This window comes from Lactuca serriola, chromosome 4, assembly GCF_051521515.1.
Source record: "Lactuca serriola cultivar US96UC23 chromosome 4, Lser_US96UC23_V15, whole genome shotgun sequence".
Lineage (NCBI taxonomy): Eukaryota > Viridiplantae > Streptophyta > Magnoliopsida > Asterales > Asteraceae > Lactuca > Lactuca serriola.
The window spans coordinates 384,956,507-385,028,595 of record NC_136411.1 but is presented as its reverse complement, the minus strand read 5'-3'; the positions used below and the strand labels follow the sequence as shown (position 1 = coordinate 385,028,595).

General features: G+C 33.1%; 3 protein-coding genes and 1 long non-coding RNA gene across 5 annotated transcripts; 1 reads left to right on the top strand and 3 right to left on the bottom strand.

The window, feature by feature from the left end:
* Positions 1-705: 705 nt before the first annotated feature.
* On the bottom strand, positions 706-3,022 carry LOC145097795 (Pentatricopeptide repeat (PPR) superfamily protein). The gene has a single exon (XM_079035436.1). It carries the CDS (start codon positions 2,149-2,151, stop codon positions 718-720), a length of 1,434 nt encoding a protein of 477 aa, XP_078891562.1. The 5' UTR covers positions 2,152-3,022; the 3' UTR covers positions 706-717.
* A 5,159-nt stretch (positions 3,023-8,181) lies between these two features.
* PDR2 (phosphate deficiency response 2) lies at positions 8,182-15,318 on the bottom strand. Of its 2 annotated transcripts, none has more exons than XM_079035434.1 (22): positions 15,113-15,318; positions 14,483-14,800; positions 14,293-14,382; positions 14,009-14,199; positions 13,849-13,921; positions 13,588-13,760; positions 13,304-13,475; positions 13,092-13,196; positions 12,898-13,008; positions 12,733-12,819; positions 12,468-12,650; positions 11,776-11,826; positions 11,577-11,702; positions 11,402-11,481; positions 11,198-11,306; positions 10,993-11,121; positions 10,843-10,908; positions 10,689-10,760; positions 10,466-10,617; positions 10,236-10,347; positions 9,847-9,963; positions 8,182-9,412 (listed from the first exon to the last, which is right to left on the bottom strand). In XM_079035434.1, exons 2-22 carry the CDS (start codon positions 14,729-14,731, stop codon positions 8,366-8,368), a joined length of 3,495 nt encoding a protein of 1,164 aa, XP_078891560.1. In that variant the 5' UTR covers positions 14,732-14,800; positions 15,113-15,318; the 3' UTR covers positions 8,182-8,365. The 2 variants fall into 2 exon arrangements, with proteins under 2 accessions (XP_078891560.1, XP_078891561.1); XM_079035435.1 differs by having other exon boundaries at positions 14,483-14,795.
* Positions 15,319-33,210: 17,892 nt separating this feature from the next.
* Positions 33,211-37,740, bottom strand: LOC145100796 (pescadillo homolog). Its single transcript, XM_079037926.1, has 13 exons — positions 37,566-37,740; positions 37,396-37,481; positions 36,671-36,919; positions 36,314-36,439; positions 36,149-36,233; positions 35,959-36,069; positions 35,769-35,862; positions 35,574-35,689; positions 35,380-35,487; positions 35,173-35,294; positions 34,142-34,328; positions 33,553-33,780; positions 33,211-33,459 (listed from the first exon to the last, which is right to left on the bottom strand). The coding sequence occupies exons 1-13, from the start codon at positions 37,587-37,589 to the stop codon at positions 33,370-33,372; spliced, it is 1,626 nt and encodes a 541-aa protein (XP_078894052.1). The 5' UTR covers positions 37,590-37,740; the 3' UTR covers positions 33,211-33,369.
* A 13,559-nt stretch (positions 37,741-51,299) lies between these two features.
* LOC145100795 (uncharacterized) lies at positions 51,300-52,891 on the top strand. Its single transcript, XR_013705254.1, has 3 exons — positions 51,300-51,466; positions 51,555-51,625; positions 52,542-52,891. It is a non-coding gene; the product is annotated as an uncharacterized LOC145100795 (long non-coding RNA).
* The last annotated feature ends 19,198 nt before the right edge of the window (positions 52,892-72,089 follow it).

Genomic DNA, 72,089 nt, shown 5'->3' with positions numbered 1-72,089 from the left:
TGGATATGAGATTCAATAAAAAACGTGAATAACATTGATATAAAAGACAATGTAGATGCTGAATGGGCCCCACCCAATATATGATTTATGAATATAGTACATGATCATTTTATCCTTATATTCCAACAAAACAATTTGCTGATATTCATCAATTATAAACATTGTGAACAAATAAAAACGTGAATTCACATTAGTTTCTAAAAAGTTTTTGGGCTTGAACCAAGTCATTATGTCCCGGTTAAGTAAAAAAGAAACAGTCGCATATAAGGTTCTGTTTGATAGTTTTTGTCTGGTAAAGTGCTGTCCGGGAAAATTTTCTGACTGTTAAAGAAACAATGTTGTTTGATTATACATCTGATTGACTTGATTGACTATGCTGAATGATGAAAAAAAGTAATAATTCAATAAAAAATAAATTTAAAAAAAGTTATTTGAAAAAAAATAGTAATGCAATAAAGAAAGAAAGAGGCAGAGTTCGGTGTATAATTGTCTTTCCAGCCCATTCAGCCAGAAAGATATGATTTTGGGGCTTTCTGGGAAAGACATATCTTACCGGGAAAAACCCACTTTTTTGCAAATCAAACAGTCTTTCCGATCCATTCAGCCAGAAAGATCTGTTTGGACCTGGAAAGATGTGTATCAAACAGGGCCTAACTGTCCATATTAAGTCCTAAATCTATTAAGCTCGTTGAATCAAAAAGGCACTAATGGAGCAAATTATGGATCATTAATCTTCATGTTCAAATTCAAACCATATAATAACAAGTAAATATTTACACAAGAAGCTTTAGAAACGTATCCCGATAAGAATCTAAAGGTGGAACCTTTTACTTCAATACAACTCTCTCCAACCATCTTTTTAACCTTCATACTCTTCCTCACTTTTTCTACCTCCTCCCATTTGCATACATTCGCATATCTATTTGCAATAATTACCAAATTGCCACTCCACTTTGGCTCCAATTCAAGTAATCTTTTTTCAACCTTCTCACCAACTCCATCAAAGTCATTTCCACCATGAATATTGCATGCACTCAACAAAGTTCTCCACACAGTTGCATCAGGCTTAATTGGCATTTTCAAAATGAAATCATATGCTTCTTTGAGGCAACCAGATCTTCCTAAAACATCCACCATTGCACCATAGTGTGTCATCCGAGGGTTAATTTCATAAACGCCCTTCATTTCTTTAAAGAATCGATACCCATCTTTCACTAATCCACCATGGCTACAAGCAGAAAGAACTCCAAGAAATGTCACATGGTTAGGTTGGATTTTAGTGAGTTCCATTTTCTTGAAAAGTGTTAGAGCATGTGTAGCGAATCCATGTTGGGCTAATCCTTGAATCATTGCACTCCATGTCCACACATTTCGATGGTGCATTTTGTCGAACACTAAATGTGCATGATTCAAAGCCCCACATTTGGCATACATGTTAACCAGTGATGTTCCTAATTGACAATTAAGTTCTAATCCTTTTGCAATTGTTTGAGTATGAACGCATTTCCCCATTGTCAAGTTCCCCAGCTCAGCACAAACAGAGAGCATCACCACCATTGTAGTTCCATCTGGCTCGATTCCAATGTTTCTCATCTTTGTATAATACACTATTGATTCATAGAACCACGAGACATGAAAGAAAGCAGAAATGATAGTGTTCCAAGAAACAACACTTCTGTACGACATTTCATCGAACAGTTGTCGTGCGTTAATGATCTTCTTGCAAGACGCATAGAAATGAATCATGGTGTTCCGCACATAGACATCGAAATCCAAACCACGTTTCAGGCAGTCGACTTGGATCTGCCGGCCTTCTTCAAAGGCCAACAACGAGGCACAAGCTTTAAATACAGAAGCGTATGTAAGCTCAAAGGGTCTAATACGTGAAGAATGCATCTGTTTGAAGTTCAACATGGTTTCTTTTTCTCTATACAAATCCCCATTGTTTCCTTTCCTGGTGGTGCAAACCCTGATGACATTGTTCGATGACGAAGGCTTAGAATTTTTGGAGTGTTGAATCACAAGCCTTGCATAACTTGAGCTGCTAAAGTGGTTTGAAGTGCAAAATCGGGTGATTTCACGAATCACATGTCTGTGGGAATGCAATCCAGATGTTAGGATTTGGGCATGAATCCGCAAGAGATCTTTCATAGAAAGTACAAGATTTTACGATGGAAAGCAATCATTGGTGTTTCATGTCGTCTGTTATGTGTATCAGTTTCGAGTTGCAGGTAGATTTCCTTCGGATTCACATATCTTCTTTTGTGATTATACGGGGTATAATCTCATTCCCATCGAAAATTGTGTCATTCATCAATTCTAAAACTAAAAATTCGTATGCATCTTAAAACTCAAAACAAATGAACAATTCCAATTGTTTGTATTTTTATTATGCTAAAGTTTATACCCAAAATGAAAATTACCCTACGACCAAACACAATTAAAATTTATCATCGGTTATCATACAACTAGAAAAAGAAAAATAATAATTTGATTCCATGACATATACTTTTAGGGATCTTGATTCAAAATGAAGGTTACAAACTAAAGAAATACAAAAAGATAAAATACAACTGTTCTAGATCCGGATATCGGGACACATGTCCCTTTTTTCTTGGATCCTCCACAGATACAACGATTTCTATGAAGGATCAAAAACAGTCTTTCTAGTGAACGACAAAAAAGGGTAAATTAGACCGGAAGGATACCTTCCCCGACAAAAAGTCCTACAATTAGTATAACAAGGCCGGTGCCGATACACTGAGTTGGAGTCATGTATGTTTGTGAATAAGCAGAAAGTGTGATTCCTGCACCTACAACTCCAATCATCAAAGCTTTCATCTTGTCATTCATCATCTTCTTGTTCTTCAATTCTATAAATCAAAGAGAAAGTCAACTCAAGTTTCTCGCAGAAATTAAATGAAGATATAAAATGGCTCAAATTTGGAAACATTTAAAACAATAAAGTCAACTCTTGGAAGTCAGAGAGAAGTTTCATTTGAGGGTTGTGGTGTGCATGTGCCCCTCAATAGCCAAAGACTATATATATATATATATATATATATATATATATATATATATATATATATATATATATATATATATATATATATATATATATATATATATATATATTAAAACTATCCACCTAAAGTTTCTAACAGGTTGGCATAAATGGTCCCTTGATTATAGCTTATATTGCAGTTTGTGATTGTTTTTGGTATACAGGTCTTTTATGGAAATAAGTGTATTCTCTCTACATGTGTTGGTAATCGTCGTTGGTCTGTCACTGTATATTACGTCGTATGTGAAGCACAAGATTAGTAACTATCAAATATCTATTGTAGAAGCTTTTTAAAAGAACATACTTTATTCTCTTTTCAAAGAATTTACTACTTTTTCCATAATAAACTCTTAAAATTTTATTATCATTTAAGTTTTAGTTCTAAATTAATTTTTATTTAAAAAAAGTCTTAAAAACCGACAAAAGTTTGTATTTTGACATTTCATTATAGGTTGGAACCGGTAACAAATTAATTTGAGACTACTTTGTAAACTAGCCAGAAATAGTGGAACTTTTCAGCAAACAAAAACTTCATTATTATTATTATTATTATTATAAGGTTTTTGTTTGCAGAAAAGTCTCAATATTTTGTCAGGTTACAAATAGTCCTAAATTAATTTGTTAACGGTTCCAACCTATAAAAAGAGTCAAAATGCAAGATTTTGCCGGTTTTTTAGAATTTTTTTCATAAATAAAAATTAATTTATGACTAACGTAAATTGTGTCAAAGTTTTAGAACTTTATTGGAGGTTTCCCCGTGTTATATTATAAAAGAATTTATAATACAAGTTTTCTAAAATTGTATGTACACACAAAAGTTATATAAAAAAAGAGAAAATACCATCAATAGTAAAAAAATGGGGGGTATTTTCAAAATGTAGACATGAAAATGGACATTTCCAGGTATAAACATGCATTCCGCGGAGGTAGCTTCGCAGAATGGCAAAATCGTAAATAAATTAGTGTATTTAAAAAATAAAAAAATAAAATAAAATAAAATAAAATAAAATAAAAACCCTCAATATCCATTCCACGGAGCTACAGTGGATTCCATGGAGCTCCGCGGAGGTAGCTCCGAGGAATGGATCTTCATTTTTTTTTTTCAAATCAATTCTTCGGGATTTATATTCATTCCTCCAACTAATTATTTTCAAAAAAATATTATGATAGTATGAATTTTTCTTGACAATTTTTGGAATGAATGTGAGGTGAAAAAAAATGGTTTTTTAATTAGAAATCATTACATAAAAGAATCATTGGAGGAGATTTTTTTTTTCTTTTTTCTGAAGATCCATTCCTCGGAGCTACCTCCGCGGAGCTCCGCGGAATGGATCTTGAGTTTTTTTTAATACACTAATTTATTTACGATTTTGACATTCCGCGGAATTACAGTAGATTCCACGGAGCTACGTCCGCGGAATGCATGTCTATACCCGAAAATGATTATTTTCGTATCTAAATTTTAAAAATACCCTCCATTTTTTTACTATTGCCGGTATTTTCCCTACTCGTACCCCGTATGTGTGGCCACTCAAGTACCATGAGAGGCTCAGGCCCACCCTCACATTTTCAGTTTTTTTTTTAAATAAGATATCATTTAGCTATTTAAGATGTATGTTAATTTTTTCCTCGTATTAAACTTGTTATATTCTTCTTTATTTGGCTAGCTTTTAATTAGTTATATATATATATATATATATATATATATATATATATATATATATATATATATATATATATATATTGTATCAAGTGGCGATTCAAAAATGAAGACTGTGATGACAAATATTTACAGCAGGATTGAAAAAACAAAATGTGGAGATTTTATTTTATTTATCGTCAATATCTCGCAAGATAATATGGCATTTTTGTAATTATGTGTGAGATTTTGACATTTTCCCGCAAAGGTTAATTCTTTGGAGGTTAAATGAGTAAAAGGAAGGAGGAAAAAAAAACCCCCCCGTTTCTTATTTAAAATTTTATAATTTTTAAACAATAAAAACTCAAACAAATATATAGTTTAAAAAATCAAAAAATAAATCTAACAATAAAAACAAAAAAAATACACTAATATCTTCAAATATGAAGTAAAGATATTTAAAAATAAAAATTTTAAAAAATATAAAAACGTTTAAACCGAGCATATATGTTTAAAAAAAATAATGTTTTTAACGAAAAATTAAAAATAAAAAATAAAAAAAATAAACAAATTAAATAATAAAACTCATTTAAATGAGGTTTTAAAGACGTTCGTCGCACGTGATTTAAATCTTCGAATCCATATTAGTTACCACATACATGGATCGCATGCTAACGCACCACAACTAAGTATTTAGGTTTGACGTTTGTGCCTTTGACAAAATTGGTGGTGGACAATTGTCTTCGCAGTCTTCACCATTTTTTGTTTCCTAATCGGAACAGAACCCTATATATATATATATATATATATATATATATATATATATATATATATATATATATATATATATATATATATACTCTTTTTAAAATTGTAAATTGTAATAACATTTAACAAAAAAATACTTAAAAATATATATTACAGTAACATTTATCACATTCAAATATTTATATATTTACGTGAAGGGAAGAAAAATGGTTTTTTAGCATATTAATGAATACCTTTTGGAAGTGAATGGGATCGACAAATTCATTTGCAAGCCTTTCAAGTTATAAAAGGCCTGAGATGACATGACAACTTTTAATGCTTATATAGCATTGCAAAACCAATTTGTAAAGGTCTTGAGATATGATAATACATAAATACTTGAGATGACATAACAACTTTTAATGTTTAATGGCATTGCAAAATCAATTTGCAAGAACCGGTGTGGAAGATCTTGTTGTAGTTATTTGTTAAGTATTTTGTGTTGGTGATGTGATAATACGTGACACCAAAAGAACTCCTTTTATGTTGTGGATGCTCTAGTCTATATGTGTTCATCTTCAATTAGCAAGTAAAAACTTTTTTACTAAACTCAATTATGGGAGGGGGACGGTGCAACTAATTTCAAAAGTGCAGATATCCTTTTAAGAGATTTTTTAAGTTGGTAGATTTATGTCGTCAAACTTAAAAGGACTATAACTATTTTCAAATTTTAATTGCTTATAATATTTTATATAAAAATAAACCGAAAAAAAGACCCACACACATGCCACCCGGACCCTTGCTCTCCTCTCCTCCCTCCCTTTGTCGACCACACCATCATCCGCCCTTGAACTTAGGTGGACCCACCAACCACCACCACCAAATTGAAATCCCTAACCCCTAACATCAGAACCCTAAGGCTAAGGGGCTGTTTGTTTGGCCTCTTAATGATCCCATAAAGAGGCTGGCTCTGAATCGTTCAGATTCAGAGCGTTTGGTTGGAGTTTTTTTAATATCTTAATCGGTCATATATAAAAGAAATGGGTCTTGATCGGTCAGAGTTATTGAGAAGTCTGGATGAAAAAATTTCCAAATAATACCCTTAGCCTTAAAAAAACATCCGCCTCTCTTTTTTTCTTCCCCTTGTTCTCCCATCGTGCAACATTCTCTCTTTTCCAACCGATTCTCACCTTGCCATCGGACCTCCGGCAGCCCCACTCCACCTCCGCCTTCGCCGCCTCCCTCCTCGTCGCCTCCCCCTTCGCTGGTAAGTTTTCTAATCTATCTTGTTATGGTCGGTTTTTTAGGCATCCTTCTGGTCGATTTTTCTGTGTTCTTGTGTTTAGATGATCATTTTTGTGAAATCGATTTTCTCAATCCCTAAAACCTGTTCTTGTGTTTGGCTGATCAATTTTGTGAAATCGATTTTTTCTTGTGTTTGGTTGATCAATTTTTGTGAAATCCATTATTGTGAAATCATTTTTTATGCTGCTCAATATTGTATGAAATTGGTTTGATGTTCATCAAATAACAATGAACTGATCGAATAAGTTAATAGGTATACATGGATCGATGCTTGGATCCATATCTCTCCTTCAAATTTAAGAGTTTATTGTCAAAATGTATGTTAAAGATTTGATGATTGAAGTTAATTACTGATGATTTTTACCCATAATCAAATTGTGAACCATTTCCTATTTAATCAGTTTATTGTCTTTTACTTGTTGAATCAACTGGATTCATATGTGATTTGTATACTAGTAATCTTTAGGTTTGGTTTCTTGTGTTTGGTTCACAATCTGAAAATATACGTTTGCTTTTCTTCTGACAACACTTTTTTTATTACTTTTGATTCTCAACTTTTGTAGGGAGCAATGTAATTGGAAGTAAACAATAGCAACCAAGATCGTGATGAGTTATCTTAGAATCGCAATCAACTTGTTTCAATTAAAACCCAACAATCAAATTTGTTTCAACCGATTTATTGCAAGATATTTTTATAAAATCTATTATACTATGATCTAAGGATCTATATATGACATATTTGGATGTTGTATCATATCTAATTTGAATGTTGTATGGAGTTTATTTTGTATGCAAAAATTAGTTTATAGGGTTAAAATGGTCATTTTTCTTGTTAAGAGACAGCCGTTTAGATGCCTAACCAAACATCAGTTTATCATTAAAATACATGTTCATAAAGAGCCTCTGCATTCAGATATGAATCTTCCATATGCTACCAAACAGCCCCTAAATCTAAACAAGTATAGGAAGAACGTATGAGGGAGGGCATAGCTGGCAACCTCAATTGATCTCAGGGGTGTGATTCTATACTAGTGTGGTTGTCAAAAAAATAAAAATAAAAAAAAAATGATGGGGAGGAAGGCAGCAAAGAACAAATAGCTAGACTACTAATCAGGAGTTATATGTTTCAAAAAAATAATAGGAGTTATATGTTTCAAAAAAATAATATTTGAGATTAAACCGTTAACTTTATTAGAAATTTCCAAAAATAAAATTATTGGACTCTTAACACAAAACAATAAAAAAAATAAAACAGCGTATCAACTTTTCAAGAAGCTGTAGACAAATGACAACCAAAAGGACCAAAACTGTAATTTACCCTAATTCTCATTACCTCACCCAAAGATACGAAGCAAAATCATTAGTTTTACACAAAAGCTAGTTGAGACTTTTATTTCCAAAATACAAAGAAACTATAATCAACTCGTCAATAAACTACTTTTTGTCTTGATAAAACGAAAACGCTAGAAATAATGTTAAAATACTCTCATCATCTAAAAATACATCGATAACAAATGATAACTTCGTATCAATCCAAATTACCCAACCAAAACTCCAAAATGTTAAAAGAAAACCTGTGTAAAAGTAAAAAAAAACTGGATAACTTTAACTCACTGCGACTTTTTCTGACCATCAATTAACTTTAGCTTTTTAACCACAGGCATTTTCCCCGGAAACGCCCAGCGTAAAAACCTCTCCCAGCTATAACACCCAACAAACATCAAAACCGCCCAAATCAAAAGCTTATCCCTCAACTCCCTTGGCAACGGCACCAACTTCAACCAATCATTCAAATCCCGAAACAAATCTGAAGCAATCACTGTAAAAAACACAACCGCTCCCAAAAGCGCAATCTTAAACGGTTTATTCTCGCTAATACTCTGATTAAACGGATGCCCCATGTAATTCACTGCAAACGTCGCCACCTGTATCATCATACTCACCATGTAAGAAACCGTATTCACTAAATTGCTTTCGAATTCTGAATCCGGTTCTATGCATTCCTCGGGCATGTGTTTTTCGGCTTCGGATACGGATGAGATTAGGAAGAGGATGTGGAAGGTGAATTGGCCGAGGAGAGAGAGGAAGACGTAGTAGCAGAAGATGTTGGGGTGGGGGCGTTCCGCGGAGAGTGTCGGGAGTGGGCGCGCGTGGGAGATGAAGAGGAAGAACGCGGCGGTGAACACGCCGGAGATGGTGGCTTGGATGTCGCCGAGTTTGACTCCGTCGAGATACATGACACTTAGGACGTAGGCGGTTGCGAGGCAGTTGAGGCCGAGGATTTTGAACATTTGGAGGGTGGTGACGAGGGTGCTCCGGCCTTGGCGGATGATGTCGGTGGTGGGGGAGACGGAGGCGTGCTTGGCAGTGAATGGTGAGGCCATGGAGGCGTCGCCTAGTTTGACTATCGGAGCCGAACGGCCGTCGTCTCCTTCGTTTAGTTCGTCCATTAGCTTCTTTAGCTTCTGTCTTTGGACTTCTGCGGGTGTTAGATGGCGGTTGGAGGCGGCTGGAGTGGCGGTGATGGTGGTGCTGGAGCTTGGTTCGGTGGTGGGTTTTGGTTTTTTTGATTTGGTGGTGGGTTTTGTTTCGGGTGTTGGTTTGTTGTCGGGATTTGGTGGAGGTATTGCGTTTAGTAGTGCTACTCCTACATGTGCCTGAAAACCACAAATAAACAAAGTGAATTACAAATTTGGTCCCTGAATTTGAATGTTTTCTTCAAATTTGGTCCCAAAAGAAACCGGTTTGTAATTTTGATCCTTAAATCAGTTCAATTTTTAATGGCATAGTTTTAAAATCATTACGCTAGACTTTTGTTATTAAATTTAAGAAAAATTTACAAACTTTGTTTTTGGTCCAAGGGCAAAATGGTCATTTTGGAAGAAAAAAACATTTAACAGCTGAATAAACTTTTGTTATTACATTTAAGAAAAATCTACAAACTTTGTTTTTGGTCCAAGGGCAAAATGGTCATTTTGGAAGAAAAAAAACATTTAACAGCTGAGTAATTAGAATTTCACAATTCAGGGGCCAATATGAAAGAAACATCAAAAGAAGGATCAATATTGTAAATTGCTATTTCTCGCATTACCTGTTTCAAAGCTCCAACATCATTAGTGCCATCACCACACATCAAAGTTACTCTCCCGGATGATTTAAAAGTCGTCATTATCAACTCTTTTTGCTCCGGAGCCACCCTGGCAAATACCTGATAATTGAAGTTGGTTTTTTAGCTAAACAGCTTCATATAAAAAGTTTTTAAAAAAAAATTACAAATTTGGTCCCTGTATTATATTATTTTTCCAGGTTTTGTCCATGAGCAAAATGGTCATTGTAAAAAAAGCTAAACCGAGTAGTTAAATTCAACAACCATGGGTCTATATCTGATACAAAAAACAGAACATGGACCAAAACCGAAAAATACAGTAAACCAGAGGGACCAAAGTTGTAATTTAGTAAAAAAAAAAAAAGGTTCACAACCTTCACATATGGAATGACTTTAACTACAGCAGAAGTCTGCAGCAACATTTCAAAGCAATCGCCTCCAATACAGAGGTCATGATCCTCTGCTAAAGCCTCAACTTCTTCCTCACTGTGTAAACAGAAAGTGAATAATGTGTTTTCTTATTAAAGCATTGTACTTTGAAAAAAATAAAAGTAGGATGCTATAATAAGCAAATGAACGAAAGTATATTGCTATTTCTTGTTACCTGTAGCTCACAACTTCAGTTTCATCTGGTGAAACCCATTCATATCGTTCCTTGTTCTTTGTTGGAGCAAGAATCAAAGCTGGCTTTGAGATTATATTAACTTCACGTGCAACATGACATGCAGTCAATGCTTGATCACCCGTAATCATAACCTAATGCAAAATTCATAAAGTGAGAGTAAATGACCATTTTACCCTTGTATTCTAACAAATAATTTACTTACCAAGTCATGTGATGATTTTTTCAATTCAGCCAAGACAGTAGCAGAATCTGCTCTGATAGGGCAATTAAATACCTGATGTCAAAAAAAAATCATTTATCATAGAAAAATGAAATTTTTTTTTTTTAAAAGAAGTCAAATAATATAATATTTATACCGCAAAACCAGCAAAAGTGAGTCCAGTTTCAACTACTTCTCTATCCAAGTTTCTAGCTTCACTCACCTATAACAAAGAAGCCGAATGTTGTGTAAGTGAAAACTAGGGATTCTCAGAAGGGCAAAATGGTAAATAAGAAAGAATATTTACCGTCATATCAGGAAGGGGTTTATATGCTAAAGCAAGGACACGGGAGCCTTGACGTGTGTACCTCTTGTAGGTGTTTATATAAAACGAGGGTATATCATTTAATCTTTCTTGAATGGTCTCTGGTGCACCCTAAAATAAACACCATCTAAAATTTTAATAAAACTGAATACACCATAATATATTACGTATTTAACATTTTAAATACCTTCACAAACGCAAAAAATTGTTCTTCTGTACGAATAACAACTGCCATTCTTTTCAAGTGGGATGCAAAGTGATGCCTTTGAACTATTTGAACTGCACTACCACCTCCCCTGTAAAAAAAAAAGATTATTAATTAATTTCAACCATTTATATATTTTTAAAAAAAAATGTTAATTAGGGTTTCATTTCATTGATAACAGCTTACTTCTTAGGCATGGCCTTCTCATCAGATTTATAACTCCATTCTATCCCTTTGATTGCAGCCTTCTCAAGAGGATCACCGACCTAAAAGCAATGGTATAAATATAAATATATAGGCCACAACTAGAAAGTGAAAAAGATATAATTTGAGATTATAATTATTATAATATTTTATATACCAGTTTGTTGTCCACAAAAACAAGCGCATGACAAGAAGCAAGAATTTCCAAAGTTCGAGTTGGGATTTTTTTAGTGTCTGTTTCGAGATCTAAATCAGCACTCAGTCCACCAACTCCAGAGAATTCCTGAAAAAAGAAAAAAACATGAATAGGGGACTGGAAACGAAAATTTTACCATGAATGGCAGAATTGTAAATACCATGTCATCAGATGTCAATGTTCCCGTCTTGTCGAAACAACATATATCAACCTGCAAAAGATTTACTATATGATCATAATAGCAAAGAAATGAAGGGCAAATTGGTCATTTTACATCCATCAGTTAACAGTGTCAAAGTCGGACTAAAAGCGTGACTAAATTGCGTTTTAGGGACTAAAAATCGAAATATTGGACCATATCTGTAAAAACCGACAAAACACATGGACTAAAAATGTCATTTGCTTAAAAATAAATGTAGTATAAGCTAAAAGACTTAATCCCAGATATATGATCAAACTACCAAAGAAACTGGGGCAAAATGGTCATTTTACACGCACTTAACATCCAGCTATTGACGGTGTCAAAGTCAGGGACCAGAAGTTAAAAATCAACAAACACACAAGTTAGAAAACTGTAATTTATTTACCCAAATATACATGTATTAGAAGCTAAAAGACATGCTAAAACATAAAGCAATGGGGGACAAAATGGTCATTTTTACAAGCATTTAACATTCATTATCCATCTATTAAAAGTGTCTAAGTCAAGGACTTCAAGTGTGAAGAAACTATGATTTGGGGAACCAGAAGTTAAATATCAAACAACTGGACCAAACCCGTAAAAATAAAGAAACCACAGGGACTAAATATACAATTTCAATTTTTACCACAAAAATAAATGTTAATGCTCACCTTCCCAGCAAATGGTATACGAAAAGGCTCTGTACAAAATATACCACGTCTTGCTAATGCAATCAATGAGGTATTAACAGCTATTGACAACTCCATTGGCAATTCAGGGGGAATCACAGATGTTATAATTAAAGAACAGCTCAGAAGAAGCTTGTATCTACTCCTGTTTGGGTCCTCAAGTCCCTAAATCATGAAAAAATTACGGTTATAACCTTCACCAAACCTTTAAAACACTAATAGATGTCAACTGTTGAAAGCTTTATACCTTTTTTAGTACATATCCAGCTGCTATAATTGCAAAAACAACTAAAAACAAAATGAAGAACCCACTCTCCCAGCTGTTAGCAGTAACCTACATTAAAAGATATATATACAATTATATAATTATCAAACAAACGGTGATAAAAATGTACCAAAATTACGGAAATACCCTCTCGGTTGAAAACAAAATCGTCCGCATGAGTTTCCCTTGAGTTGTCTCAAATCCAGTTCTTAAAACAATTGCTAAACAGCCACCATCGGGAGTTTTCATATGAAAGGTCTGAAATAAATTACAAAAGAGTAAAACTTTAGACTGAAAATTAAAATAAAATTGGATTTTATTTAGTGTAATGTGTAAAAAACCTTATCAGGCGTATGCTGCAGTATCTTTGTGCCACCAAAAAGAACATGGTTTTTATCTCGTTTAGATGACAAACACTCTTCAGGTCCTCTTCCCATTATTGAAACCTGAAAAAACATGTAATTTGTATACATAAAGTAGAGAAATATTATAAAGTATAAAGTATAAACCCTTTTCTTGAAATAAAGAAGTAAATTTCAAGAAAGAGAGGCACCTTCCATTGAGGGGTGGATTCGCCAGTTAGGATTGCTTCATTTACAATAGCAGTGCCAGCTAGGATAAGCATGTCAGCAGGGACAGACTTTTCTTCTCCATCTTGACCTGCAGCACGACCAATGGACACAACATCACCAGGCAAAAGCTCTGTTCCTGCTACCTTTGTCCACCTGTCATGACAAAAGTCAACATAAGTCATCAAAGAAAGTGTCAAGAAAACTAAAACTTGTAAGTTGTAAGTTGTAAGTTGTGATTTGTAAAGATGAATAGATGATAACTTACTTCCCACAACGATACACCATTAGCACCTGAGAATCTACTCTCACACGTCTAAGTTCTGATAAAGTCTTCAATCGACTTTTGGCCATTGTTGACTCAAACATAAACAGCATAAAGAGGGTGAAAAGACTATAATACCAATACTCATCTAGACACCAAAGTCCCACACAGAAAACCTGCAGTTTAAAGGGAATAGCTTTATTGAGAAAAAAGTTACACAAAAGCACATGTTAAAGGTGTATTTGGTAGAAGTGTAGAACAAACCTGAAAAACAAAGAAGGGCTCCATGCAGTGTTCTTTCATTAATTTCTGGAATGTTGGCTGTGGATATTCAAATCTATAAAAAGATTTTGATAAGATAATAAGAAATGTGAGTTGATATCACTAGTGACATGTGAAAAAGCATAAAATTGAAGAAACTTACACATTGCGTCCCCATTTCTCAGCAGCAACTTGAACTTTAGCTTCAGTACCATGTCCAGTACTTTTGAGATAATACCCAAAAGATTCTTTGGAAGGGTAAGGAAGCTTACAGAAAGTGTTTTTCTCATTTGAATAGATGAAACACTGCTTTCTGAAATCAAAATATATCTCCTCTGTTGAAGAGCCTGCCAACTGATATAAACAAAAACATATTGATGTCAATGTTGATACAGATGATAAAAAGATAATGATTATTTAATAAGTAAAATAAGTTGAGCTTATAACCTTCCGGAAATTTAGTGGTACTACTTCTTTAGCACCACAAAATTTGGCTGGAGTAATTTTGCATGCATTTGCAAGATGAATATCATTAACCTGACAAAGGAGCATTATAGTTTCTTTAAGAATGTGATGTTAAGTGAACTGAACTATAGAAAGAAATTACATTGAAAAAATAGTTTAGAAAGACACAAACCTTTGAATACTGAACGAAACATTTAAAATCCACAGACCATACTGTAAAGAGGATCACCAATATGTGGAGAACAACCAAACCTCCAAAAATTATGAAGGCATCAAGGAAATCTAAACTGGGTACGATAACAATCATCCATGTAGCATAAAGTACGGCAAATGGCCATGAATCAAATCGCCATGGCCAGTGTCGCTTCCTCAGCAAATCAACAGTATCAACAACTTTTCCATTGACATGAAACCTTGTCATCTCTCTTGTAAATTAACAACTCAAGTTCCAATCTAGTTAGCAGCCAATCACCCCCCTTTGATGTCTGAACTGCAATGAAGACCGTAAACTAAACATAAGTAGATTAAATAACCTAGCACAATCAGAACTCGATATAGCACAATCAGAACTCGATGGTAATCTTATGAAGAACTTTACGTAATTATACTAATAAAAAAATTTCCCTTTGTTTCTTTTGAGCTTTTTTCTTCACTAGTTTTCACTATAGGCTACATATGTTCTGAACCATACGAAATCGGACTAACACGATTGAATATATTATATAAACAACTAGCGTCATTCTCACTAAAAACAATCAACCTTAAATCATGAGAACTGAAACTTGAACATAAACTGGCTTACTTGTGACTAGGTTTAAAACGCTTCGACGGAGATCAAGGCGAAGGTGATGGAGATACCTTGTCCGCCTCTCTCTCTCTCTCTCTCTAGATCGTTAGGGTTTATATAGTGGTGGCGACTCCAATTGAGGGTTTTGATTGTTGGTAAAATGGGGCGGAGATCTGGCGGAAGGCGCGATCGGAGGGAACACCAAGAAAGAAGCGCAAGAAGTGAACCAAAAGACTCGACACCATATAACTTTGAGATAAGTTACAGAAACAGTCCTTAAACTATTTCATAACCTCCATATTTTGCCCGGTGGTTGTGTTGACAATTTGATTGGTATCAAATGTTGATGCTGCATGTGGTTTTACAAATGCTCTTTGTTGAATGAATACCTATGATATATGATATTTAAAACTCGATTGATCTATTGACTATTGAGTTTGAGTAACACATCTTATTTATATAGATTGAGTGTATCCAAATAGTTTTTAAATCATGATTATAATTTTATTCATTATATTATTACATTGATGCATAGTGTATACCTTGATAGCAACTTGAAATTTTATGAGATACAAACATCAGGGACCTAACAATGCAAACATCAAAATATCAAAAAGTATCGATTGTAACAAAAAAAAAAATATGATAACCCCCTTTATTGATAAGATTACAAACAGAAATATATTTCTAACATGTTTTTGGCTGTTTTTAAGAAATATAACCTTTTTTTTAGCAAAATGACCATTTAGTTCCGAATGCGGAATTTCGGACCACATTTCAAATCCTGTTAAATGGGTAGATAATTCCAAAATGCTAATATGATTCTCTTATAAATATCATTTAATCGGTTTTGGACTATACTTTGATATCCCTTGTTTCGGATTACCCTACATCTCATTATGGGCACATTTACAGCTGAAAATGTATTTTGATAGCAGTGAAGAAATGCAATTTTTATACGTTAAAAATGTTTAGTTTGCGCAATTATATATGTATCATAGGGTTTTTTGTAAATTTTAATCGTGTTAAGGCAATAATAGGATTACATGGACTTATACCTTTATACTACATGATACATTGTTATCAAAAACCCTAATTTTTGCTAGTCGGGAACATATCTGGAATCCGAAAACCATGTCCAGAATCTGATAATCATGTCCAGAATATAATGAACTACGTCTGGAATTTTGGTCTGAAATACCGTAGCCGGTTTTCGGATTCCGGAACATACATACAAAAATCCTAATTCCGGAATACAATCAAAAACACTAATTCCGGAATACAATTAAAACCCTATTTCCGCCCAGGAACATACATACAATATCCCTAATTAATAATTCTTTTGATTGCAGCACGATATAACATACGAAGCAGTTGTTACTACAACCTGCATACCTGAACTTGGGCGCGAAATCATGGCGCGCTTACAAAGTCGACTAGTTTGTGGGGCGATGTTTAAGCAATCATGTTTTGTTGATTACGTGAACATGTTGATGGGTGTTTAATGTCACCCTTTACTATGTCACTATCTTATGTGCAACGAAGTTACTACTTTTGATCTAGTTGACCTAGAAAAGCTTCTATTTTTGGTTGGCGGGTATTGGGTTTGCTTTGACAGAAAAGCATTCTACTTGGTTACCGGCTTGCGGTTCGGGGATTATTTTCGTCCCACTTCTGGTTTTGCAGAATTCAAAGAACATATGTTTCCATTTGTGCCACTTTCACATTTGGTGAGTGTGGTTGGCCTTACGCACGTGTTCAATAACTTACTTCTTCAATTAAGTAATGAAGATGTGGTGAGAGTCTCCCTGCTATATATGTTAGAGTAAGGATTTTTGGAGAAATACCTTTGATAGCCAGTTGCTAATGAACGTATGACACACATCTCTAATTTATAGGAGTTTTTAATAGGTATACAATTTTTTTACCCACATTATATTAAAATGATACGTATACTTATTAAGTGTAATTTTTTGACATATGTACCCATGGGGCAGATTGACATGGGGTTCACTTACAAATAGATGTGTGTTGTGTTTGATAAGATTGAGGACTATTTGAACCCAAATGCACCAAGAATCGGCAGTAGACACACATATACTCTATAGGAATTTGTTTGTGCATTTAAGATATGTACACTATGTTTAATAAGAGTTTTTAAACAAGTATTGTAATCTTGTTAACTTGGTAAGTTGTTTGTCATCTTAATTTTGTAGATTTGGATCTTGGTGACATTTCCCAACAGTAGTATTGTTGGTTCCTATGACAACCCGAAAATTTCTATCTTACATTCTTCATTTGTTAAAACTCGTTTTTACTATTTTCTAGCACTGTTTGGAGTCAAATAGAGTGTTTAAAGCTTAGTATAAACAGGGTAGGAGTCGTGGGATAAGTCTTGTGGGTGTATCGCCTTGAAATTGAGCCAATCACACCAACACAAGGTATGTGCGGCCGCACACAAGGGTGTGCGGCCACACACCCATCCCAACCGCACACACTCCCCCTATATATTCAAGACTTAGGCATTTTTGAACACATTCTACACTTCTTCAAAGATAGGACCCAAAATCCTCTCAAGTATCATCCAAATCTCCTTGAGGATCTTCATAAAAGGTAGCATCTTTAACCAAGAACACTAGGTGTACGGCCGCACACACCCGGTATGGCCGTACACCCAGTCGCACACGCCATGTAGAGCCGCACACCTGGCCGCACACACACACATATAGTGTGTATTTTGGACCTAAACTCCTTTGTTAAGCCATATACCCCCTTCATACAATCATATATGGTTGTAACACTTCAATATAAGTGTTTACTAGTCCCTAAGGTGGTCCCAATTCGATAGTTAGTTGTTTTAAACACTAATTGGATTCATATATGTGATATTATATGTTAACTAGGATCCGCGTGTGTGTTCAAGTCTCAGCTTGACACCTAGCAATCCTACATCTTCAGCTCATCCGTACCACTCACTACAGGTGAGTTCATACCCCCTTAATCAATGTTTTAAATGTTTTGAAATGTTTTATGGGGGGGTACAAGTAGAATCATGCTAGTTATTATATCAATTACATGTGATTAATAAGCGACATTTAAATGATTTACTACTCATTAACTGTTTTACCAAACAGTTTTCTTCACATGATTTTCATAAACGTTTTAGATGTTTAAAACTCCTTATTAAACTGTTCATTTTACACTGTATGTTTCATTTCAAACTCATTTACAATTGTGTTTCCACCAAATGTTTATTTATACTTGAATTGTTTTATCAAACACATGTTTTCAACCTGTTTTATAGATTGACATCAAGTCAATCTTTTCTTAGATAATAATTATGTTCAAAGGTTTTACAAAACTTATTTTATGCTTTTATATTATCAGTTGGATGCCTATATATGTATAGTTATATAAGAAATGTTTAAAAGACTTAGGAAGGCTATCCACCCTATTTCCTTTTCACGCTTGAGATGTGGTCTGGTGGGATATCGGGTACCCGTCTGAAGGTCGTTTAAATATTAGTTATATATCATGTGTACATATATAGTCATAAAGGTTCTCCCAGTTCATTCAATACCCTTGGGTAGCAAGGGTATACTTCCATGTTCATACGTACCAGTTATATTACTAGTAAACTACAATAGGCGTAGTTTAGGGTTTTACTAATGCTAATACTAGAACAATAAATCACACAAAGAGTCAGTTCATACATGAGTCATAATACATAGTGATGAGAAACAAAACATAATACATAGTGATGAGAAACAAACATAATGCATAGTGATGAGAAACAAACATTATACATAGTAATGAGAAACAAACATAATACATAGTGATGAGAAACAAACATTATACATAGTAATGAGAAACAAACATAATATATAGTGATGAGAAACAAACATTATACATAGTAATGAGAAACAAACATAATACATAGTGATGAGAAACAAACATAATACATAGTAATGAGAAACAAACATAATACATAGTGATGAGAAACAAACATAATACATAGTGATGAGAAACAAACATACAGGCTAGACAGAGGAAGAACACACAATACAACTAGCACATACATTACATATACATTACATTCAGTTATGTGAGCTATTAAACGAGTCATGGCACTACCTGCCATGATCATTTTTGTATCCAAAATCTCCTTAATTGGGGAGCGTATGAGTTTGCGTATATATCTATACTGGATTGACTATCCTACACCTTGCTGCTCGCTACAGTGGGACTTGCGAGTCTACGGGTGCCAAATGTCATTTCTTACGGCGTCTTACATCGTCGTTTTACTATTGAGTCGGTAGCAGGATACAGGCCGATCACATGTTACTTTAAATTTCATTTGGTTTAAGGTAGTTAGTACGGCAGTAGTCACTTATTATAAAACTACAGTACTTTATTATTTCCCCATTACATTCACTTCGTGAACGTTCACATGATGCACGGTAATGTAAATACTATATTTTTGGTTAATGATAGTTAGATTTGGGAAAATACACACTCGTACAATAGACACAGATAGATACTAGATGCCTTGGTAGAAGGATACTTTAGTAGGAAACATATGGTTTTCTAGGATATTCAAAATGTTTTCATACTTACATTACAAATACATACAAATACTTACATTTCAAATACATACAAGTACTTACATTTCAAATACATACAAATGCTTACATACAAATTAAGACACTAAAATACTTATGATCTCACCAGCTTTAAAGCTAATACTCTCTTTCAAAATAACTTGTATCCTCAGGTCAACAGTAGACAGGTACCGATGCAAGGTTTAGAGAAGATAGAGCTCGTTCAAGACTCGTCTTTCATTTTGAATTATACTTCAGTGTTTATCATAATTTGACAGAGCACACTTGTATTAAAATTATATTATTAATGCAGTGGATGATGTTGTTGCTTGTTTACTACTTTTCATTGTTGTGATACTGAACATGACGTCCTCCGCCCCAGAACGTTTCCGCCTTTCATGGTTTTGGGGTGTGACAGTTCCTCTAATTAAAAAAATGGCATATTGAATGAATATAGGGCTTATTGAGACCGCTAATAACACCATAGATAACACCAACCTTTTTACTTGGTCGATCATTGGAGTATGAATCGAGGTTTCCTAATTAAAAAAACACCAAGGTTCTAAAAGGCATGAGGCGTGGTGTGGCAGCAATGTCAAACCTCAAGCCATGGAGAGCCTTGGCGAGCCATGACGTTTTTTTAAGGTGTGATAAGTTTTTATACATTAAAAAGGATTAATCATATAATTATAGAATTATATCAAATATAACAAGTTTTTATAAGTGTTATATCAACACTTCACATGAAAATTTTAACACAACTCAATTCATTTCATGCTCGATCTGAAAAAAAAATCAAAAAAAGTTGCGCCTTGGAAAAAACTCGCGTCATAATGCATTAAGGCGCACCTAGCCACGTTATTTGGGCGTCACGCCACACAAAGAAGTGTTGCATGTTTTCGTAACGACTTCTTCACGCCTCGTGCCATGGCACGCCTTGGCGCCGCCATGGCACGTTATTTAGAACACACAGACACATAAAAAAAGGTTTACTTTGAAGGGTGACAAAAATATGGAAACACCAATTCAAAACATGAAGGCATAATTAAATAAAAAAGGATTGAATTGAATTGAAATAATTGTTTTGATGTTGTCAAACATGAGTGACAAATCGATTACGATACATGGTGTAGAGCGGCGTTTATCTGATTTCATAAATTTAATATATATATCTTTATACCTTAATAAGCATTTAGCCACAAATGCTGAATTTTAAGAGGTACAATCCTTAATGCATCATATACAACAACTTTATGCATTCCAGAAAAATAAGATCCATTGAAAAAGGGATAAGATTTTGAATGAGTCAAATTTTTGATCAAGTGATAAGATTTAGAATAAGTCAAAGTGATAAGATTTTGAATGAGTCAAAGTTTATGCATTCTAGAAAAAATAAGATCCATTGAAAAGGTGATAAGATTTTGGATGAGTCAAAGTTTTGATCAAGTGATAAGATTTTGAATGAGTCAAAGTGATAAGATTTTGAATGAGTCAAAGTTTTGACCAAGTATTTCTCATATCCAACTGAATAGGTCTAACAAACTCCCCATTATATCACCTTATTCTCAGTTAATTATAGCCACACTGCCTTTCCCTTCATCCAATTTTCAATTTAAAATAGACATTGATGCTTGAATTTTGAAAAACTAAAAATATTCTCTCTACAAACATTGTTATCAACATTACTCTTGACATGAGTTTCTTCGAAACTCTATCTATTCACTTCTAATCTTTTTAGTAACTCAAGTTTTTTGTTTTTGTTGCTTAAAATCTCTATGGTTTTTTTAGTTGCAGGTTATGGAGGTGGTGCTTAGCACCATCGTCAAGCTCTACACACATACGTATTTCTCTCATCTTTCTATCCACAAACCCTAATCAAAGCCACTATCACCATCTTCATCGCTAACACAGCCACTACCACCACTCTCCTCCTTCTATTTCGTAATCGACACCTTCAACACCACACACCACCATCCTTGATTTTATTGGTTACATATTTTTCTAATCTATGTTTTATTTGGATTTCCAGGTCTCCGATGAAGTTTGCACTACCATTACCGCCATCACCACCCTTAATTTTTTCCAGTCACGACAATCCAAGACCATCCATGTATGGTTTCAGATAAGCTTTCAACGCCTTCTTTCCTTCTATTTTCTTCACCAGGAGTCTAGAAGCATCCATGAATTGAGTAAATGATATGGGGGTTGATTTTTCGCTATTTCTTCGAAGATTAAGGTAAGTCTACAAGAGATAAACCTCAAAGTTGTTCATCTTTATCCCGTCTCTCTTTGGATTGAGCGATTCATGTTAGTGTTATGTTTTTATTATTTCCTTTTTCATTTTGGGTTATATCTGATTTGGTTTTATAGATAGAGATAACGATGATCAAGCATAACTCAAGTTTATGATGTTTCCATGATAAAATATTAAAGCTTTCCGGAGATGTGTTGGTAACCCATAACTCAAACCTTGATCATTTCTTATCTTATTTCTATAATTTCTTTTAAATCATCCTCTGTTTAGAAATTTGGTTGGGATGAATGAACAATGATTTAAAGGATTTTGCAGGAGAACTATAATTTTCATATAAGTGTTTTTTCTTTTTTTTTTTCTAAGGGTTTTTGTTTTTTAATGAAATCTATGTTCCACTTTGGTACTTTGAGAAAAGATTTGAAGAATGTATGTTGCTAAGCATTTGGATTTGGATTGCCATCTAGGTAGGCATGAAAATATTTCTAAAACTCTCATTGAAGTAATTTCAAGAGTCAGATGATATTTTGATAAGTGTCCAACCTTGATGTTGCGGCATACTTTGTAAAATTTAGTAAGTTATAGCATTTATTTTCAATTTTTATCTTACTTTAGCATTGTACTTTGAAAAATGTAACCAAATTTTGCATGATGTATGATAGAATGATAGATGTTGAGAGCATGTCTAAGGTTTCTTGCAAAACAATGCCAATTTCAACCCTATAACATAACATGCAAGGTGGCAATACCACAACTCCTAGAATGCCTAATCTCTCTTTGACCCGAATTAATATTTTTTTTTCTAATTTTTGCAGGTTGTTTGACATCCAAATCTCTATTACCTTTTAACTAACTCAGGTGAATGTTTTCGTTTCAATTTTTCTTCTTTTGATTCTAAAACAAGTTTTTTCTTCCAGTATTGGATTCTTAATCACTACTGACCATGCATTATTCTTTCCTTTGTTATTGCTAAAATTAATCAACATACTTCCCAAATGTTCCATATGTGTGTTTAAAGCATCCATTATTGACATGTATTGCTAATGACAGTAAAAGACCTCGACAATAGAGAATATAAAGGTATTTGATCCATCCTGATCTGGCAACCTGGCTCTATTCTTAGCCTATTGCTAAATTGACTCGACCCCACATCTCATTTACACTTTTTGGTCTGTAAAAGTTCCAGTTTGGAATACTGGTGGTGTGGTAATTTTGTTCTCTTTAAATATTCTATGTATAATCATTTATTTGCACATTTCCATGAGACATATCACTAAAAGTTTACTAAAAATGGTATTAATTTATGTTTTTGTATGCACATATGAGTTTTGAGGAGTGTAGAATGAGTGGTGGCATGAACCAGTTTATAAGGAACAATCGAGTTGAAGGTAAAATTGTAAAACCATATAGGTAAAGGTGTGTTTTAAAATCAATTGATTTTTAGTTGGGGAAAAAAGTATGATTTTCAAGCATTATATTGAAGATATGGTACATTTAGTTGAGGAAGTACCAAATGTAGCATTGTAATTTCGTTGGTTTGTATATTTTTACATTTTACTTTTAAAAAAAAAAAAAAAGGGTTAACTACAAGATATAGCAATGTACATTTGCTTGTTTATATATTTTGGCACCATGCTTTTTGTTTCTTCCTATAATAGCGTTGTACTTCAAAATCTCAACCAAATTATAGTAAATTGGCCCAAATCCAATGTTGGAGTTTGTGTGTTATCTGGTCTCTCTATATAAGTGTGATCTAATATATGTATGTATGATCAACAATTTTCAGATTGACCTATGTATAATTGACTGTAAATTGAAAAGTTTTACGAAAATCAACATCAAACTGATCGTTGGGTGTCATACCTATTAGTTGATAGAAGAAAAATTATAAATTTGTGAATGCATTGTATATCTTTCTTTTAGCTGCGTGTATTACAATTACAGGAACAATTGAAAAGATACAAAAGCTTAGACTATGTGCATCATAATGTATTACTTTTTTATTTGGTTAATAATATTATACATAAAACTATCAAATATGATTTAATTACTTATATGTCCTTTATGTGTTATTTTCTACCAAATAAGAGCTGGAATGATACCTGATCATATAGAATAGTAATTCAACCCTTATTTACTGAAATGGTCTTTGCTGCAACTAAAGATGCACATTTATCGGTTTTGGTTTTTTTAAAACCGATTCGATTTTCTAACATGTTTTTTCTAGATTGGTTTTGGTTTTTGGTTTTTTTTTTTGAAGTGAAACTGATTTAAAAACCAGTTTTTTTTGATAAAAAAAAAATGCTTCATTTCGGTTACAATATAAAAATTGTTTATATATATATATATATATATATATATATATATATATATATATATATATATATATATATATATATATATATATATATTGTGACATACTGAAATCCTCATTTTCACGGCCAGAAAAGACCGATTTTGTTTATGCTTTATAAAAACCAGAGTACCTCTTTTAATAAAAATGTTACGGAATTTGTTCCCAATAAAACATGATAAATACATTATCAAAGCATTTCTGAAGAAAAGTATTTTTTTATTCATTCAAAACATTTGGGATGTCATCGTCAATACAGAAACATAAGCATAAACATAACTTACATTTATTTACACTAGTGATCTATATCTCTTTTAATCTCTTTTAAATCTCTCAGTGTAAAGTAGTTTCGTATCGACACCTGTGATACAAATAAACCGAGTGGGTCAGGTTGGGAAACCTGGTGAGTACATAGGGTTTTCAACCCACAATAATATAATTATTATGTTTAATCATCAAACAGTTAACCCAATTACCCATCCCTATTATCTTCTTTAATCTTAAGGATCTACCCTAAGAATCAACTATTTCTCGTTCATTCATTCCTAAGGATTTTCCTAAGGAATAGGTACAAAGTCCATTGTTGTCAATGACACAGCTGTCAAGCACAGCTGCTAGTTCTATCACTTAGGCGCACCTGCCATAGTTGTGACATTCTATATGAGGCGCTTCTGCCGGTATTGTCCTTTAGACGGTACTGTCACGGTTATAATGTTCTCTATTAGGCGCAACTGCTGATATTATCCTTAGAGCGCAGCTGCTAGGATGTTTATCGTAAATCAACAACATTTACAGGCTATGGTGCAGCTGCCAGTGCTCATCTATAGGGTACTAGGTCCATTGCTGCCAATGTTCACCTATAGGGCACTAGGTCCATACCACTAATATTCCTCTATTTCAGCTTTCACCCCTCGTCCTTCATCTACCCATGTTTTACCCAACATATTTTGTAGATATAAAAATACGTATGCAGTTTAAAACATTTAAAACATGTATAAAAATCTCTCACCCAGCATAGACAGCAAGTATTCAGACAATATGCACACATAGCACGTAATTTATATTAAATACTTCATATCTATGTGTAAGATGAAAGTAACTATGCACTCACAACACGTAATATATATTAAATACTTCATATCTATGTGTAAGATGAAAGGGACCATGCACTCACCTAGTAAGGTGGTGAGCCGGCACTCGGACAACACTTCGTTACTCTTAAAACAATTATCCCTTGACGAAACTTAGTATCATTACCACTAGAGTTTAGTCTAACGTTTGACAAGACTAATTTAATAGTTTAGCTATTATTACTATTATACAAGCATTAAATAACACTCAATATAACTCATAATAATAGCCCAAATAATTATTTTAAGGTCTTAATAATGTTACTATAATTAATTAATTAGAAGTTATATTAAAAATAGCGTAGGCGTAACTCACTTACGACGGGTTTTTCGCAAAACCAGGCTTCACTGGAGCAGCGTTCCCGAGCCGAAAGGCTCTTTTCTCGGAGCCGTCGGGCGCTCCGGGGCTTCCGCCTCGTGCTAGGGAGTTACCCTAGGCTTTGGGGGGGGGGGGGGGTTAGGGAGGCTTAGAGAGAGAGTTTAGAGAGATAAAGAAGTGGGGAAAGGTGTGGGAAATGGAGGAACCCGACACCTCTATTTATAGGCTGAATTCATGATGGACTCGCCGAGTAGGAGGACCTACTCGCCGAGTTGGGGCATGTGGCAGCCTTCTGGTGGTGTCACGTGTCCAATTCTGGTGGTGCCACGTCACCCCCTATCGCGTATCAGCCTTCAAACTTAGAAAAATCATAACTCTCGCATACGAGTTCCGTTTTTGACGTTATTTTTTTCAATGTGTGGGTAAAATCAATATCTACAACTTTTATTTAGACTCCGTTGGCTAATTCTCGACTGATCTCTAATTTAACAGTAGGAGGCGTTTAGACTGTTAAATGACCGCGAAGAATTCGTAACTCCTTCATACGGACTCCGTTTTTGTCTATATTTTTACCTTTGAGTTCCTATTAATGAGATCTTCAACTCTCATTTAGGTCGAGTAAGCTAAAAACCGCTCAAACTAAAATTCAAGTTTCGGGTCGTGCACCGCTAAGCCGAATCTTAGAAAAATCATAACTTCCTCATACGGAGTCAGATTTTGGCGTTCTTTTTTTGTATGTTCTCGGTTTAGCATATACTACAACTTTCGTTTAGATTGCTAAGGCTAAAAGTCGCTCCATCGTAAATTTACTATTTACGCTTCCCGGTGTCATGCCGGTTTTGCCGTAAAACTTCGACGGGCCATAACTTCTTCGTTATAACTCGGATTTCGGCGTTCTTTATATGTACGGAACCCTTGAGACATATTATACAACTTGTTTAAGATTATTTATTCTAAATAATCTTTTGTCGAAAAGTCGTTTTCGACCCCTATTATCTCTAAATTGACTAGCTCGGATCTACGGGTGTTACATATATATATATATATATATATATATATATATATATATATATATATATATATATATATTCAAAGCTATTACTAACCGGTGGTTTGGTTATAAACTAACATGGTTTGGAAAAACTGTTCTCAAAAACCGTTTTTGATTTTTTTTGTCGATTAAAAAAATGGTTTGAATGTACACTTCCAGCTCAACAAAGGCACATTCTTGAAATAACCTTGGACACTCATATTATAACAAGGTTTGGACAGTCTGTGTTATATTTGTTAACATTTTATGGTATAAAGTTTCATTTGTTTATAATACCATTATAAAAAACATTTAACTTTTTGACAACACAGAATAATTATTTTGACATAAAATTGAACATATAACTTGATCACTCTTTTACTAATTTGACGAAAAATAAATATTTAACTAGACCACTTTTAGACTAATTTGACAACAAAAAATTACTAGATGGACAACAAAATTTACCAGTTTGACAACAAAAGTTACCACTTTTCCAATTTAATACTAGGAAACACTTAAAATGATTTTTTGAAGGGAAAAAAATAGTCGATGTCTTCAACGAAGAGGGTGTAGTGGTTTCAATAGTTAAACCAAGTCATAGTGGTTTTTATGGATTTGACCTTAGATTTTTCGGAAAGTCACTTTAACGAAGTTTCCATTTTTCATTCCCACATGATTATGTCTTCATTCATTATTTTGTTGATTTCTTCTCCAAACATTTACAATTTTTATTTTTATCAAATTTATTAACAAAAAATCAATAATTTAAAATACATACATAAAAGATTGTCTCGGTTCGGTTCTTTAATCCTAAAGGAAACAAGAAAATGGCTTGGTAGCCAACACATGAGTACATTCATATGTTTTTCGGATTCGTACGTTTTAAGCACCTCCATTACGTATGTTGCAATTCTGTTAATCATTTGTCTTGTCACTGTATTGCATGGGTATCACAATATTGCATATAAATTGTTCACATAATCCCCCACGCAAACTGTAATAACTGAAACAAATATTTTCGCCGAAATAAAACTAATAGCTTCGACAGATTAGACTGCATAGATTACATGTGTAAGGTAAACGGGTGTAGAAACTATCTTTTGAAAAACTATTTACACCCGTCGCTTGACGTGGGTAAACGGCTAGTATATATATATTCATGGAAGCAGGGAGAAACCGAAAGGGAGAAGGTAGATGAAGACGAATCCTCTCATCACATCCGAGTGTTATTTTCTCCATAGGCCCGACAATATGTATAAGCCCTTGTTATCGCCAGCAAAATCAAAATAATTAAAGCATTAGGTTCAAGTGTAACCATAAGAAAACATGGATACTGAAATAGAAGGTCAAAAGAAGAATGCAGTTGAATCGAAACTTAACTGAAAGGAAGAAAAGGGAAAATATTGATTGATTGTAACTTAATCAACAATCAATTGCAAATTTGTCGTTTTTAATTGGTTTAGGTCAACAAATTGAGCAAAGTATGGCCATTAAATAGAAAAAAGTGCAATTATTTATAAAATTGCAGATGATACAACAATGTAGCGATCCAAATAATAGATCAAAGACACGCTTTATTCAAACCATAATAAACATATGAATATGGGGATTCGAATTAAATAAGCAGAGAAGCTAATTTACCTTCTTGAACTTCTTCACAGATGGTGCGTTCGCCAAATACCTGAGAGAACCTCCACTCTAGCGGCGTGGTGGACTCGCCAGAGCTACTGTGACATCTTCATCACCACTGCTCATTCCTTCTTCCTCTTCTTCTCGCCTTTTGGGTTTGTGTAATTAAACAATGGAAAACAAATTAATAAAGTTTAAACTAAAATCAAATCAAGAACAGCCTCAACGGAGTTCTTTCTCTGCGGTGGGTTGAAGTGGAATAACGCGGAGAATGAGAACTGAAGATGGGGTGTGAAGGGAGTAATACATGTGGTATCGACTTCAAAGAAGATTTGAAGGAAGTGAGAAGGAACCGATGAGCGTAACAGGACCCGATCAACGGTGGCACCTCCTTGAGAGACTGATTCTTGTCAAAATAAAGAACAAAGCAGGAAGGTGGTGTGTATTATGGAGAGACAGATGAAAAGATATGAAGAAAATGTGTTCTTATAGAAATCAATGCAAGAAGCGGTGGCGGCAAAACTGTGGATGAAAAGAGGCAAACGCATGTACTGGTAGCAGTGGAAAGCTTCGGTGAGTTCGTATACTTCCAAGGAATGAAGCGGTGGAGACGCACATTGACCCCATTTTTATTGGTTACATTGGCGGTGGAATCAGACATATTAAAAAAATCACACCGATCAGAACAAACTAATGTTCACAAGGTGGCTTTCCAATTACTATATTATATAATTATTTCCTTATCTACCCAAGAAGTTGCAAGCGTAACCATGGATGGAGAGCCATAAATTCTGATGCTCAGCCTAGAGACAAATTATTCTTGATGCCTTTATAAAACAAAGAAAGAGGAAATCAAATCATCTATTATTCAAGAAAAAAAATACTTGCCCAAATTTGTGTCTTATCCATTTGTATGTGTCAACTTACAAACAACTTTAAGAACTGCATACATATACACACACAAAGTTATATCAGATCTACATTAAAACAAAATATATCAAAAAAACGTCTTATGAAATCGAACTTAATGGATTCAAGATGACCACCAAATCTACATACTCTTCAGAATAGGAAAGAAAAAAAAATAGCAGAAACATATTATTAAATAGAAATGATGGAAAAATCAAACTTGTGTATACTAGGCCCGGGATTAAATGGAAGACCTCTTTGGAATTTGGATAACTTGATTATTATTTTCCAATTAAAACTGTTGTCTTTTAGGTGAAGTAATAGTGCCATAAATTGTGATTCTATTCAAGACAAAGAAGAAGAGTCGGTATTCATCTATGGATCTAAAGTAGCAAACTTTAGTTTCACCCTTTATGGAATTCCATTATAATTGGTGGGGTCAAAAACGGCCACAAGTATCTACGATTGGTATACTTTTTTTTTTTTTTTTTTTTTTTTTAAATTCTTGATAAAAGTGATGATTTCCAAATTGCACAAAAGTCTTTACCCATACTAGCAATGTAATTTATAGGTAAGAATTTGTAAGTATGTTGGTTCTATGGAAATTTGGGCTTTAACGAAGACTTGGTGCGAATTGTGCGTATCTGGGATTACTTCCCTTGAATAGCTTTTATCCGTCTCGCATTGTTATTTCCAGTCCCCATTGCAAAGATCGAAACATCCTAGTTAGGGTTGTGGATGAAATCAAATCAAATGCGTTTCTACGGTTAAAGAATAGATGAATGGTGTTTTCTCCAAACTGGAAAGTTAGTGTGTTTCCTTTTGCGGAGGGGGTGCGGTTGGGATTACATTGCTACTATCGGTTCTATCATAAATGTATATTTTACTAATAACGAACATGTATCTTTTGTCACATAATGTAATGAAAATAAATCTTTTACGATTACATGTATCTATTATGAAAACAACATCTTTAGTATAACCACACATACAACAACCAAAGTGAAAACATGCAAAAATCTCCAACTCGTGCAAAGCGCAGGATCTTCTACTAGTTGAACTTAAAAAAACTTACACTAAATCTAAAATGTAAGGTTTTGTGTTATTAAAGGCGTCGCAACCGACGGTGGCTGACACACAACACTAGTACCCGATGGGAACATCGCATAGGCTAAAACGGTGGAATATAGTATTAAACCCCCTTATAATTCATTAATTTTAAACATATATAATATTTATAAAATTGAAAAGCACTTGACTATAACATTAAATAAAAATAACATCAACTATAATAAATGAATATCCATTTTGCCACATGTCAATTTCTCATTAGTTTTAACATTTGTTATTTTGTGATATTTTTGAAATAAATAATATTTACATGTCAATTTTTAGGTTTTTTAATTTTTAAAATTAAAAAGTCACATAATGGATATTGAAAGAGCTACTTTCCCAGTATGTGACGGGTACTTTCCATGGCTAAAAACAGTTCCACTAAAGGTATCGGGTTTTGTTTGGAGAGCCAAACAAAATAAAATTCCCTCAGCTGGAGCACTTTGAAACAGGGGGGTGGCAATGGCATCGACTCTTTGTGGCTCTTGTCAAAGATCGGAAGAAACTAGAGGTCATATTCTTGTAGAATGCCCAGTTGCAAAGGAAGTATTATCTGCAATTCTTCATTGGTGCAATATCCCCGTGACTGATTTCCAAACAGTCCAAAACATCATTGATTTCGCTATCAAATGGGGGAACTGTCCCAAAAGGAGAAAAACGCTAATTACGATTTTATTTGAGGTTTTCTGGGGTTTATGGAGAGCCAGAAACGATAGAATTTTCAACAAAATTGAAACTGAATCGGTGAAAATAATTTCTATTGTAAAGGCCCAAACTTTTGTTTGGATGAAACATAGAGGAGGTAGTAATAACTTAGAGCGGAGACTATTGAATGCAAACCCTCTCCTTTGTAATTAAAACAATGTATCTTATCCAGCCTCTAGCTGGTTTTGTTCTGTTTATATAAATTAAGTTGTCATTTCAAAAAAAAAACATAATATTTATATATTTATAAATGTAAAATATTAAATGTCATAAATATGATATTAAATTGCAACTAATACGTTTCTTTATTTCTTATTTCAAAATTTTATTTTAAAAATATTTATTGTTTACATTTTAATATTTAATTTCTTTTTTAATCAACCTGTGTAATACACGGGTTTTACACCTAATATTATAATATATAAATAAAGAGATCATGAGTTTTTCGACATACAATAACATCAACAACCTTTTCTTTTATAACCATAAAATAGCAAAAACAAACAAAAGTGAAAAAGATAAATATATTGGATCTTTTTTCTTTTTAAATTAAAAGATGATAAAATTATTATACTTATAGTTATATAATAAAAGACAGTAAAAATTTCATATGATCATTATGAATTTAATATTTAACATCGGAGATTAAAATGATAAAAACTAATTAATGAAAAATAATAAAACTTTAAACGTTAAATAAAATAAGGGAATAAAATGGAACATTGTTAAATAAAATGACTTAATTGCATCAAACATTAAGCTTAAAAAACATTAAGTGAAATGTAAAATGTAAGGTTTTGCGTTATTAAAGGACCACACCCCGTAGTGGCCAACATGTAGCACTGGTTCCAATGGGAACACCGAATAGGCTAGGACGGTGCCCACACTCAAGAGCCCCACTGGGTCATGGCGGAGCTTTATTAGGGCGAGGAGGGCTGTGACCCCTCCCTTGATTTTTTTGTTACAAATAGCCCCTTATATTTTTATTTTATACATATTAGACCAAAAAAATATAAAATTTTGGCAGTGGACTCTCTGTTCACCAATTTTTATACATATTATATTTTCGGCCTTCCAAATCATATGTTGAAGCTCCGCCTCTACACTAGGTAGAACCACATTGCATTCTCTCTCTCTCTCTCTCTCACTCTCTCTCTTTATATATATATATATATATATATATATATATATATATATATATATATATATATATATATATATATTTCCTCTTTTACTTTTTAAAAAGAAAACATAACACCTCTTATAATACCCATAAACTTTAATAATTTTTTTCACACCACCCAGCCAACACTCTCTTATTTTCTCTCTTATTAACCTCTAAAATGAATTGTCAAAGTCCCTCAATTTTCACAACGACGCTATCATCATGTAACCGACCTCATCTTCCTAGCACAATCATACATCCCACAATATGACATGCTTTCATTCATTCAATTCAACCCTCGTATGTTTTCTTCAACCCCTTCATATTTTTCCTGATAGAAGCATAACCAATCTTTCATAACATCAACCACTTAAACTATTGTTATACCACTATTTTTATTTTCTTTTTCCTTTCTATGCCCTCATCAGCATCACCTCGTCTCCACTCAATTTTCAGTCAAATTTTCAATCTATGTTATACTCTTTTTTCACCGTTGTCGTTGTACTTTTTATTGTATTTTTTTTTTAATTTAATGAAATAATGTAACTATCTTAAGAGTTATTTTTATTATTTGTATTAAAAAGAATGAAAGGTGAAAAACGAATATGATATAGGTTGAAAGAAAGCAATGAGAGTGAAAATGATATGGCAATTAAAACATAGAAAGGAAGAAAAGAAAAGGAGAGGTTTATTATTAACCAAAAAACATTTCACTCCAACGGTATAAGAGGTCCCTTATACTATTGGAGACAGATATTTATGTGAAAAAATAATCATGATATCACATGGGTTCACATTCTTTTAAAATTGTAAGTTTTTCTAAGATGTTAAACATAATATGTGAAAAACATAAACACAAATTAATACTCACAGAGAACAAATTCAAAGTCATACCATATGTGATTTAGTAAGAATATCATCAGATCCAGAAACAAACCAAATTTTGAGAAAAAAATCCACCGTTATAAAAACATGTAAAAAAAAGCCAATACCTACAAAATTTAATTCATTGCTTTGATTATAAAAACGCAGGGAATTAAGGACCTTGAATCTCTAAATCAGCTTCACTCAGATGTTGTTTTCTTGGAGTTTTGAATATTTTTCTTCCTTGTATTGAGAGTATCCACACTTGCCTTTTTCCTTTCTTGCGAAATCTGGACACAAAGAAACACAAATTAAATAAACAAAACAGATTATGGGCTTCTTGATATAAAAAATAAAATTAGATATATACAATTGAAACTAACCTTCATGGCTTCATAAAGTCTCCTCTTTTTACGTGACATGGCAACCTTTGACATGTTGTCATTATCATCAGCAAACTGCTGCAGATTTTGATCATCATCTTCCGTTTCTTCATCATCAACATTCTTTTTCTTCTTCTTGCTCTCTTTAGGTGTAGTGTGTGTGTGTTGTGTTGTCCCTTCCAGTTCTTTTTTTAGTTCCTGATGATACTCCTCTTGAAGCATCGCCATCTGCATCCCCAAGGGGTAAAATCGTCATTTCACACAGCACCATCCAACTCATAGACTAAGGAGCTGTTTCTTTTCTTACTTAATTAATGGGCTTATTGGGGGGGGGGGGGGGGTAAGCACACTAAATATAATGAATATCGTAAATAAGCTTTCTGGGATGCAAGGGCATAATGGTCATTTGCCGATCAAGAAAAGATACCAAATTTTATCGTTATTCATTCAATCATTGGAATGTAAGGCGTAATGAAACAGGGAGAAAGAAGAAAGAAAGATTCTTTTGGGGACCAAATCCGAGAGGATGACCAAAGCACAAGGACCAAAAATGTAAATTTGTAAAGCAGGAGGGAAGGAGATCAATAACCTTTCTTTTAATGATGCCTTCAGCAAGTAGATTTTGGGCATTATCAAGATCATCTTGTTCGCCACCTGGCATTGGGAGGATCTCTTTTCTAGCAGCAGCTTGATGCCTTTTAATGGTCTCTGCATACTCGGGTACATACCCTTCTGCTTCATTGTCAACAAATGGAGACAAATGTGGTGGAAGAACCCTGATTTACACACAATGACAATGTTAAGAACTATTATCATCTACAATATTCAAAAGAGTCAATTTTATATTTTTGGTCCTTAGTTGAGTTTTTTGTAATATTTTTTGGTTCAGGTTCCAAGTAAAATGACTATAATTTTATGACTAAAATTGCAGAAATCAGCTATACTCAGGCCGAAAATAGTCATTTTATATGGAACATGGACCAAAAATGTTACAAGAACCTGAAATAAAAACCAAAACTAAAAGAATTTTTTTGGGACCAAATTGCAAAAATCAGCTTTACTTAAGGCCAAGAATGTCCGTTTTACTTTGAACAAGGAACAAAAACGTTTCAAGAACCTCACATAAGGACTAAATTTGTAAAGAACACTTTTTGGGACAAAAATTGCAAAAATTAGCTATAGTATGGGACCAAACATAATCATTTTGCTTGGAAAAAAGGGACCATAGAAAATATTTTGGGACCTTATTTGCAAATATCAGATATACTCTACTTTGGGACCGAAAATAGTCATTTTACTTTGAATAAGGAACAAAAACATTACACGAATCTCAAATAAGGACGAGAATTGTTAAAGAACACTTTTTGGGACCAAAAATGTAAAAGAACCCTTTTTGGGACCAAAGTTGCAAAAATCAACTATAATCCGGGACCAAAGATGGTCATTTTATATGAAAAGGGACCAAAAACATTATAAGAACCTCGAATAAGGTTCAAAATTGTGATAAAAAAAACTTTTGAGGACCAAATGTATAAAAATCAGATATACTCAGGGACCAAAAATGAAATTTACTCTATTAAAAATTAATATATTAAAAAGTGGGTGTTTACTGAATCTTACTTCCCAACAATATAGTCTTGGGTTGGTAGTATAATTCGTGCATTTATGCAATCAAAGACCCATTGTGGCTGTATATAATCTCTGGAAATAAACCGGTGACTTTGAGTTGGCCTATCAACAATCTACAAAAATAAAACATCAGAATAATATTAATTAGTAAGAAATATATAAAATATATATTTTTTTAATAATAAAATATTAACATACCTGATAATTAATGCTCTGGTTAGATTCCTCAAATGGAGCTCCATCTCCCTCCCATGAAACCACACCACCAAATGCCGTAATCACAAAAAGCAATGATTCTCTTGGAACCTGTAAAAAAAAAATAGAAAGAAGCTTGAAGGTGAAGCAATTATTAAATTCTTTTTTAGGAAAAAAAAAACATCGACTTTATTTACCTCACGACTCAAGAAGAATGTCATGTCTTTGAAAAGGGTTTTACATGCTCTTGTTTCTTCATCATCTTCATTCTCATTAGCAGCATTTTCAACATACCTTGTCAAAGCATATAAATCTGCACAAAATTTTAAAAAGTTAATGTACCTTATGATATCTAGTAATAATTAATCTATCATATGATAGAAAATTCATACCTGAAGCTGAAGCTTTCAGTCGAGGATCAAGGATAGGTGGATATTTCAAATTAATCGAATTGTAGAGTTTGAAAATAACAAAACCGAGGAGATTCTGCATATTTTAATCAATTTATATGTAAGTAAGAGTTAAAACAAAAAGATATATAATATTCATAAGAAAGGTAAAAGCTTGATCATTATCACAAACCTCATATAATTCCAAGAATGTAAGCATGATCTTGTAATCTACATCTTGAGGCATTACTTGTTGTAGTGCATGAGGAGTCAACCATGTGATTTTTTGCCCTTCAACCTCTGCCTGAAAAGGGGCAAATTGGTAATTTTACATTCTACATAACATCAAATTTAATGATTTATACATGTGATGATTTCTATACCTGGTAATATATGCCTTTCACAGATATGAAAGCCTTTCGCAATTTATGTGTGCGAGAGACATAAGCTTGCCACTCAAGACTCAACCTAAAGAAATTAAAACATATAAACCATTAATATTATATATAAAATTAGATATTCAAAATATGGGAACACATTACACATACCCTCTACATTTATGGATTCTTTCTACTTGAATGTTTTCCCTTTCTATAGCAGGTAATGCAGCAAAAAGATGCACCATGGTGAGTCCATCATCCAAATCTCTTAATGCATCAATGAATGTTGGATACCTGAAGTCAAATTTGTAAAAAGTTAGGACTTAATTAGGAAAATCTCCTTTTGACTTTTGTTATCTAGTCGTTCTTTCTGCATTTAGTCAAAAAGAAAGACCAGTATATAGCTATATACTATAGCTATAGTATATAGCTATATAGCAAACGGGATTAAGTAATGTCCTCATTGAGTCAAAAGGAAAATGCAACAAAAAGTGTTGTGTAAGTTAGTTATATAGTGACACTAACCTCTCAAGGATAGGCCTATCAAGTGTGTAAGAAGGCTTGTGTGTCGACACGCGTTCAACAAGATCTTTGTTCTTCTTAGACATTGCTTTCTTTTTCTTTTTCTCATATGTCCTAGCCTCACGAAACTTGACAAGAAGTGGCTCATGTTTAAGACCCAAAATATCTTTCATGTGATAATAGGTATGGTGGTTTCCCTTCACTTTTTTCTTTGGGTCTCGAGGAAAAACTTTTTTGAAGATACATAATTTCCTATTGAATCAAAAACAACCAAAACATTTAGATTATTAGAGTGTACACAATTGAAAATATAGAACCTCTCATGAATTGAATACGTACCAAATATTTAACTATCAAATACACAACACAAGAGAGTAACTATTCAAATCCACACTATTACATGTTTTATTTTTTAAATCAATAAGACCCTTGATCATGGTAGTAAAGGACATCAAATTAGGGTTATGGACTTCTTATCATCACTCCAAACTAGGGTTTTTGACCTCTTATCTCAAAAGCGGCTCATTGAAGATAAATCAATACATTTAACAACAAAAACTTATTCAAAATTTTCCTTCTACATCCTCATTCAAAACACTCAATATGAATATACATTTAACTACGTCGATTGTAAATTCAAACATTGAGCTTTTGTGCTTCTTATCTCACATCATATACACACATCTATATATCTACAACATACGCCAAGATTCAAAGCAAATTAATACCTGAACACGGAAAGACTGACTTGCAGGTCCTTAACAGCTTGCGACCTGGTGATGTATCTGGCGGCGTTCCCTTCCTTCTTCTTCCCCTGCGAACCACAAGTGAAAAACGCAACATAAAAACGATATTCTTCCGTGTAGGGAATTACTTGTAAGTTTCGTTTGAAACTTACTGGAGGCCTGTAATGTTTAGGCATGGCTGCTAGCAGTCACGAATCTGCTTCTAGGAAAGACGGTGAGGTATGTTGCTCCGGTGAAAGGTGACTCGGCGAGTTGAAACCCTTTCTCTGGAGAGGGAAAGGGAGGCTGTGGGTGGCCGAAGTTCGGCGACGAAGAAAGGGAGGCGTATGTTCTTCGATCGTGAAACTATATATCTTACGGTTTTCACATTAAAAAGGTATTATACTACCATATTAAGGTAATGTCGGTGTTACCATATTTACCTCCCCTCAACTTTCAGAAATATACTTTCCACCCCTTGTCTTCTTTTAACTTTCAAAAATGATATTTTTTATTCCTATATTTCGCAAAATGTTATTTTAAGTCCTTCTATTTTGAACCTTTTAAAATATCAGTTTCAAAACCTTTTATTTTCTAACGTTTTATATTTAACCCAAAAAATTACTTGTTTTTGTATGTATGTCTAGGTATAAATTTGAGTTTGTCTATGTTTCGATGTAACATTTTAACGTTTTCATGTTTATATTATATATGTTTCTTACGTATGAATCAGACTACATATAATATGTTTGATTATTTAAACTTCTGTCCGTTAACTTTAAAATAATCTTACTTACTTATTTTTATGTGTGTTGATATAAATTATAATTTCTTTATATTTTCGGAAATATTTTTATGTACATTTTTTACGTATGAATTTGGTCATATATAATACATTTTTATTCAACGGTATATACTGGAGTTAGTCAATGGTACTGGTTTTGTATATTTATCTTCTAACAAATATAATGGTATCTAACTTTTATTAATACAATCGTCAAAATTCAACTTATAAAATGGATTTGGGCAATTTATTCAACGGTATATACTGGAGTTAGTCAATGGTATTGGTTTTGTATATTTATCTTCTAACAAATATAATGGTATCTAACTTTTATTAATACAATCGTCAAAATTCAACTTATAAAATGGACTTAAGCAGCCGCAATACGTTGTGGGCAACTTTGCATTTTTTATTTAATTTAAACTAATTTACAAAACTAGCCCCTATTGTTTGGTCAAATTTGAAGTTTCGATTTTATTTTCATAAAATTTATACATTTCATCATTGTGGTTTTCAAATATTACGATTTTGGTTTTTTGTCTATGTAAAATAACTATACTACCCTTATATAATTGATTTTGGTTTTTATTATCGAATAACTCATTTAGTATTATATGAATGAATTTAGACCCTCCACCCGACCCCCCACATCGTTCTTATCCTTCACAATAATCCACCATGATAACCAAAACTTTGGCCGCACTCTACTCCTCATGGCTCATGCAACAGGGTCATAAAGACCAAACAAGGAAACATGTAGCAAATTGTCTATTAAAAGCCTTATTCCACTTAAAATAGATATTTAACCAATCTAATTAGTTCTTATCTTCGAGTTTTTCCCAAATATTAGCCAACAAGTCTTATAGTATAAATTAGACCAACATGTCATATAAATTAGGACTCGGAACTAATTGTACTGCCAAACCAAAAAGACTTATCTTCCATCTTTTCTCTCAAGTAAAGTACATGACGTGCATGTCGGAGGTAACATCAAGAGAATGGTTAAAAATTATGGAAAAGTGCAAACATGGGTGCAAAGCTCTTTGTTGGATGGTGTCTTAGGCTTATCCTTTGTGATCTGGGTTTTTTGGGTGAGGCTTGCATATATATACTTGTATAGTTTTCATGTATAAGTTTGAGAGAGCTCCCATTGTATAGATTTCTAGTATAGTTCTAGTTCTAGAGAGATAGAGAGTAAGAGAGAGAGAGAGAGAGAGTAGTATAGTAAGCAAGGACATGCTTCTATATTTTTTGTACTTTCTTCAATATCTATATAAATTTGTGCTTAAACTTTAACCTGATTCTTATCGATTATGCATTGATTCTTTAATTTTGCATTGGTCATCTTCATTGGGATCCTACATATGATATCAGAGCTTAATCTTGAAGGTTTAACAACTTTTCAAAATCAACGATCCTAGATGGTAATATTTTTGTGTGTAATTAACTCGAAGATTCGAATTTTTTGGTGGGTCTCTCCATTAGATATATTTGCTTTCAATTTCAAATTTGTTGATCCAATTATCTTTTTAATTCAAAATCTATCGAAATCTCTCGGAATCATGCTCTTGAAATCGTTTTTGATCATTTTGATTCCATTGGATATATTTGCTTTTATTTCCAAATTTTGTTGATCCAATTAATTTTCATTTTCATTGGTTAAAATCATTTTGATTCGATTTTATTAAGTTTAAGAGTCCAAAATGTTGATCCAATCATTATTCGATTCATAAGCCCAATTAATTCAAATTTTCTTTCGATTGTTACTGTTCATATCCTATTTTTGATCCTAAAATCACTAATTCATTATTGTTCTTATCCAATTTTAAGCCCATCACGTTCAAAGATCCATCAAGATGCTTCACAACTCCAAGCTCTTCACGCTTCACTCTTTACCTTCAAGAACTCCTCTAAACACTTTAATGGGGCTCCAAAAAGGCACTCTTTCACTTAGGGTTTCTTGGGGGTCATTCTCACAGAGCGTAGCTGAAGAAGGACGGAGACATGAGGTTGTAATGACATTTATATAGGGCCAGACCCCTAAAAATTAGGGTTTGCATGATCTTCATGTACGCCCAGTGTACGAGGTGTACGCCCAACGTACTACGGTGTGCCCTAATACGCTTGGCGTACACATGTACACTCATCGTACTCCCCAAAGTCCGAATTTACTAAAGTGCCACTGTGGGCCCCTTTCGCACTCTTTCTTTTACTTAGGGACCAAAATGCAATATAATTTAATTATAGAGTCAAAATTAGAAGTACCTCATCATTGGGATGTTACAACTACAACTTTCATTTAGACTTCATCGGATAATTCTCATTTTAAGTTTATTTTTTACAGTCAATAAAGAATACACTGTAAATTATTTGCAAAATTCATAACTTTTTCCATACAAATTCGGTTCTTGACGTTCTTTATACCGATTGTTTCATATTTTCAAGGACATCAACTTTCATTTAGATTGTTTTGTCTAACGAGTAACCCATGTCCATCTCACTTTTATGACACACATATTGTGTTGTGTCGAACGCGAAACTTCGAAAAATCATACAAAGTCAGATTTTTGCATTCTTTTTACTCACGGTTTCGTAATTACGGTTATTATGATTTTTGTTTAGATCGTTTATCCTAAATTTGCTTTTATCAAAAATGTTCTTTTATTGTTTAACTATAAAATTTATATTAAGATTTTCTACAAATATTATATACTCATAATATTTGTCCTTATAACGTGTATACAATAAATAAATATTTCTTTGACTCATAATCTTTACGAATAACAATTATTCGACAATATGGATAATAAGAATCGTTATCCCTTAAATGTCTAGCCCGGAATCGCGGACGTTAAATGAAACCTACTATTTCCTTGTCCACAATCGAAGCAAAGTACATGTTAGTGACCTTAATCAATAAAGGAGTGCATGTGGTTTGCTACACGGTCTTGTTTAAAATCTTGGTTTGAAGGTGGAGAAACATGTCTTGTTTTATGATAGTTAGAGTGTTTTGTGTCTTGCAAAGAATATGATCTATACTGAAAAGACAAAACATATTGATGTAAGGTTAAATTTAATTTGGAATGTTTTGAAAGAAGAAAGGTTTTCTATTCAAAAGATAGATACCAAGAAAAACCTAGTTCATGTAAGGTTAAATTTCATCCGGAATGTTTTGGGGACCAACCATGTTCTAGATAAGGTTTCCATTTGTACTTGGTCTATATATATAACGACTGCTAGTTATGGTTTCAATTATACCATTTCTATCGTTTCAAGCTTGAGAATAAAAATCCTCTTACTATGTGGACGTATGTTACATTGACCAAACCACATTAAATACTATGTATTTGTTTGTGCACGTGTGTGTATATTATTCTCGTTTATTCTTGACACTAAAAATTCTTAAGAAATTTATATATGTGAAAACTATCGATCTTTTCCTTATTGAAGTAAGAAAAATAAAAAAACAATGAAGAGAAAAGAAGCATAACATGAAGAAGACACTTAGTGAAGAAAAATACCATGGCTTATAGTTGATGAAGAAATCATCATTATCATCATTTCATTATCATTATCATTATGATTATTCATTATATCATATCATACTATACTTATAAAGGAAACATTTTTCCTATCACCTCATGCATTTGAAACCCCCACGTAAATTTCCAAACACTTCATGCATTTGAAACCCCCACACTTTTTCACCTTCAAAGTAATTAATCACATATCATGAAAGGTTTTATAGCTTATATAATATGTTTAATTAGCAATTAATGGATAGTCTACTATAAAAATGTCATTCTCTTTGAGTATACACGCAAATACAAATACATACAAAGTTTACAAAGAAAACAAGTTTAAATGTTTTGTGTTGGTTTGAGAGCTTTGGGCCATTTTTCGAGCCATGTTATTATGTTAAAGTTTTTAATTTGTAAGTTTGTTATATACTAATTCTTTTTTTATATTTTTCTTGGTTTGATTATTCTTTTAAAACAATCATTGTATGTTGTGGTTGAAACTTTAATGTAAATTAGATTAGATTAATATTATCGATCACATGTTACGGAAAGTGATATAGATAATATTTAATTAAATATTGTATATATGTTTGTATGTTTGTGTGTAATGATTAATAAAAAAATCATGGATATGCAATATTATACATAATATCCATGTAAGTCTCTTTAAAATGTAAATTGTCTATCTTATCACTTTATATTTTAGTATATGTTTAACATTTTAATTATAATAAAAAATGTCTTTTAAAAGTTTTCTTTCGTTTATTAATAATAATAAATGGTTTTAAAACTAATGAACCATAATTATAAATAATAAAATGAAATTATAAAAATCATGGATATGTCGTATTATCTATACAGATCTCTTTCAAAATGTAAATTGTCTATCTTATCAGTTTATTATTTAATATTATGTTTCACATTTTAATAGTAGTATTAAAAGTTTCTGAAAAGTCTTCTTTAACTTATTAATAATAATAAGTGTTTTAAAACTAAAGAACGATAACTTTAAATGATAATAACATCAATTTATAAATTACATAACGCTAACAACAAATAAATTGTATTTTAAATGAACATCATTATTGAAATTAAAATAACCTCATAAGTAAAAATTCAAATTAATCAATCATAAAATTTGTTAAAAATAATATTAAATATATAATTATATTTAATTTTATTAATGAGGAATGTGGATTGGTGTCAATGAATAATATTGTTCAAAGTATTATGTCAAAGTTGATCTCAATATTATAATCATTTTAAACATATACTTTTCAACATTTTAACAATAAATTTTTAACCTATGTTGCGCAACGCGCGGGAATTCGTCTAGTATACTTAAAAAGCTAACATTTTTCCTTTTACCACATTTATTTGAAAACTCTCATTCATTTTTCCTTTCACCACATTTATTTGAAACTTCCATAACTTTTCAATTTCTTTCTAATAATGATTATAAGTTGGTTAATAAGGTTAAATAAATATAAAACCTAAAGTGTAATCATATATAAACTAAATTTTAATATTAAAAGAATATATTTTCTTCTACCTATAAACTTATGTTTTTAACTTTTAACATATTATACTTAATTTATTAGGTCTAATATGTTGTTGTATGTAAACCTTTATCATTTTAAAGCTATAACTTTTGAACAATTTGTATAAAATACTTAAATTGTTAATTTAAATATAACCTTACAAGATTAACTTAAATATAAATTTTAATTTAACTTAAACAACCTAAAGAATATTTTGTAAATACTTAAAATTGATAAATTTTAGTGTATTTCTAATAATGATTATAAGTTGGTTAATAATGTTAAATAAGTATCAAACATAAAGGGTATCATAAATAAACTAAATTTCAATATTAAAATAATATTTGTACTTCTACTTATAAAGTTGTGTCTTTAACTTTTAACATTACTTAATTTATTAGATTTAATATGTTGTTGTATGTAAATCATTATCAATTTAAAGCTACAACATTTGAACAATTTGAACAAAATACTTAAATTGTTAATTTAAATATAACATTACATGGTCAACTTCAATATAAATTTCAGTTCCACTTAAAAAACCCAAGAAATATTTTGTGCATAGTTAAAAATGATAAATTATAGTGCTAAATGCAAAAAATAAATTATAATATCAATTTAACTAAAATATTTTTATAATCGTTAAAAGTTTTTAAATAATTAGCTTAAAATAACTTACAATAACAGTAATTATAAATAACTCTATATAAATGATTATATTGTTATCTTTAAAATCAAAAAAATTGTTTGATGTTTCAAATAATTACAATGATAGAAATTAAAACGTTAAACAAATAAATTTTAAAAAATTAATTAATAATAAATATAACTTTAAATAACATTAAACTATATATTATATTTTATTTTATTCATGAGTAACTCGCGGGTAGAGGTCATTCAAAATATTGAGATTATGCAGTTTTAATATATATATATATATATATATATATATATATATATATATATATATATATATATATATATGGAAAATAAATAATTAGGGCAACACATGTTGGAACCAATGAAAACATGACAACACATCACTTTGGAATAACTGCATAAATAATTTCCATAGTACATTACTTATATATAAAGAAATGGACATGTGTCACTTGATCATTAGTTCCAGCATATGTTGCCCTAATTGTTTATTTTCCATTGAACCTACTTCTATATATATATATATATATATATATATATATATATATATATATTATCATATAATTCAAAATAGAGTAAATTACATGAAGGGTCCCTATGGTTTAGAGTAATTTGCGTGTTTGGTTCCTAGCTTATTTTTTTTTTTAACTCGGAAGGATCTATTATTTGTTTTTGTTATGCACTTGGTCCCTGTCTTACCTAAAAATACTATTTTTTCCCTGATTATCTAATTTATTTAAATAAACACACCCAACACCACCCATTCACCTTACATTACCTACCCCATCATTTTTTTCTATTTAAATAATAGTATTTTTAGGTAAGACAGAGATCAAACGCATAGCAAAAACAAACAGTAAGGACAAAACGCGTAACAAAAACAAATATTAGGGACCATCTGAGTTAAAAAAATAAGTTATGGACCAAACACGCAAATCACCCCAAACCATAGGGACCACTCATGTAATTCACTCTTCTAAAATAATCAACATATTATATCTCCTTAGTATACGAATTTCTAAATATTATTTAAAGAGAACATTTAATTCTAAATTGAAGAAATCATGACCATTGATTGCATTTCAATCATATATTTTCCACATTTGGATTATTTGATGACATCATCTTTGTCAACCCATTTATTTTTGTCAATAGATTTTATAAAACGTATATTACGTTTTAAATTAGAATTCTATTAATGACACTTAAATCTCACCAAAAATAAAATGAATTAAATTAGGAATTCTATTAATGACAATTAAATATCACAAAAAATAAAATGAATTAAATTAGGAATTCTATTAATGACAATTAAATCTCACAAAAAATAAAATACAAAAATACCCTACCTCCCTCAATTCTTTACATAATATATCTAACCTAAGTTTTGTAGTGGAGAAAAAAATAGGGAAAACATGTTGTTTTGATTTTTACTTAACGATTTAGATTTGTAGTCGAACGACTGAAATTATAAATATATCAGATAAAGGTAAGAAAACAAGTAACTCAAATTCCACTTGACAACTTTTTAGTCATCTCATATATGTTTATTTCTTGATAACTAATATTTGTACTATTTATTGATATTTATGCTAAAGTTGTGACAACATGAAATGATTGTTACTCAAGTTGCTTGATTTTTTTTAGATTTCTTGTAGGTCTAAATTGGAGTTGACGAACAACAGAAATGGTCGAAATCATATGGGTTCTTGTGAATGTAAGTAAAATATATTTTGATTTTTATGTTATGAGGGTGTCAAATTTTGTGGTTTGAAAATTAATTGTCACAGTTGTGTTATTTAGAAATTTGAATCAGATCTTTCTATGGGATTCCCCATTTTTTTCATACTTTTGACGAATTGTTCAATAAGTTGAGCAATCAAATTATAAACGATAGACTCATACACAATGTATGTCATATCCTTTGCTTTTGGTTGTTAAAATCACAAATTTGTTTTTTTTTTTTTGTTTTTTTTTTGATGTGTTAGGATTTGAGACCTTGATTTGGATACTTGGAAATTTTGTTTGGTCTACCTGTCTACTACATGTTCGATGAAATGCCTAAGGGAACAATATTAGGATAAACTTGCGGCCCGATTTAAATTACTTTAAAAATATATTGGGTTAAATTACTTAAAAAATATACTTGTCGATTTTTGTTATCCTTCATGGTTTAAATTTGTATGTTTCTCCTTAAAGTTTCATGTTTCATCCCTAATAGTTCTTTGTTTATGTTTTAATTATAATGCATTCTTTGACCCTTGATCACATTGATTAATTTCTCATACTAAGTTTTATTTGAAAATTATATTTAATTGCAAGTTATTACACTATTTAATAACCCAATAATCTCTAATATTTGTATAAGATGGTGACAATTATTATTTTTTATTGCAGCTTCTCTTCATATTGATTATCGGATGTTGTTTGAGTTATGGAATGCTGCGACTGAGAGGATTCCACATTGTGTGGCGTTGGAATTCATTACAGAAGGAGGCATGATTTATATACCTTATTGGGTATTGATGGAAACGTTTAATTCTTGCTAATGTAGATCGATAAATATTTTACAATATGTTCTTTTAACCTTATATTATGACCTTTTTTGGAAAAAAAATTGCTTTTAATATTAAACTTTGAAAAAAAAAGTTCATATATAGCATCATACTCTTAAAAGATAACTTTTTTGAATTATTTTTAGTTGATATGGAAAGTTATATTTTTTGTATATTGAAGCTCATTTAAACGATTGTTTTCTGGAAAAAAAATCATTAATAGCATTAAACTTTGCAAAAAAGTTCATTAATAGCATTGTAGTTTTAAAAATGACTTTTCCGTATTCTTTTTGGCTAATCTAGAATTTTTTTTCTACATTAGAGCTAATTAATAGGATTTTTTTGAAAACATTTTATTAATGGAAAGTACATTTTCATTTTCTTTCGCATAATAGACCATTTATATAAGAAAAACATTTCAAATATGGACCATCTGTGTACTTTTGTTCGCATGTGAACCATTTATGTAGTATATAGATTTAATTGTTAATTAGTAGATCATTAATATGACAATTTTCTAGGGTAAATTTGTTTTTAGTATTGAAATTTGCAAAAAAAAAAGTAGAATGATAACAATATATTAATTTATTTTGTATTTATCATATATAACGAGATTATCACCTTATAAAAGTAAAAATAAGATAGTAACCAATTAATTGATTCTTTATTTCAATATTTCATTATTCTTTAAACGATTAATTATGTTCTAAAGCTTTGTTATACGAAAATTTTGTCAGATATATAAAAGTAATCATTTTTAATTTTTCAAATTATAAAAGTAATCATGGTTTATGTTTTTCATATATGAAAATCATATTATGAAAAAGAGTGTTAGCATCTACCCGTTTTAAAATAAATTTTACATATTATTTTAGTTTTTAAACATATATTTTGACAAAATAACTATTTTTTTAGGATTAATCTACACTTATATATGAATAAGAGATGATACAAGAACAATATATTACGTGTTCTTTAAAGTATAGCATGTTCCTGCTAAGAACATATGAAAATTTGCATTCATAAATAAGTCTCATTTTCTTAACCAATTTGCTAATATTTATTGCAACACACCCTCCCTCTAAACCTTAAGCCCCTAAATAGTCTTCTCAAACTTATCATCAAAAGAAACTATTTGGTACCATTGCATCACTAATAGTCAAAATAAACTATCGAGAGATTTGGTCCAAGGTTTCCTCTATGTCCGCATGAAGATGACATGTTACCATTCAAGCTGATAAGAAAACAATTTCTAATCAAATTATGTTTCACGATGGCAATCAATAAAGCTTACGGAGAAACAATTCCAAATGTAGGTATTTATCTTCCAGAATCGGTTTCACGCATGGCCAACTTTATGTGACATTGTCTAGAAGGATATCGCGTGCCAATACAAAAGTATTAGTGAACTCTGACGAACAATTCAACGACAGTGAAGTTTATACATCAAATATGGTCAACAAATAGGATATCATTGCTCTGTAGGTATTTATCTTTAAGAATCGTTTGGAGGCAAGACCATTTTATATGGAGATGGCTTTAGACAAATTCCTCTAGCAATACAAAGAGGCAATTGTTCGGATACTGTGCATGCATCATATTCGTCCAAATTACGGCGTGATGTACAATTTTACGTTTAACCGTAAACATGAGATTTATTTTGGTTGTATAACTAAGAATTGGATGAGACAAAAGCATTTGATGAGTAGATTGTTAAAATTGGTGATGGTAATATTAGCGGCCCTAATGATGGTGAAGCTGAAATTGAGTTTCCAGAAGACGTTGTTGTTCGCTCTATAGGTGACCATATTCATTCAATTGTATCCATCATTTATCTATCCTTTAAAAATCATCTTGATGATCAATCATATTTTCAAGATAAAGCTATTTTGGTCCCTACAAATGAAGAATTTGATGCTACCAATGACTATATTTTAGGATTGATGAAAGACGAAGGGAAAACATATGAGTTCAAATTCTTTACGTGATATAGAGTTACCAGGTTTTTTTGAGGAATCAATTTACTCTTCAGTTGTGTTGAATGATTTTAAGGCATCTAGAATTTCCAACCATAAACTTACACTAAAAATAGGTGTTCCAGTTATATTACATTGTAATATCGACCAAACCAAAGGACTATGCAATTGTACTAGATTATACATTGTTAGGCTTGGAAGAAACGTCATTGAAGCCTGAATCATATATGATAGATTCTTTATGGAGACTACTTATATACCTTGCATGAATTTAACTCCGTCTAATGAAAGAATCTCATTCTGTTTTCAGCGGAGGCAATTCCCTATAGTAGTTTATTTTGTTATGGCCACTAACAAAAGTCAATGGCAATAATTATCAAATGTTGGAATATACTTACATAAGCTTGTCTTTACTCATTTTTAGTTATATATTTTTTGTTTCTCACGTCACAAATGAAAATGGATTGAAGGTACTCATATATTACGAGGAAGGTTGTCCAACTAATAAAACAAAAAGTTATGTTTACAAAGAGGTCCTTCAACTATTATAGATATTCAAGTGTTTCTTTGTTTTTTTCCAAACATTTAAATGTTAGCAATAATGCTAAGTCTGTTTATGTTACTTTATTTTTTTTATAATGCCAACTTTTTTATACATTTACATGTACATTTTTATATGTTCCCCCGCGTTTTACGCGGGGTCATAATCTAGTTATTATATAAAATTTAACAATAACATTATTGTTATATTAAAAAAACATGTAAAGATTTCAGTTATATATATGCTTCTGCACAATACGTGGGCATTCGCCTAGTTGTGGGTATATGTGAAGAAGAAAACAAATTTGGGCATCGGAGAAGTACTCTAAGAGATGGTTTGTTGATGATGTGTTGATCTAAGTTATGATCGTGATATTTAATATATTAATTGGAAGTTTGGTAACGTATTAAACATGATTTTTTTCTCCAAATCTCTTTAGTTTTGGAAGGAAACTTAGGAGGGATTGTTATAAAAAAACAACTTCGGAACACCATTTTTATAACTTTCTTCCCAATTATTTTCCTTTCTTTCGTTAAAATGAAAGAATCCCCCCTCCCCCCAAAATAAATGAAAATAATTTTGTCACCTATAATTTATCATTCATTATATCACATGTCATTTTGTCATAATTTCGAGATATTTATTTTTCTAATTGTCAATATATTTCAAATTATCAATTTCAACTTTAAATAAATTTACAGTTTAACCCTTTGTATTTAACATTTTGTTATAATTAACACGTTTAGTATACGGATTTGACAACTAAACACATAATTTTAATTCATTTATTTTTTGCATGTTTTTATTTATTATTTATTTATTATAATTTTTCTTATTTCAAATTTTACATTCAAAGAAACTTTCGTTTAATCATTCATATTTAATGTTTTGTTTTAATCAACTCGTATAATACATGAGTGTCACAACTAGTTATCTCTAATAAATGAAAATAATTTTACCATTTTTCATCCTTTTATACATTAGGCCACATATCATTTTGTGGTTATTTTGAATTAATTTTTTCCCACATGTCAATTTATGGGTTTTCCTATTTTATTAAATTTCATACAATATTTTAATGTAATAATTGCAATAAATAAATTAATAAATGAATATCAATTTCATTAATGAACTTACCTTCTAATTTTAATATTTCTAAATTAAAATTCATTAGTTTATTTTGTTTATTTATCTAAATTATTTGTTTAAATTTAAAATATAAAAAAACATTTCAATTTTAACAATTCATTATTTTTCTTATTTTTTTATAAATTCAAAATTCTCAAATTTAAACCTTTATATTTAACTTTTTTTTTTTTTTTTTTTTTTTTTTTTTTTTTTTAAATAACTCATTTAATACATGAGTCTCACAAATAGTACAGTAACATAATGTAAAACTAAAGCCACCGATTTGTATAACTTTCTTCTCAATTCTTTTCCCTTTAACTTTGTTATTATATATTTTTTTTAAACTTAATGTTTTCTTTTTTGAAAAACACTTCTTTATATATATTGCAACTTTGTTTTCTACGAATTTAATTATTATATACACAATACTTGATAAATTGTTTTAATAGACAGGTTACATTATTATTGTAACTAGGTGTGAACCCCGTGTATTACACGGGTTGATTTAAAAAAAATATTAAACATTAAAGTGTAAACAAAAAATATTTTTTAATATTTTTTAATGTAAAATTTTAAAATAAGAAAGAAAAAAATGTATTTATTACAATTTAATATCACACATATATATATATATATATATATATATATATATATATATATATATATATATATATATGATATTTAATACTTTACATATATAAATATATGATTTTAATTTTAAAAATTGAAACAAACAAAAAATTGACAAGTGGATAATATTTATTTCAAAAATACCACAAAATGACAAGTGTCAAAAGATTGATATATTATAAAAAAGCTTTTATTTATTAAGGAGGATAATGTTATTCTTGAAATATATGGATCATCTTAATTTTTTTAAAAACTAAAAGATATGTGGACAAAGGTGCTACCCCTCAACCAAGTTTGACTCGATTGTTTTGACTTATTTAAAAAAAAAAATATTTGTCTAAACTTCTTTATTAAAAATGAATATCATTATTTTAATATATAGATTCTATAACCATTTATTATAATATACTATTTAAAAGTTTAACGATAAATTTATGCTTTAATTTTGAGATTGATGTTGCATAATTTAATACTTCCAAATTGTCAACGCAGGTGCACCCTGGCCACCTTTATCACACACACACACCCCACACACAAACCGCCTCCTATAAATACTCTGGATCTGTTTTCATGGCGATTGCTTACAATCACTCCTTTCTAAATCATCGCTTCGAATCACAACGTCGATTAATAGACTAATCGCTGAAGATCTGAAGAAGAAACTTCGGAAAATGTCTCCATCGCCTTCTCGCAACGCTTTCGCCATTATCGCTATTCTGTTTCTGTTATTGTCAACTGGTAAGCCTATTGTCTTCTCAAATTGTATGATCTAAACAGGATCTATAACTTTTTGTCGCTGTAAATTTGATTTCCTTATGTCGATTAGGGTTTAGTAGAGAACTGAAGAAATCTACAACCATTGGCGATAGTTTTGCGTCTCCTCCCTCTCCGGTTGAGGTATTCATTTTGATTTTCCATCATTTTCTAATTGTTCTAGAGATTTTCGCTGTGTATATACAGAAATCTGAGTAAATAGCTTAATGCTTGATAAAATTGAGTCACTGAGTCGATATTTTATCGTTTTTGCTGTGATATATACCTTTTTTTTTTTTGAGGAAAAGTTATATTTGGCTCAAATGGATATAATCAATCATATGATAAATGAAATTGATAAAAAGCTAAACACTATAATTACCAAAAGAATAAAATATGAACACATTGGTTTTGAAAATGATTGTGTTCAAATGCTTTTATAGGAAAATGATTGTTACCTTCTTTTAGGCATCATCGCATGTTATGAATAGAAATGATAGTGTTCTGATAAATAACTAATCCCATGGATATTAAAGACTAATGACATCAATAATTCTTTATAATTAAAATAATAGTAATTTAATCAGTTTTTCCAATTAACGTTTGGTGAAATGGAAACTTCGGAGATTCTCTTAAGACATTCCAAGTTCAATAGACTTGGCAACTTGTAACATTACAATAATGTTTTCAATTTTTTAAGTAGTCCTACGGAATTTTGGCTTTCGATAATAAAAAAGATAATGATTAGTTTTTTTTTTTCGAAAAAAAAAACGAGTCTAACAAAGTTCACTAATTATTTTCCAAAAAATATTAATTAAGAAACCACCAATCTAACCATTAAAATAAATGGGCTGAAATCATATATGGGCCTTAATGGGCTGTGATTTCATTTAATGGGCTACGATTTGTTCATAAGCCGATCCCATAAGCCTAAGGTATATGCTTATAATTATATGTCATTTGTCATTTGAAGTAACTTGTACACATAACCACATAAAATATGAGCAAAATGGGTCGAATAAAAAATAATTAATTGGGTTAAATATTGAATAATGAACAGGAAAGTGAAGGAACAACAAGAGTGATGATAGAGTTGGATTATGAAGATGCGGGTCCCAACACTAACAAACGATCTGGATTTATTTTGCCTTCACCTGATTCTGCAGCACCAACACCTCAACCCTAATTTTTATTTTACGTTTTCCGGTTTTTTTCTTTTTTTATCAACATTTACAACATTTCGTTTTCAAACGTTTAATAAATTTGTTCATTTTGGTTACATATGATGTGTTTAGGGTTTTATTCTTTAATCATTGTGGAGGTAGAGACAACAATTTCTTGTTGCCAGGGGCTAGTTGTAATGCATGTATATGTATAAACACAATACTTCAATTTTTGGGATTTCTTAAACCGAAACTCATATGAGAACATTATTAAGAACATAACAATATGTTTACATGGTATCTTCCAAAAATATCTTACTCAATCCCAAGTAAAAAAAACATTGAATTTATCATATCCTTTAAAACTTGATTTTTTGCTTCGACAGTTTCATTTTGTTGTGGTGTGTATGATGATGATTCCAACCAACTAAAAGTATTGTAGATCCATATAATTATCTATGTGATCAATTCTAAGATATTTAATTGAATTACTCAATTGTAAGTCAACCTTTGTTTTTTATATCCAATTTTTTTCAATGCCTAATTTATTGCATGTAAAAGATATACATAATAAAACCAAGTTTCATCATTAATAAAGGTAAAACTAGACTTTTTTTTAAACCAAAAAGTAGTATAATTGAAATCGCACAAGTCATTACACACGAGTTTCAAAATAGGCGATAGCAACTTTCGATCCAACCCGTAACTCGACACCGACCCACCTCGAAAATAAGCGGGTTTGGGTTGAGATTTTTGACCCGCCAACCCTTATATATATATATATATATATATATATATATATATATATATATATATATATATATATATATATATACTTAATAATTATTAATGAAATCTAATTTTCTTCCGTATTCGTAATATTTCATATAATTGTATTCCTTCCATATTTGTACAATCTTATGTGACTAGTTTTTTGCCGGTGCCCTAATAAAAAAACACACATACTCACGAGTCATAAACGAAGAACACATCCACCAGACCGCCACTAGCCAGCGGCCGCTCCTCACCCCGTCACCCGCTCATCGCCGATTCGCCGGTTGCCTACTAGCCCACCTATCGTAGACTTGTCGGCTACTCAGCTTACACACCAACCGACGGGAGAAAAGTCTAAAAATGTGTTGAAAAAACCTCATTAAAAATATATGTTGCTTATTTATTAAACGGGTTATGAGAGTTGGGTTCGACCCACTAACCTGTGAACCCGCGAACCTATATATTTAAACGAGTTATATGGGTTGGGTTGGGTTGAGTTGAGGTATCCAACCCCCAACCCGTGACCCACCAACCCATATATTATATGGGTTGGGTTGAGTTTGTGTTTTCTAACCCGCCAACCCGACAACTTGTGACCCACCAACCTGAATCCAACGTGATTGCCATGCCTATAAATTTGGCATAGTATGATAGAAGAAAAGAATGAGAGACTAGTTTGTTAATTCACTCTTAAGTGCTATATTAACTACAAACTAAAGGAATCAGAGGATTTGAGTGTAACTATCCTTATTTTATTTTGGTAAGTCATTATCCCATAATCAAGGGATTTATAGATTATTGGTAAGAGTATAACTGTGACACTCTTTAACCATACCCGTCCCACCTATTAGAGCCAACCATCTTTTTTTCTTTCCATCCACTCTCCCTCTCGATTTTTTTGTGCTCTCGGTAACCCTCCTTTACCAAAGGAGGATTCAATTTTTTTCTACAAGGAAAATCAAGGAGTTGTCATTCTTGTTAGATCATGTCTTGGGGTGCTTCTGTTGGATTAAGGTGTCTAAGCCCATAACTAAATTGATATGACTTGTAATTAGAAGCAAAATCTTTTTTGGATTGCCCTCATAACTAGTAACCAATAAAAGGATGACATTTGGAAAGAGAGGTTGATTTATTGATCTATTATATGATTAATAAATAGCAATAAATATTTGTTAATATATTATGTAGTTAATATATTAATTTGAAATAGTAATAATTAATTAAGAATTATTCAGAATTAATTAGGATTTAAATATGGGTTAATTAGAATTAATTAAAGGTGCAAGGACTGACTATAATTGTGCAATAGTTGAACAAGAAGGAATTCCAGAACATTCCACTAGGGTGGACAGTTGTGTTGATGCCTAAAGAGAATCTGAAATATTCTTTCTAAGATAAGGAAACTGGATAACCACCTGGAATTAACTAATATTATTTTATTCAGGATTAAGGTATCCAGGGTTATCATCATATCATGTCTAAATATGACCCCTTGGATGCCTTGATTTTGTCCACCACTCCTCCTTTAGAAGAGCCCAAATTTTGGCATCCTCTAATCTATCTTCTTGTGTAATCTTGTTGCTAGGGATTGAGTATAAATCATGAGAAGCACTAAAACTTTGGTGCTAGCTTCTCAAGTTTACAAGGAAGGAAACAACTAACTTGTTTGCTATAACAAGTTTAAGGTATGTAACTCTACTTTGTGATTTTCGAAATTACTAAGGTTCATCATACTTTTGTTAATTTAAATTATGTTGCCTTTGATTGAAGACCTAGATCCTATTATGTTGCATGTGTCCAATCTTAATTGTTAAGTGTTTTCCACACTGAACATTGTAATTGTAATCAAAGAAAACCACCAATGGTATTAGAGCTACTTGGTGTGTCTTTCATTAAATGCACATTTGTGAATCGAACAAAACTTTTTCTCAAAAATTGAACTCGCGACGTGACAGTGTATCTGTCACAACGTGAGCAACACTCAAATCCAATATTTCGGGATTTCTTGTCTAATTTGTCTTATGTGTTTGTTCTTTGATAATTGTATGCTTAGAAATCTATTAAAATCCTATTTTGCATGCTATAGATGATTAAATAAAATCCCTAAATATTAGGAGATAACTTTAGAAAAGATAATGATTAATTATGAATTATCTCTATTGATATAATACCTAATTTAATTAAATGATTAACTAAAAGATAAATATTAAATCCACCCATAAAAAGGTTTAAATGATTAATTAATTGATTGATTAAATAATTAATTTTAAATGTTTATTTAAATAATCAAGTAATCTAGATAATTAATTTTAAACCTCGTTTTTTTTAAATGTTTTAAAATACAACTATATATATATATATATATATATATATATGTGTGTGTGTGTGTGTGTGTATTATAAGGTTAACTACTATATGTGTAAGAAAATTTAGTTGAATCGCTAGTAAGTCTCATTTATGACATCATGCTATAAAGTGGGTATAAGGAAACAACATATAAACTAACCGTTAAATTGGTGTCCTTTTCTCCTACTGTGACATCCCCATTTTCACGGCTAGAAAAGACCGATTTTTGTTTATGCTTTATAAAAATCAGCGTACCTCTTTTTAATAAAAATGTGCAGAATTTGTTCCCAGTGAAACATGATAAATATGTTATCAGGGCATTTCCGAAGAAAAGTATTTTTATTCATTTTAAAAAAATTTGGGATGTCATCGTCAATACAGAAACATAAGCATAAACAGAACTTACATTCATTATCACTAGTGATTTATATATCCTTAATCTCTCAGTGTAATGTGACTTCATATCAACACCTGTGATATAAATAAACTGAGTGGGTCAGGTTGGGAAACCTGGTGAGTACATAGGGTTTTCAACCCACAATAATATAATTATTATGTTTAATCATCAAACAGTTAACCAAATTACTCATCCCCATTATCTTCTTTACTCTTAAGGATCTACCCTAAGAATCAACTATTTCTCATTCATTCATTCCTAAGGATTATCCTAGGGAATAGGTACGAAGTCCATCGTTGTCAATGACACAACTGTCAAGCACCGCTGCTAGTTCTATCACTTAGGCGCAGCTGCCAGAATTGTGACATTCTATGTGAGGCGCAGCTGCCGGTATTGTCCTTCAAGCACAACTGCTAGTATTATCTCATTTATTGACAATATCGTTTTCGAGAGTCCACTCGCAATACATGTCAATGGGTTTTTAGAGTACACCGGTGAACACATCGTTCATAACACCTACAGGCTGCGAGCCTGCTAGTGTTCCATTGGACTGTCTAGAATAGTCTGTGGTTGTCATCCATACTCTACTAGATGACGGGGCCAGCATTTGGGAACAAGGCTTCTTACATCATCCACCTCTCACCCTTACCTCATGGTCTATATCACTTCTCAACTCATCATCCAACTCATATTTCATCTACCCATGTTTTACCCAACATATTATGTAGATATAAATACATATACAATTTAAATCATATAAAACTTGTATAAAATCGTTCATCCGGCATAGATAGCAAGTATACAGATAATATGCACATAAAGAACGTAATTTATATAAAATACTTCATATCTATGTGTAAGATGAAAGGGACCATGCACTCACTTGAAAAGGTGGTGATTCCGAACTCAGACAGCGCTTCGCTTGTTAAAAAAAATAATTTCCTTCGACGAAACCTAGTATTATTACCACTAGAGTTTAGTCTATTATTCGCCGAGACTAATTAATAGTCTAGCTATTATTACTATTATATAAGCGTTAAACAATACTTATGTAACCCATAATAATAGCCCAAGTACTTATTATAAGTTCCTAATAACGTTACTATAATTAAATAAAAACTATATTAAAAATAGCGTAGACGTAGCTCACTTACAACGGGTTTTATAGAAAACCGGGCTTTGCTTGGAGCAGTGTTCCCGAGCCGAAAATCTCTTCTTCTCGGAGCCGTAGAGCACTCCGGGGCTTCCGCCTCGTGCTAGGGAGGTTCCCTAGGCTTTTCGGGGGGTTTTGGGGCTAGAGAGAGGTTCTAGAGAGAGAGAGAGAGAGAGAGAGTAAAGAGAAGAAAGAATGGGAAAGGTGTGAAGAAAAATGAGGGTGGGAGAGGTTCAATTTATAGGGTGAAAATGACTGAACTTGGTGCCACATGTCACCATCTAGTGGCAAGACTTGGGGAGAAAGCAATGGCCAAGATTGTGCCACATCACCCATTTTCGCACAACACACTTCCGACTTCTAAAATCCATAACTTTCACATACGACCTCCGTTTTTGACGTTCTTTATATCCACGCGTAGGTAAAAATAAGATCTACAACTTTCATTTTGACTCCGTTGGCTAATTCTTGACCGATCTTAAATTTAACAGTACAAGGAGATTATACTGTTAAATGTCCGCGTAAAATTCATAACTTCTACATACGGACTCTGTTTCCGTCCATCTTTTTATTGTTGAGTTCCTATTAATGAGATATTCAATTCTCATTTAGGTCGCGTAGGCCAAAAACCGCTCGATCTAAAATTCGAGTTTCGGGCTGTGCACTGCTAAGCCAAATCTTAGAAAATTCATAACTTCCTCATACGAAGTCAGATTTGGGATTTATTTTTTTATATGTTCTCGGTTTAACGTATACTACAATTTTTTTTAGAATTCTAAGGCTAAAAAGTCCTCCATCATAAATTCACTTTTTACGTCTCCCGGTGTTGTGCCGGTTTTGCTGTAAAACTTCGACGGACCATAATTTCTTCGTTATAACTCGGATTTCAACGTTATTTATATGTACGGAACCCTTGAGACGTATTCTAAAACTTGGTTAAGATTATTTATTCTAAATAATATTTTATCAAAAAGTCGTTTTCGACCTCTATTATCTCTAAATTGACTGGCCCGGATCTACGGGCGTTACATCTACCGCTCTCCTATGTGGTGGAGGGTCTTCAACTGCACGAGTTTGATAGGACATAATCACATTAAAAGTATAATGCAATAAAAGTACAAGAACCTTCTTTAAAATCTCACTGTAGTTACTTTAGGAAAAATGTGAAATGTATGCGAATCCATAAAAAACTCACATCGTTCTTTATAAGATGTTAGTGGAGCATGCGTGACTAACCGACACACTAATTTAGGACTACAAAGTCGAATGGTGGTACCAATCGTAAATTATCACTATTAATGGAGTGTTGTGGTTTACCAACACATTTATTCGAGATGATAAAATATATCGAGGTTGTCAAGCGGGTTCACATGGTTATTCACATATTGTTTCTGATCCTCGGTATCCCAGTCACAAATTGAAGAGCATAATATGAAATTAAACATGTCATTGATATGATTCAATGAATCTCAAATGATCTAGGAATTTGACATCGGATTGAAATTGGTGAATTGCTTTACCTACCTTGATAAATTTGCCATTAGATTACAACATCCCTCTTTTTAACTGTCAATTGTATTTTAGATCCTAGCCTTGAATATTAAATTGAGTTAAAATATTTAGGATTTATATCAAATAACTAAAACTATCTCTCTCTCTCTCTCTCTCTCTTATAGATGACTGGAAACGATGAATATATTGCTACTCAAAACTCCATGCAAAGCTCTAACTTCAATCTCTTATCGACTCTGTCAAAAGAGAAACTCACTGGTCCAAACTATATGCACTGGATGAGAAATTTGAAGGTGATGCTTCGATACGAGAACAAGGAATATGTTCTCGAAAAGCCTCTTGTTGAAATCGATCAATCCATTGCTACTCCTGGAGAAATAGTTTCTTTCAATAAGCATTCTGATGACCCCACGAACGTTGCTTGCATCATGGTTGCTACCATGATGCCAGAACTCCATAAGTTCTATGAGGACTACTGGCCATATGAGATGTGCCTTGACCTTGCTGAAAAGTTTCAAGATGGCTAGGCAAGAACGCTATGAAGTGGTCAAGTCTTTTATGGCGTGCAACAGAGGGAGAATCTATTTACGCTCACGAGAAAAGAATGCAAAGATACGTGGAGTGGTTGGAAAAGCTCAATGTGAAATTTGACCAAGAATTGGCTATTGGTATGGTCCTCAACTCTTTCACTTCTAGTTATGATCACTTCATATTAACTTATCATTTGAACAACACAGAGACGACATTGACCCAAATCCATAACTTGTTGCAGACTGTTGAATTAGGGATGAAGAAAATCATGTCCCTTCTGCTATAAGTGCTCCTATCGTGGCTATTGGACATAACAAAGGAAAGAAGACGAAGGATCCATCCCAATCCAACTGGTAAGGGAAGGCCTGTACTGGAGCATCTGGTAGTGGGTCCAATTCGAAGCCCAACTTTGATGTTCCATCTGTTAGTGACCCAAAGGAGGGCATTTGCTTCCACTGTGGCGAGAAATGGCATTGGAGAAGAAACATCCCAAAATACATTCAAGAGCTGAAAGAGGGGAAGATCAAGCCATCTAGCTCCTCATCAGGTACATAAACTATTCATATCAATAACACACAATGTGACATCCCCAAATTTATGGCCTTTTTAAAACTTTTTCTTTATGCTTATTTCAACTCAGAGTGATCATTTATACTTACATAATTTCGTCCCATAAAAAGTATTTATGAAGAAAATGTTTTTCATTGATTATTAAAAACTTTGGGATGTCGTAATTGATACAAAATATAAGCATAAATAGGCCTTACATCAATATTCTTGCAACCTACAAAATCTTTAAATCTCCCAACAAATAATTATATTATCTATCACTACCTTCATATCGTTACGTGTGATACAAAGAAACTGAGTGGGTCAAGTTTGGAAACATAGTGAGCACATAGGGTTTTCAACCTGCAATTCTATATTCTTTAGTCATATATTCTTCAGCATTCAAATAACCCAATTACCCCATTCCCGTTATTCTCACTTCCTAATCCTAGAATGATGGTCTCGAGAGATCTTTTCTAAAGGATCTTTGACAGTAGTCATCTATATTTTTCATAAATGATTAGGAACAACATTTTGATAAAACCTTGGACACAACACGATAGCACAAATAATACTTAGGGTATGCACAACAGTACGATAGTACTTTGGGTAAGCACAACAATACAACAATACTTTGGATATGCACGCCAGTATAATAGTACTTTGGATGGACACGGAAATTCACGACTTATTATTCCACATAACTCTCACATAACCTATCACAACTACTATCTCATACAACCCTAATATACCCTATCGTTTATTATTTCACACATCCCTTTACTACCCAATCATATTATTAATTTCAATATACAATTAGATCAAGTAATAATCATATCATATCGTACAAATATATTAAACACAAAAAAACTCACATAGAATTTAAGAAATTAAAATACTATTATCTATGTGTAAGTTGAAAGTAACTATGCACTCCCTTAAGTTAGGTGAATAACTGGTGATCTCGACAAAGCTGTAACACTCATTTCAGGTATGAGTTAATTTCTAATTTTTAAACCTTCATTTTGGGTGGCCATGGCATGATGGAGCTTCACCACGGTGTGGCAGTACTTTTTATGAACATAGGATTTTAATGACCCGCCACAACATGACCATGGGTGCCACGACGTGGCATCTGCTTTTGGAGAAACCCTAATCCTTAGGCTTTGGGCCCTATTTAAAGGACATTATGGCTAGGGTTTTGTGATCATTCAACTTCCATCATCCTCCCACGCTCAAAAATCCTAACCATAGCCACCTTTACATATTATGAGCTCATTTTTGGTGCTTTTGTGATCATCGAAGGAGAATGAAGCCTTTTGGAGTGGTGGTTCACCTTGCAAGAATCATCCTCATCTTCTAGCTTTTCTTATGAACCTTGGTGTGTCTAAAACTTAATCTTTATGTTGCTAAGATGCTATATCCAGATATTTGTCCCTTATTCTTCATCTCTTGGTGGGTTGGGGTGGTTAAGTAAGATAAAGTTTTCAATTTTTTAAATCTCTAGGACATTTGGGGTGTTTAGTGCCTTAGATTTGAAGTAAGAATGAGTTTTGGTGTCATGCATGTAATCTTGGTCATCAAACCCTTATTTTTCCCTAACATGAGTTTAAGACATGCATATCTGTAAATCACATATTTAGTGTTGGTGCTAGAAACTCTTCTGGAGCTTATGGACAAGGAAATTTCAAGATTTAGTGCTTAATGATTAAGTCCATGTTATGTTTTCCCTTGTTTGGACCTAGGGTTTGATATCTTGATCTGTTGGAGGGTCATAAGGGATAAAGTTGTAAAATTTATTCATCCAGACCATACGAAGGACCTGATATGGTCTTTGGAGCTCTTAGAATCAAAGAAAACGACTTAACCCATAAAGTTGCTAAGAACTTAGTGGCTACGGTGTGGCCTTAAATCGCCACAACATGGCGTCTGTAAAATTCCCATCTGTATTATCGTTTATGGGCAACGACGTGGTCATGGATGGCCACAATGTGGCGGTCGACTAAAGTCAACTTTGACCGCAGACTTTGACCATTGACTTTTAACTTGGGTTGACTTTTGGTCAAACTCCTAGTTTTAGATGGAGGGCTAAGGGTTTACCTTGTGTGACTATATAGGTGGTGTATAGCATCTGTATTTTGGTTGTGAGAGTAGTTGCAACAGATTATCGTCTGAGAGGTGAGTCTCTTCACTGTACTCGTGAGTTGAAGGAACCAATGTCGGGCCACTGGATTATGTTTGTAGGATGCTAGTTGTCTTTATGACTATTGCATGCGTTTGAATGTTTTATATGGGCAGCGACCGATTATGTATGTTATGGGTTGGGCCTGATTATATATGTTATGGGTTGAGCCCGATTATATAGGTTGGGCCTGATTATAAATGTTATGGGTTGCACTCGATTATATGGGTTGGGACCAAATTGCATGGGTTGGGCCCGAAGTAATGTATTTTAGGATTGGGTCTGTTGCATTTAATTTATGGTATTCTTGGGAACTCACTAAGCTTTGTGCCTATGGTTTCATGTTTATGTTTTAGGTACTTCCGGTTCCAAGGGGAAGAGCTCGACGTGATTGCATCACATCCACCGGTGTTCCGCACTCTATGATTTGTTTTGTATTATAATGACTTTTGATATATTTTCCTTATACTTTGATTGGGTTTTATAATGAATGGATAATTGTTTTTGTTTTTTTTTGACTTAAATAAAAATTTTACTTAGTATGTTTGGGACATTACAAGTTGGTATCCAAGCCTTGGTTTGAGGGATTCGGGCACATTCTTGAGTGTGCTTGAACTCAAACTAAGGAGTTGGTGAAAATATTTTGAAAAAGAAATAAAAATCTAAATTTTTTCTAAAAGAAATGGGATATGATGCTGTCACACCCCCAAACCGGAACGGCAGAAACGTTCGGGGCAGAGGACATCATGTTTAGTATCACAACAAATGCATTGTAGTAATCAAAGTAATAACCAACCATTGCATTAATATTAAAGTGTTTACAAAGTATGTGATTCACAAAAGATTGACTCCAAAAGTAAATAACAAAACAAGACATGAAGCTACTATACTCCATCTTCTGAATCTCAGTGCGCGTACCTGTCTACTAGTTTCCTGAAAATACAAGTTATTTTGAAAGAGTAGATTAGCATTTAAGCTGGTGAGTTCATAAGTATTTTAGTTATGAAAAGTAAACTAGAAGTTCTTTTGAAAAGTTCGCCTGTTCCTCCATAAAATCCTATATTTTCTGATGTGATAAATTGAAGGGTCCAGTTAATGGTTTGGTCTAGGCTTTCGTTTGTAATAGGTTATTTTGAGTCAGTATACAATTTTAGTAGTTTTTATGTAGTTTACGGTCGTGTGATGAGTTTACGACCATAAGCTTGTTTACGGCCGTAAACCCAAGGCCGGCCCAGGTCCACTATATATAGATGCTAGCTAGGTCATTTGATGGTTGTTGATGCCACAAAGTTTACGGTAGATATTCACAAGTTGTACCATACGTCTTTTATCAATAGAAGCGTGTGCAATCTTGTTCTGATTTCTTCTTTCTACTTCTTTCTCGTTGTTATTCATTGTTTTTGTTATTTGATCACTGGTAAGATCCGTTTCAAGACCTTACAATTGGTATCAAAGCAAAACCAGTGTCAAAGCATCCTACAATCGAATTTTTGACCATATTCTTCATTATTTACTGAAGTTGGTGTTTGCTGCAAAAGGGTTTCAAGCTTAATTCAAAAATCACGTTTTCTTGAATTTCTGGGAGATGACCAGAGCTTACGGCCATAAACACAGATTACGACCGCAATCTCAACTCAGTTCTTGAACCGTAAACTTCGTTCTTAGGCCGTGAATAAGTATTCTTCAACAACCGGAAACTTGGACTCTTAGACCGTAAACTGAGACCACAAACTCTTTATGACCGTAAACTCCCGACCGTGAACAGAGTTTACGGTCGTAAACACTCTTTTTACCGTGAGCTATTGTTTGACCGGAAACTCAATTTTTTTTAATTAATAACTTAATTTCTAATTAAACAAATTTTAAATGGATTCACAAAGTCAAACACATCACCATGAGCTGGAATTTGTAATGGGCACAACCACTCTAATCCCAAGACTATTGTCTGCTGAAGGTTTTCTTAAATGGAAGTACAAGATTGAGAAGTATATCAAAATGAAGGACTTCCAAATTTGGAGAAGCAGCGTAAAAGATCATCACAGAATAACGACAACTGTTGCAGGGCAAGTGGTTGACAAAAAAATTGAGAATTACACTGATGAAGACTTTGAGAAGGTTGAAGAGCAAGAAAGGGATTTGGCCACTCTAACCATGGCTCTGTCTCCGGATATAGCTCAAGGTTTTAGGGAGTATACTTTAGCAAAGGCTTTGTGGGAAGCCCTAATTGAAGTATATGAAGGGAATGAAGATATGAAGGAGAGTCGCCAGGACATGCTGCGTCAAAGGTTCAACATGTTCAATTACATTCCTAGTGAGACCCTGGAGGCACAGCTTCAACGATTCACAACTCTCACCACTGAGATGAGCATAGCTGGAATCTTCTTGACAAAGTCTGAAATAAACAAGAAGCTACTAAATGCCCTTCCAAAGTCATGGGACATGAATGTAGCAGTTATCAAGAAGACCAAAGACTTAAATCACCTTACTCTCGCTGAAGTGATGGCAATCATCAAGGTGTGTGATATTGATGATAAACAGCGGGAGATAAACCATGTGAATTCGTACTCAGCTGAAAACCTTGGATTCTCATCTAACAATGCTCTTTCATCTCTCACCTTTACTTCTACAGGTCAGCCCCTTGCTGCTTAGCAAGCTCAGATTCAGTCTTTTTCAACTCCATCAACTACTTCACTTCCCGCTGCATCAGCCATGCCTTTCTCTTATAACCAATCATTCGCTGCTACTCAAGCTGCTTCAACTTTGGCCTCTTCCTCAAACAACAAGGAGGGTGATGAAAATCTTGCTCTCGCTACAGGACTTGTTAACTGCTACAATGCTCTTGTGGCTGGAGATCTTCTGCCACAACTGTCATTTGCTGATCTTGACCAGATTCATCCTGAAGACGTAGAAGAAATGGATATTACATGGCAAATTGCCATGGTAGTTTTCAGGGCAAAGCAGTTTGTGAAGAAGACTGGGAAGAATAAATGGGGGATGAGTGCTGATAAAAAGGTAGGGTTCAGCAAGGGAAAGCTGCGTTGTTTCAACTGCCACGAGCCAAGGTATTTTGCTCATGAGTGCCCGCAGCCGGATAGAAGATTGAACAATGACCGGACAATGGTTGCAGTAGGGAACAATCGAAGCGGTGCTCAGGTCAACAGTGAGAAGGCCATGGTTGCTCAATCATTTGGCTGGGAGTATCAGACGCAGTCCCTGACTATATCAAGACCTGAAAATGCTCATTTGGCTTAAGCCAGTGGTGAAGCTTCCGCAGAGAATGTTGCAGCTGAAGATCAAATGATGGAGTTGCATTTTGCATTGATGGTATCTTCTACTTCTGAACCGAAGAAAAGTGAGGTAAGTTTGCCTTCATGCTCTCAAGCTTGTATTGATTATGTTAAAATTCTTCATGAGGAAATTGAAACACTATGTAGAGAAGTAGAGGACCTTAGATATGAGGGCTATCAACTTAGAAAAGGACAAAAACCTCTTAAGGCCCAGTTAGAAACTAAAATAAAGGACTTTAGAAGACTTTAGGAAGACTACAGTAATAAATGTCAAAATTATGATTACATAAAGAAAAAGAACGCTGAGTTAATTACTGAACTTGAAACATTAAAGGGAAATTTTGAAACTGTTGATTTTTATTTTAGAAAGTTTGATGTTTCAAGTGAGGTAGTTGCGAATATGATAGGCCAATGCATGCAATTTAAACATAATCAGTCAAAGGGTCTAGGGTATGATAAAGTACCTCCTCCTTTCAACCATTCATATCAATTTTAACCTTTATCCAAGGAGGAGATTGCCAATGAACCATTCATGGTTTATGGCAAGCCGTCTGGTTTTGTTTTGGGAGGATTTATTAATGTTGAAAGTACTAACATTTCTACTTCTCCTACAGATCAATCCTTAAATCAGTCAAAGCATGAAGTTGAAGGATCTGTTTCTGAAAATAAAACTGAGTCTGAACCTGGAGTTTTAGTTTTAAATAAAGACTTTAATTTTTCTGATGTTGAAAGTGACAATGTTTTTTGTGAATTTACTGCACCTTCTGATACTGGTTTGAATGTTTTTAAAGTGTTTGATGATGTGGTTGACAATTCTAATGTTTATGCTCATACTAATGAAAAACCACCAGTTTCACAAGTTTTTCCACTTGATACACCCTCAATTGTCTTACAACCTAATTCCTGTTCATGTTCATGTGAGAAAAGCAAGGGTATTGGTATGGAAAACAAATCTGAAAAATGCAGTACAAGTTTTAACAATAACAAACAGATTTGTTTCAATTGTGGTGTTGGTGGTCATATAGCTAGGAATTTTCCTAATAGAATGTTTGTACATTTTGAGTCATCAAGAGGAAAGAATGAATATAGAGGAAGGTCTTTAACTAGAAAGTCCTCTAGAATTTGTTCTCGGAATGATGATTGGAAGGACGATCGTAGTAGAAAACGGGTTGTGTTTCAAAAGCATAAAAAGGTCTTTCATAACAAAGTCCCAAACAGTTTGCCAAAACCGAACATGGTGAAGCCAAGGTCAGTTTCGTCAGGAAGCAGCAATGGGTCTTCAAACAATTTAGATAGAAAACCCAAGTGCTCAAAGCAAACTGACAAAAATCATATTTCAAAATCATCCGGGACTGTTAGAAAACCTAATTATCAATGGTTGCCCAAAATAACCTCCAATCCATCTTGTGTATCCTCTGAAAAAATTGTAAATAATGATAAATCTGAAAAGGCAACGGGACAACCTAGGAAAGTAATGACATGGGTTCCCAAATCTAAATAAACCCGCACATTTTGCAGGGACAGTTGCGGGGGAATGTCGTCAGACCGTGGTTCGTCGACAGCGGTTGCTCCCGACATATGACAGAAGATATCTCCCAACTGAACAACATTCAATCTTTTAATGGGGGGTATGTTTCCTTTGTGGGTGGAGAAGGTGGAAAGATCACTCAGAGAGGAACCGTCACAAATGGGGTGTTAAATTTCGAGAATGTCAACTTTGCTACCGAATTAAAGCATAGTTTGTTAAGTGTGTCTCAGATATGCGACAAAGGCTATTCTACACATTTCACTGACAAGGAATGTATGATTCTCAAGCCAGGCTTTGTCATCCCTGAAGAGTGCATTCTTGTCAAATCTAAAAGGGATGGGAATGCTTACATCATTGATATGAATAGCAATCTTCCAGAACAAGTTACATGCCTCTTTTCAAAGATCTCTGAACAAAATGCAATGCTGTGGCACCGAAGACTCAGTCATGCTAATGCCGAAAACTTGAATCGTCTCTCAAAGAATGAGATGGTCCATGGTTTTCCTGTCAAAGACTTTATAACTTTTGAAAAGTGTATGTCATGTGCCCAGTGTAAACATCACAGAAAACCACACTTTCCAAAGCAAGCTAACTCAATCAGTCAGGTGCTTCAATTGCTACATATGGATTTGTTTGGACCAGTCAACATTCTCAGTATTAACAAAAATTCATACTGTCTGGTTGTGATTGATGATTTCTCTCGTTTTACATGGGTTTTCTTTCTATCCAACAAAGCTGGAGTTGCTGATCTAATTAAGAAATTCATTGTGTTGATTGAAAACCAAACTAACAACCGGGTGAAGGCGCTTCGTACCGACAATGGAACAGAGTTCAAGAATTCTATTCTAGATCATTTTTGCGCAGAAAAGGGTATTATGCGTCAATACAGCTCCGCTCACAACCCTCAACAAAATGGTGTTGTTGAGAGGAGAAATAGAACTTTAAAGACGCTGCAAGGACGATGCTGTGTGACTCCAAGCTACCAGTTTTCTTTTGGGCCGAGGCGATTAATACTGCCTGCTACGTTCAGAATCGTGTGTTGATCAACAAAGCTCAGATGAAGACTCCGTACAAGATTCTATATGGTCACAAGCCCTCAGTCAGTCATTTTCCGTGTGCTTGGCTGGCCTTGCACCCTTCTTCACCTAGAGACCAACCCGAAGTTTAATGCCAAAACCGATGATTGGTACTTCGTAGGGTATGCTGAGCGCACTTCTCTGCTCCACCAGGATTCTCTCCTTCTAGGACAGATCCTGATGATGCATCTATGCGTTTAGCTGAGCATCTTGCTCAGTATGAAAATGTAGATCCTTCTTCGCGTGGCAAAGGGATTTCTTTCAAAGAAGGTCGTCAAGGAGCAAACAAACCTTCAATTGATGAGCTTCAAAAGAAGATCAATATCCTAGATCAGAAGAACATCGAACTTGATATTCAAGTCAATGATTTTTTAAATGAGAATGCTAAATTGAAGTCTCAAGTGTCTGATCTTCAGGATGATCGTGCAATAAAGACAAAACAAATTTCTAATCTTCAAGACCATTTTAATGTCCTGACCTCCAGCTATTTTGAATTGAAGAACAAGCTTGTGGGAGATCTTGGTGACAAATACCAAACATCCGCAGATGAGTATAGAATAAATCTACATGCTCAAGCTTTTCCTGTTACCATGCCAACCGCTCAGACTTCGCGGCTTGTTAATCGTTTCGAAGAGGAGCCCATTCATGCTCCCCATGTTGAGGCAATCATGTGTGATAGACAAGCTGAAGTTGCTGAGAAAGGACAACTCTTGTTCAAGAGGAGTTCTGACAAGAATGTACCTGCTGATCAAGCAAAAATCACTGTTACGAATCTTGGAGCTATTCGCTTTAGAGATACGTATGGTGATAGATCTGGGATCATCTCTTGGGGATTTCATGATCCTCTTAATATGTGGATTGTTAGAAGAAAGAGTGGCAACACTGAACTCTACAAAGATAGTCATGATTTCAATTCATGGACCGGGGTGGATTTATCGGAGCTGTCACAATCTCCTTTTTCAAATCCCTCGGATAATCCACACGCAACTCAGTTCAAACATTTTCTAGAAGACCAGGTGAAAAAGGGTTTTCCCTCGATGAAGAATGCTGAGTCTATTATCAAGCATTACCCTGATGTCATCGATCCCAAGACTGGTCATCCTCTTCAAGTGGTGATGTGGCCTGCAACCAATCAGGTCAAACAAATCCCTATGCTTCAAAGTTACCCAGATGGATCTCTAGGCTCTATGGAGTATTGGGTTTTCGACGAGACTACAACGTCAACTATTATCAAGCTTAAAAATGGGTGCATTCATCTGTATGATCGAAGGGATTTGTTCCAGTTCGGGAGGCGGGACATTCATCACCTGAGTGCTTTTCAAATAATAGTTGCCGAGGAACTTTTTGAACAAGCAGCAAAAGAGTACACGTCTATGGTTACTGAGATTATCAATAAGCGCATGTAGAACGGGGCAATGGGACAGGCAGATGTGATGGTGGTCAACAATGATTAACTTCAAGCTAGCACCAAACCAAGGGGGAGATTGAAGGGTCCAATTAATGGTTTGGTCTAGGATTTCGTTTGTAATAGGTTCTTTTGAGTCAATATACAATTTTAGTAGTTTTTGTGTAGTTTATGGCCGTGTGATGAGTTTATGGGTGTAAGCTTGTTTACGGCCGTAAACCCAAGGCCGACCCAGGTCCACTATATATAGATGCTAGCTAGGTCATTTGATGGTTGTTGATGCCACAGAGTTTACGGTAGATATTCACAAGTTGTACAAGACATCTTTTATCAATAGAAGCGTGTCCAAGCTTGTTCTGATTTATGTTTCTACTTCTTTCTCATTTTTATTCATTGTTTTGGTTGTTTGATCACTGGTAAGATCCGTTTCAAGACCTTACATGAATGATAAGTAAAAATGACTCTACAATTCCTTCTATGAGTACTAAATGGATACAAGTTATATATAATTTAGAGTAAACAGACAATCGATTGGGTGAATCTGCCCTAAGCCCACAACCAAACAAGGAACAGGGAATGAGGCGGAAGTCACACATCCCATTGTTTGTTAGATCTTCATTGTATATAAAACCCTGGCGTATTCATTTGGTACTTACAGAGTTAACTGTAATAGTTCTTTTATATTTGAAGAAAACATTCCTTAAGAAAATCATATATTTCCTTTTAGTAAGATGGTAACAACAATAGTTCCTTCTATAATCACTTAGTTTATACTAGTTATATATAATCTAATATCGAACGCACAGTTAAATGTGTGAATCTGCCCTAAGCCCACAACCAAACAAGGAACAGGAAGTAAGGCGGAAAACACACATCCAACTGCCTGTCGGATATTAATTATATATAACCCTGATGTATAAACTAAGGTATTATCGAATTAACCACTAAAGGTCCTTTAAGTTATACCAGTTTAATAATTCGAATCAAACCTTTTACAGATAAGTTTCTAGTTTCACTTACTTAATGATCTACCCGAAAAGTATCTTTTTGTACTACACAGCGGTATACTAAATTTGTATGTTATGACCTGACCCATACCTGTTACTCCCTATGATTACTTGGTGTATACAAGATATATATATATATATATATATATATATATATATATATATATATATATAGCTAAGACCGAATAGATAGTAGACTGTGTGAATCTACTCTAAGCCCACAAGCAAACAAAGAACGGGAAATGAGGCTGAAAGCACACATCCTACTGCCTGTCGGATCCTATCAATATGTATCCCTAATGTATCCATTAAGGAATCATAAAGTTAGCATTATAGGCCCCATTTTTACTGAATGTTCATGTTATTAGGAAAGTTATGCAGCGCTGTTCTATTAGTTAGGAAGACTACTAGATGTATTGAAATCCCATACTCTAAACGCCTCAGTCGATACTGTTGTGAGTTTTATATATTGCTATGTTTCATTTATTATTGTCAATACTGTTGAAATCCCGTACTCTATACGCCTTAGTCGATACTCTAAACGCCTCAGTCGATACTGTTGGATTGATTTGATCACTTACAAAAGCATAAGAAATCCTTTAATGTGATGGTTATCACAGGTAAATATTTACACAATACTATTGTGTTCAGATTGTATTCCACCCTTAAAAGCATTTAAAAACATTTAAAATATAGATTATAGTGGTATGAACTCACCTTATGTGGGTGATTCAATTGAAGATTCGAGTAAGGATGATAAGTTCCACGAATGAAGTCCCAAGACACAAACGAGTCATAAATGAAATATAATGATACATATTGGCATGTAATTAGTGAATCTAACTACAAAGGAGATTGGGAAACAACCTAGGATGCAAGAATAACTCACCAATGGAGTTTTAGAAGCAAGATAGGAGGCTAATAGGGTGTTAATGGCCCAAAGGAAGGATGGTTCACGACTGGGCTTGAATGGTTCACATCCCAATGGAGTTTACAGCGCAAATTGATGAGTTGTTCGCAGTCCACATGTGGTTCACAGCCCAAAGGATGAACACATGAAGGGTTCACGGCCCATTTGATGATCACGGCCCAAATGATGAAGAAATCTTGAAGATCTTGGTGTTTTGGTGGGTGTTTGAAGTTCCTAGTAAGCTTTTATGGAGTAGCAAAGGAAAGGAGGTGTTTAAGAGTGAAAGATGTTGTTCTTGAACTATGATACTTGAGAGAGAATGGAGTGATTGCTCCCAAGAGAAGAGGAAGTGACGAAAAAGTGGCTAAAACTTATCTATATACCATGAGTTCACAACCTAAGAGGGGTTCACGGCCGTGAACATGGTCCTTGGCCATGAACCTCACTTATTGAGGTTTTATGGCTCAAATGTTGTTCTAGGCTCTTGGTTCTTACGTGGTTCACTTCCTAACACGCAAACCTTATGTATACTCGGTCTAGAAGCCTATAAGTTTGACCTTAAGTTGATGTGTTTGACCTAATCCAATAAAAAATTTCGGGTTGTGACATTATCCCCCCGTTAGATGGAATATCGTCCCGAAATTAGCTTTCTGAGCAGTACTCTTGGGGTCGCGCTCCTCTGAGTGGTAAAATACCCACTCGTAGACCTAGGAAACGTTGCCTTGGAGTTCATGATGCGATTCATACCTGGTCCATCTATCAGTACCTAATGTATACAAGTTGTATAT

Excerpts from the sequence above, each read along its gene's own strand:
- PDR2 (XM_079035434.1), bottom strand. The coding sequence starts at position 14,731 with ATGACAAGGTTTCATGTCAATGGAAAAGTTGTTGATACTGTTGATTTG. Across the intron at positions 13,476-13,587 it reads ATGGTGTATCGTTGTGGGAA|GTGGACAAAGGTAGCAGGAA; the intron begins GTAAGTTATCAT and ends TTGTCATGACAG. Across the intron at positions 12,651-12,732 it reads CTGGATATGTACTAAAAAAG|GGACTTGAGGACCCAAACAG; the intron begins GTATAAAGCTTT and ends TTCATGATTTAG.
- LOC145097795 (XM_079035436.1), bottom strand. The coding sequence starts at position 2,151 with ATGAAAGATCTCTTGCGGATTCATGCCCAAATCCTAACATCTGGATTG.
- LOC145100796 (XM_079037926.1), bottom strand. The coding sequence starts at position 37,589 with ATGCCTAAACATTACAGGCCTCCA. Across the intron at positions 37,482-37,565 it reads CTAAACATTACAGGCCTCCA|GGGAAGAAGAAGGAAGGGAA; the intron begins GTAAGTTTCAAA and ends TGTGGTTCGCAG. Across the intron at positions 33,460-33,552 it reads GACTTTATGAAGCCATGAAG|ATTTCGCAAGAAAGGAAAAA; the intron begins GTTAGTTTCAAT and ends CTTTGTGTCCAG.